This window comes from Anastrepha obliqua, chromosome 4 (genome assembly GCF_027943255.1).
Source record: "Anastrepha obliqua isolate idAnaObli1 chromosome 4, idAnaObli1_1.0, whole genome shotgun sequence".
NCBI classification, from domain to species: Eukaryota; Metazoa; Arthropoda; class Insecta; order Diptera; family Tephritidae; genus Anastrepha; species Anastrepha obliqua.
The window spans coordinates 41,736,177-41,802,473 of NC_072895.1; the positions used below are offsets into that span (position 1 = coordinate 41,736,177).

The window sequence follows — 66,297 nt, forward strand, 5'->3', positions numbered from 1 at the left end:
AGTGGTTGGTGAAGAAAAATATTGCTTTTACCTTATTTTTTTTTTTTTAATTTTTCTTTTTTTACTTCAAAACCGGAAGCCGCGTTGGCGCGAACAACGAAAGAGTCTCTAATGAAGCGAAAAGAGTTGTAGGGAGGAGTTGCTATGGACGAGATGCCTTCACCAGCAATTGAGGAATAGGGGAAAGGCGATAAAGACGATTTTGAATGACAGTTTGGAAATATGAAGTGAATTTAATTAAACATTACATTAATGAGGCCATACGGATGAGCACAAGTATGTGCGAGTGTGCATAATGCAAGTATATAGGATCAAGTCCTTGTGTAAGTGCATACGTACTTATGTGGAATTAATTAAATTGATGTGCGTTTTTAGTTGTGGGACAGTGTAAGTAAGGAGGGATATTTTAATTTAAGGCATGAAAAATAATAAATAAATAATTTGTATGCAGCAATTTGATTTAAGGAGTTAATAAGCCACTATAGCGGCGCATAAAATTAGCATAAACTTTTGGAATCTTTTTTCCTTTCTTTAAACAAAATTTTTCAAAATTTTAACGAAACTTGCGAAACATGATCCAATTATTACAGGTTTGCGCACTTGTATCATTATAAATCTGGCACTCCCTTACAAAAGGTCGCATTTAGGAAGTGGGAAGAAAGTGGAAAAATTAAATCACTTTTTGGTAAAAATGGTTGTGTTTTTTTACTTAAATTATTATGTAATAAATAAAGGGTGGTTAAGTTTCAAGGGCCGGTATTGATTTTGAATAAAATCCAATTTTTTTAGGAAATTGTTGTCATTTCTCTTTATTATGATAATATTGGTATGGCTCACTTACGTATGGAACAAAATATTGGCTAAATGGCCGCCGCGGCCTCGGCGGCACACCTCCATCCGATGGTCCAAATTTTCGATGACGCTGAGGCATAATTGAGGTTTTATGCCGTTAATGTGCCGAATTATTTCATCCTTTAGCTTTTGAATTGTTGCTGGCTTACCGACCTACACCTTTTCTTTCAAATAACCTCAAAGAAAGAGGTCCAACGGTGTCAAATCACATGATCTTGCCGGCCAATTGACATCGTCGCGACGTGAGATTATTCGGCCATCAAATTTTTCGCGCAAAAGAGCCATTGTTTCGTTAGCTGTGTGACAAGTGGCACCGTCCTGTTGAAACCACATATCGTCCACATCTATATTTTCCAATTCGGGCCATAAAAAGTTCGTTATCATCTCACGATAGCGAACACTATTCACAGTAACTGCCTGACCGGCCTCATTTTGGAAAAACTACGGCCCAATGATGCCGCCGGTCCATAAACCGCACCAAACAGTCACTCTTTGTGGGCGCATTGGTTTTTCAGCAATCACTCTTGGATTATCATTCGCCCAAATGCGGCAATTCTGCTTATTGACGAATCCACTGAGGTGAAAATGTGCCTCATCACTGAAGATGAAGTGCGCTATATGCATTTTGATTTGAACGCCCGTTTTCATAATAAGCCGGAATGACTTTAACGCGTTGCTCGATTGTGTATCTTTCCATGGTTCAAATTGAGTTAGTCTGAAATTGAAATGTGAAATAAAATGCAGAAAAAAGCTTGACATTTAGGTGTGGCTTACATTCAACATCGGCCTTTAAAACTTAACCACCCTTTATATGGTACAAACGGAAATTACCAGAATTATATTTTTTGAATTAATTTTTTAGTTCAAAACTGATCACGAAGTTGCGAAATTTCGCCAATATGACGCTATTATTTTACCTGAGTTGTATTACCCTAATGATGTCATACTCGTACCTATCAGATGAAGCGGATGCATCATAAATTTAGTTGACTCTAAATGAACTTTCAAAATATTTACACCTTACTTTATCTAAGTTTGGAGTTTTGACCCTCAAGTCACGATTATTCTTATATTCCTAGTACAAATTGACAAGCTAACTGTACTTATTTAAATTATTTATTATTATATTCGGCCGCCGTTGTCGAACGGATTGGTGCATAACTACTATTCGGAAGTGCACGGGCTCGAAACGCCGGGCACGAAACACCAACCGAAAGAAAATGTGGTTTGCAATAACGGTCGCTAAATGAACTCTTGTTGGTAAGTTATGTATTTTTAAAGCAACCTAGTAAGTACTTCCGCAACCTATATTTGAAATGCATCGAACTGAAATTGTCAAAAAGGCCATTTTTGACGCGCATTGCCCCAAAAACTGCTCTATGATATCCTGATTCAAGCCATATGTCAGGATGTATTCCATATCGTTTTGGTCCTGGACATACCGAGCAAGTTCCTGCTCACAAACACACTATTTTTACAACAAAATGTCTTTCCTAAAAATTTTACTTTTCCTCTATTTTTACTTAAAATTTCTTGAGTTACCAATCCAGTATCTTAAGAGACCCTGTTTGCCAAAACTTGAACGAGAAATCTGCTTACCGAGTAAATCTTTTATTATTGAATCATGACCTGAAAAAACAAAAATTGTTAAAACCATTTTTATTGAATATTTTGAGATATTTTAGAAAATAGTAGTAGCCTGATGTACATGTACACTTAACCACTTTCCCAGCTTAATTTGAATATGTAATTTTCAAGTGCGGCCGCCGTAGCCGAATGGATTGGTGCGTGACTACCATTCGGAATTCGGAGAACGCAGATTCGAATCTTCGCGAAACACCAAAATTAAGGAAATGTTTTTTTCTAATAGCGGTCGCCCCTCGGCAGGCAATGGCAAACCTCCGAGTATATTTCTGCCATGAAAAAGCTCCTCATAAAAATATCTGCCGTTCGGAGTCGGCTTGAAACTGTAGATCCCTCCATTTGTGGAACAACATCAAGACGCACGCCACAAATAGGAGGAGGAGCTCGGCCAAACACCCAAAAAGGGTGTCAACGCCAATTATATACCTGTATGTATATGTATACAAGGGAAGCCCAAAATAAACAAGACTGGCGTCATAAAAATGTTTTTGATGGCGCCATCTTTTTAATGAGTTAGTGCGTTGGGAATTGCATCTCGAACTGACTTCCAGTGAAAGCTTGGTGACATTCGGTTCAGTGGAAGCGAAGTTATTGCACCTAAGTGCCAGTATGTTTGTGTCATCGTCAAAAAAAATGAGTTTCGAACAAAGAGCTAATATCAAAAATTGTTTAAAACCGATATAACCTTTACCGACACATTTGAATTGATGATTAAAGTTGATGGCGATGATTGCTTATCTCGTGCCAGAGCTCATAAGTGGTTTACACTTTTCAGAGATGATTGTGAGGACATAAATGGCAACAATGAACATACTGGCCGCCCAAAATCACTAATCACCGAAAACTCCATCAAAAATGTTCGTAAATTTATCAAAAATTAACCGAAATCATCATTCAAATTCACGGAATCGGAGTTGAATATCTCCAAAACATCGATTTATCGCATTTTAACTAATCATTTGGGCTTACGAAAGGTTTGCGCCCGTTTCATTCCGCACAAGTTAACTGAGGACCAAAAATTGCTCAGAATTCAACATTCGAAGTCCCAGACGAGCCACCACCCAAAAAATCGCATTTGGAAAAATCGATGCTCATTTGTTTTTATGATTCCAAGGGTATTGCCCACAAGGAGTTCAGGCCAATGGGCCAAACCGGCAATTCAATTTTCTATCTTGGCGTTTTGAAGCGTTTGTTGCATCACATTCGTCGAATTCGCCCTGAATACCGCGAAGGAGGAAGCTGACGCTTATTGCATGATAATGCACCATCTCATCAATCCACTCTCGTGACTGATTTTTTGACTAGAAATCGTATTTTAACCATCAATCACTCACCTTATTCGCCTGATATGGCCCCTGTGACTTCTACATTCTGAAGGACATACCGGTGAATGACCTGAAACATTCTTTCGAAAAACTTTTAGATCGCGCAAAACAGTGTATCGAGACCAGAGGGGACTAAATTGAAAAAATAAACTCGAAGTTATCAGAGCAAAGCCTCTCTCGTTTCTATTTTAGCTCAGTCTTGTTTATATTGGACTTCACCTTGTATTACTTTGAGTTGTTGTTGGACGGTGTTGGCTCAGAGGGCCTAATGAAGTTCCGCGTACTGTCTGATTCTGTTTTTGCACGATTATGAATATTTGTTTGTTCGTAAGGTTCACATACAAGGTGTGTTCAAAAATAAGGTGTATGTTTCAAATTTCTCCGGGCTACGTACATTCGACTTTCGATTATTATTATTTTTTTATGTTGGTACACTCGTCTCGAAGATATGCTCACGGTTTTAGCAAGATAGCTTGTTTAGTTGGCTTGTGAGAGGCATAAATAAGCCAAGTGTTTTGCGTGTTCGGCGATTTTCTGCTATCGAACAAAATGGATCAAAGAAGTTGTGTAAAAAATGGAATTAAGTGTTCAAAAGCACTTGAAATGTTGACAGTGGTATACGGTGGGAGTACTCTGAGTCAAAAAAAAAAAAGCGAAAATGCTTAAAAAGGGGCAAGCTTTTCACAGAAGGTCGAGAAAATGTGTTTGACGACGCTCGCTCTGGACGCTCCAGCACAACCGATGAAAAGTGAAGAAGTTGAGAAAGTGAAGAAAATTGTTATGGAGAATCGTCGAATCACAATTAGAGAAGTTTCTGAGAATATCGACGTATCGGTTGTCTCATGCCATTCAAGTTTTTTGGAAATTTTGGGCACAAAGCGTGTGGTAGCGCAGTTCGTTCCAAAATTGCTTAATTTTGACCAAAAACAACGAGCATCGCTCAGGAATTGTTAAATGACGTCAAGGATGATCCAGATTTATTTGAAAGGGTCATAACTGGTGACGAATCATGTGTCTGTGGTTATGACATCGAAGCCAAAGCGCAATCGTCCCAAAGGAAGAGTCCAGGAGAACCCAAAACCAAACAAAGCCCTCCAAGTTCGAACAAATATCAAGGTTTTAGTCACTGTTTTCTTCGATTACCATGGCGTAGTGCATCAGGAGTTCTTTCCACAAGGTCTTATGGTAAGTAAGGAGAGTTAACTTGACGCAATACGAAAAAGACGACCGGAATTGTGGGAAAAAATGCATGGCTTTTGCATCATGATAATGCACCCTCGTACTCATCTTTGCTGGTGAGAGATTATTTGACCAAAAACAACACCGTGGCCCCCTGCGACTTTTTCCTGTTCCCAAGATTGAAGAGACCCATGAAAGGACGGCGTTTTGCGATAATTGAGGAGATAAAAACCGAATCGCTGAGAGAGATCAAGGACATACCAAAAAGTGCATAACAGGACTGCTTCGAGGATTGAAAAAAACGCTGCCGCAAGTGTATTATATGGGGAGGACTACTTTGAAGGAGATAAATAGAAATTCATGAATAAATAAATATTTTTTGAGCAAAATTCACCTTATTTTTTGAACAGACCTCGTATGTACCTTTTTTTACATTTAACTTTTTGATAAAAATTTTCAAGAATTCCCACTACTTTTCTTTGAATCGAAAAGTTTAATTATTAATTTAGGTTTGTAAATAATTCTAATGAGAATATGTTATAGCTTGCAATCCTTTTACGTGGTTGTTCTTGTTGTTGTAGTAGCAGCAATACTTTTTGTTTTTTTTTTTAGTCAGGAGGTGTAAATCAAAATGTCGAAAACATCATCAAAGGTGCCGTCACACCAATGGTATGTGGGGCATGCTCCCACTAACACTATAAAATTCCTCCTCCTCGGCTGATTTCCACCCTGGAACCGCGTTAGCATTTCTTCAAGGTGGAGCCGCGTTTAACTCTATTGACACAACAGGCTCCTGCGTCCAGATTCCGCTCCTGTGGGCGTATGGAGATTTCACGCCATCGATAGTATTTACTCCTCCCATTGTCTTCGAAAGCGGTTGTGGGGGGAATGAAACATCGGAGAATATGCAATAGTCCGATACTCACAAAGTATTGTCTTGTCTTCAGTTTGGTACCGTTGCGAGTGTTTGGCTCAAGCGTCTGTGTCTGTCGTCGGTTTGGCTACAACAGTTTATCTCCACTGTCTACCTGCTAGTTAAAGTACAAAATTTTTTCTAATAAACGAATAGGCTTTACATTTATAAGGTACTTTTGTATTTTGTATTTTTTTTTTCTTCCTTTTCTCCTAAAAACTGACGCATTATGACTTAGCTGGATTAAGTACAGGACGTAAGAAATAATCTTGCTGGCCTTGCTACCTAATTAATTTAATATTTTAATAGAATTGAATACTTAATTTATCTTTCTGCTTCTACTGCTGATGGCGCTGTTGTTGCTGCTGTCGTTTCTGGGCTTTCCTTTCCCAGTCAATGCGGTTGAGCCTCGTAACGACTGTAGCCGCGCACGTTTTTGCGGCGTCCGCAGTGGGATGGCGGGTGTTCGAATGCCTTCGCTAGCATTGCTCGTTCTTCACTGAAACGTCTGCAGTGAAAGGCCACATGCTCTGCGCTCTCGACTGTATTCGAGCAACTCGGACAGCAATACTAAACCCTGCCAGTGTAATGTATTGTAAATCACCGGTCGTCCTCGTCCAGCTCATCTAATGGTAGGCCCAGGAAACTTGATGTTTCGACAGGTTGGATCCAGAGCGAGAGGGGTGTTAGATGAGTGGGTTTGATGGGGCTTGTGAAAAGGTGGTTAGTGTCGCGCGGGGTGCCGTCACATGTTGGACATATCTTTGGTTCATTACCAGCAGTTGGGCGCCAGTCAATATCAAGTCGCATCCTTGAGCATCTTTTGCTTGCAACTTAATTTTAGGTTGTTAAGGGGTTAGGGGTAGTCAGAGGCCCGAAAAAATAATGATTTTCAATAATTTGTTTATTTCTAATCAATTGCTTTCAAAGAAAAATTAATAATTGTAAAAGTTATCGCTGTTTGTGTGGCGCCCGTTTCTCTAGAAGTCCCTTGCGGTGATCATCACAAGTCCTCGAAAATGCATCTAAAATCAATCGGACAAGAGTTATTAGTTTCACTAATAGAAAATCTTGTATCTGATTGAAATTTTTTTTTTGACGTGATAACGTCTTATAATTCGATTTAGCCGGCTGCACGCACGAAAAAATGTGTCGTTACCTTACTCATTTGTCGTTACCTTGCTCATTTGTCGTTACCTTGCTCATTGCCGTTACCTTGAATGAACTGCAAGCGAAAGCGCGGAACGAACGACAAAGCAAACGAAAGGCAACGTTCGACATCTTGCTCTCTCCTACTTAAGTGAGCGTATATATGTATGTATATGCGCATATGTACATATATAAATTCACATACTTGTATTTGCATATGCCTTCTTGCTGTGTGCATGGTAATGAACCATTTCTCTGTTGAGAATAGGACGATGATAGAAAAAGTATGAAATGAAAGGGAGTGTTTCGAGTATAAAGTGTCTTGAAAAAGGCAAATCGATGATGGTGCCTCTTAGTGTTGTTCACTTATTAACGTCTGATGCACAATCGAAATTGAACATATCTTTCATGAATTTGATAAATGTTTCGTCATTGTTGTTCACGTTTGTGTAAATGTAACTTGACCTATTCCATTGCAATTCCATTTACCTCCTCCTCTATATCCATGATTCAATGATAAAAGGTTTGCTCAGTAAGCAGCTTTCTCGTTCTCTCTTGACAAATCGGCTCCCTTAGCAAGACAATGGGTTGCTAGCTCTAGAAATTTTGAAAGAAAGTGGAGGAAAAGTAAAATTTGTAGAAAAAGCATTTCATTTTCAAAATGGTCTGCTTACGAGCAGCCGCTCGCTCAAGAGTTTTTATCGGTATGTTCAGGACTATGGTAGTATGACATGGAATACATACCGCTTAAGTTAGGACATAATAGACTATTTGACATAATCCAAGATCGATGAGTGGAGAATTTACAAAGCTTTATTTCTTGTGATGTGTTGATTTGGAAGGAATTCATGTTTTGCTAGCATTTCCCAAAGAATTACGACAGGGAGAATAATTGTATAGTCCCGACGCGACCGATACCATTGCATACTTCATTATAAAAAATTAGGATTGACGGAGCTTGTTTACAAAGAGCCCACCTTACCATGGATGAATGAAGTGTCCAGAGCAGGCTTAGCAGAGCACAGTACCAGAATGAAAAAGGTACTTATAAAAAACCATCTGCCAGAACCGTCTTAAAACTGTAGGTCCTTCCATTTGTGGAACAACATCAAGACACGCGCTTCAAATAGGAGAAGGATTTCGGCCAAACACCTAACATAGTTGTACGTGCCAATTATTTATTTATTTTTAACAAAATAGTTTCATATTGGCGAAGCTTCGCAACTTCGAGATCGCTTTTAAATTTAATAATAAATTCACAAAATATAAACTTGGATTAAGTGAAATAATTTTTTTTTTAATATTTGACGCTATTTCCGCTTATTAACTTCTGTTTGTACCGTTATTTACATTCAAATATTAATTAAAATTAATTTTTTAAAGCGTTCGCAGTGTTTTTCCATTTAAGCAAGAAAAAACTTTTTTGCTACCATTTTTACCAAAAAGGATTTAATTTGTTCCACTTTATTCACATTTTTAAATACAACCTTTTGTAAGGGAGTGTCAAAAATCGAATGTCACTAGTGAGCAAACCTTTAATAATTGAATCATGCTCTTTATCCATACAAAATATCTATCAAACAAATAAAATTAAAATTTTGTTTTGAAAATTGCAACCCTTACATCAGTATTTTCTTATGATGTTGTCACGTTGAACTATCGTCAGTAAACCGACTTTACAGACAACCCCTTTTTTTTCAAAATTAACAATATGGCGGCTTCAGGAAATATTTTTCAGATTTTCGAGAAAAAACCTGCAATTAATTGTTTAAACAAATCGAAATTTTTTGAAAAAAAAATCCTTCGATCAGGCACGAGTTTTTATGTTTTTCAAAAGCAGTATAAATTTTATTGCAATCTACCAAGCGGTTTTTAAGTTACAGTGATCACCAGTTCAAAAAACATAATATAGTTAAGAGAAAAACGCATTTAAAATTTTGCTATCGATTCCGGAGCGCCCGAGCGCCCTTTATTAATTGTTGAAAAACTCGAAAATTATTGTATTATTCGGATTCACTTCAAATGTTCACGCAATATTTTTAAGATATGCAATATTTTTAATAAAATGCAAAAGAAAAATCATTTCTTTTTTTAAATCTGGCTATCCCCAACCCCTTAAATTAAACTCCTTTTTTATGCGCCTGCGATTTGCCTCGTGAACTTTTCACAATGTTAGCCTTGTTGTGCTTTCCGTTAATTTTTTGAAGACTTGCTTGGCGTCTGCACTATTTTTAATCCGCTTAAACTTTGCTTCTGGGATTAATTTTTTAGTGCTTTAATACTCAACCCGATGCTTTCGACGTTCTAAGCGCGCTGTACTCTCCAACCTCTTGGGTGTTTCAGGTACTGTCACTATGTCACTGCCTGATTTAGTTTGCTTGGGTCTAGCCTCCCTTACAACCACCCATAGGTTTTATAATTGCCTTTGTATTTAACCCTTTCGCTACTGCTGGGACACTGATATCCCACAGCATGTTCACTTCCCCCTTACACTTGCAATTTTCATAAGAAACTCAACCAAAATGTCACAATCAGTAGCTGCGAACAGTACTTACAATTTACCGTTATCCGCATTCCACACTGTTTCAATCGTTTTTAGTTTTGATCAGTTGTTTGTGAGCAGTCGTTAATATTGCATCAAATTTACGCGTAATTTTGGTGAAATAATACGTATTTTTATAAGAAGTGTTAATTTTTCTAAAGAAAAATATTGCCCTTTTACTGGTAAGTACAAATATATATTTTAAAAAGAGTTTTGTGAAAAATATTCAGCGAAAATTAATTTTGGGATGCATGTGTCCCAGCAAGGTTTTATATAGGGACGTATATGTCCCAGCAGTACGTTGTACATAATGTATCACACAGCTAATTTTTTTTATTTTTGCAACTTCGTAGACAGCAAAAATGTCGAAATTAAATCGCGATCAAATTAGTGCATTACTTTAAGAAGATGATGATGAATCCATGGAATCAGGAACTGATTTTAGTGACGAAAGTGATGATATTTATAGTCCTGAGTTAGATAAAACCACTGGCAATGACGATGCTTCCAGCGATTCAGAGGAGACCGGATTGAGTGACGAGAATGGTGGCATAGACGATCAACCTGCACGAGGTGAGGAAGTCTCAGGCACGGTTATTTGGAGCACACCGAATGAGTCGTTTGTTTCAAGAAAATCGGTTAGTAAACACCGCGAATGCAAAATTGCAGTAAATATTGGGCGCCACTCAACCCCCTACGAAATTTTTCGCAAATTGTTTCCAAGAAGCATATCTTTGTACATTGCCCAAGCAATATATGCCACTCAAGCCAGTGAAACGGGGCATCAAAATGTGGCTTCGCTGCGATTCTTTGACTGGAGACACCTATGACATGAGTATCTTTTGTAGAAAAGAAGGATCTGTCCTTGAAGGGACACTCGGCGAACGAGTTGTGAATGATCTTGCAGCACCGATTTCTAACCCTGACGTGACACTTTGCTTTGATCGTTTTTTCACCAGTGTTAATCTTATTAACAACATACAATTATCCAGCTTTGGGAACATGCATGTCCAACCGGAAGAATGTTCCGAAAATACCAGAAAAATTGCAGCGAGGCGAAGCTATTTTCAAAGTTAATTCGGCGGGTACGAAGTCAAACTAAAACCCTTTAATTAATTTTTTAAGTAACTTTCTTGATTGCAGGTACCATAGCGGTAAAGTGGCAGGACGTTAAAGAGGTAATGCTGCTCAGTAACTGCTACACATCTGAAATGAGCACTGTTAGACGCAAAATGAAAGATGGAACTGAGGCAGAGTTTCCATGCCCTGACATCGTAAAGACGTACCGCGCAATAATGGGCGGTGTGGACTTGGCAGATCAAATGTCGGGATTGTATGATATAAACAGAAAATCAAATAAATGGTAGAAAAAAGTATTTTATCGTGGCATGATGATGGCTGCTGTAAACACTTGGGTTATATATTCGGAGCTGAATAGGAAGAAACCGGCCTTCTTACCAGTGCTGGTCGAGATTGCTGAGTCGCTAATTGAAAAAGGAAAGGGATGTACCGCATATAAACGAATAAGGTACAAATCAATGACAAATGTGGGGGATCATTTACCCATAGAGCAGTCTAAAAGACGTCGGTGCGTAGCATGCGCCAATCAAAAAGTCGAGAAAAGAACAAAAATTATTTGCCGGGCTTGTAATTTGCCATTCTGTATACAATGTTTCGCTTCATCACATTCATAAAATAAATAAAAGTACAAATCATATGTTATTACCAAAAAAATGCTTCTACTTCTAGGTGTAGTTTGTAGCCTGTTGGGACAAATATATCCCATTTTTAAATACTGTTGGGACACATATGTCCCACCTCAAAATACCGTTATCTACATAAGTTACAAGCTTCATCATGTTTCTACGCACATAAAGTACCAATGGGTATCCAAAAACTCAAAAATAAAGTTTGAGCAAATCCCCCCTAAAAGTCGGAGCGAAAGGGTTAAGTCGATGGCATGGCTTTGATTTCATTTTCTTAAACCTTTATAACCACACCAAAAGCAGCCCTAACCTCTGTTTGAACCTCGTTTCCACGGCAGTCGGTTCTACGTTACGAAACGACCTGGATTTGTATCCGGCCAAGGATTGCCACTACAGCAGCATTCCTCGTATGTAAGTATGGGGAGTGTTTATGCTGCTACAACAACAACAACTGTTTGAACCTCTGGAATTTTATAGGTTCCTCAGAACAATTTAAAAACAGAACCTAATTCCTGATGCAGTCATTTATACAGACGCCTAAGCTTGATTGTAGGGTAGGAAGTGATGTATTAGCGCCTTAAATCTCTCTTTCGGTTGGCCGATCGTTGTAAAATTCTACGGGCTGAAGTTGCAGCTGCATCGAAGGCTGCGGAACTGCTCAGTACTAATGTCTACATGAAGATGCCTTCATTTTAATTATATATAATTGGCGCGTTCATGCTATGTTACAAATTTCGCTGGGCTTCTTCCCCAATTTGTGGTGTGGGTCGTGATATTGTTCCACAAATGGAGGACCTACACTTTCATCTCGCCTCCGCATAGCGGATGGTTTTTAAGAGTTTTTTAATGGCCGTAATACACTCGAAGGGTTGCCATTGTCTGCCGCAAGGCGACCACTTTAGAAAAAACCTTTTCTATCGTTTTGTGCTTCATGCACACAGTGGTTTTCGAGCCCGCGCTCTACCTTTTGGTAGTCACGCGCAAAGCATTCGGCTATGGCGGGCGCTATTTTAATTATAGCCAGGCTGTAATTAAAACATACGACTGCGTATTAAAAAGTTGTTTAATTTTACTTTGTTTCAATTGCTGAGGTGTTTACAACTTCATGGGGTAATTTCACGATTACAATACAAGTGCTGAAGAACAATTTAAACATAAAAACTTAATACACGCTTTCTTAAGAAAGATAATCTTACATGCATATATAGATGGAAACAAATGGACTATATGTACTAAGTAGATAATTTATAAATCTTTTTGTTTTCAAGATCCTTGCTTTTAATGTGCGTACACTTCGCTCTGGCTATTAGTTGTTTCTTCATAGTTTTGTGCCAATTATTTAGAATACACGATAGCTATGTGGATATGCGGTTACAGTCATACGTTGTATGACCTTCTGTACATGCCCGAATTCTAAAGCACCTGCTAGCGAGCTAAACTCTTCGAGTATATCCCGCGACCTTTTCTCCTCGTACATTTTTTGCAGTATTTTGTACATGCGACCATATTGAGCATTCGCGTAAGCATGCCAGAGCGTGAATTGGATAACCTGTAAACAAGAAGAGAGAGAGAGAGAGATATAAAGAGTAATAAACTTGTTGTTTTTTTTATTTAACCTTTGAGTCAGTTGGGTCAGCCAACTTGGAAATTTCGACATAGATTTCGTCTAACTCGGGCAAGAGTCTTTTCATTTTGCCATCGATAATGCCTATCTTGATTTTTGCCACACCACTTCGGGCTAGCGCTTCCAAGAAATTGGCTTTTTTCTTATCCATATTGCTGTTTTTGGAAATTTCAAATTTATATTACTTTTGCAACTACTACAGGAAAAAATCCAATTGACTTACGTTTTAATTTTATTGGCATCTGGACGGGTGTCGTTCTTCATACCATAATATGCCATTAACGCGTCATATTCCTCACTCATGTCGGTTATGACGAAGCCACCCAGCTGCGCTACACGCAGCAATGCAGTACGAATTCTCACCATTTCCTCTTTATGGTTGTCGTCATCCACATTTGTGTTTACCATTGTAGTGAAGGCGAATGGCAGCAGTTGCTTATATTCAGTTGCCTCGATATTTTGCATGAACAAAACATGGGCTACCGAATGTTTGGGATGCGCAGCAATTACCTCATCGTAAATGTCCTCAGCCTTGCCGATTTCTGGTAGCGTAAAAACGCATTAAAAAATAAATTCAAATCAATGCATTTCAAAAGCACTCACCACATTTGGAGATCATCATGCATTGGAAGTCACGCAAGCCCTCTGCATACTCGTCGGGCGTCGTTTTCTTTGGCGAGGCAGCGCCATCACCAGAGGCAGCGGAATATTCGCCAGCTGTAGTTGTGTTTGTCGTAGGGGTAGATGTTGTTGTTGTGCTTGCAATCGACATATTAGTTTTAGATTTGGAAGAATTTGTCGTTCCACTGCCACCCCCTGAATTAGCTCCAGAACCTCCATTGCCGTTCTTCTTGTCTGGCGGGTTCAGAATGTATTTAAAATCGTGTGAATCAACACGCCGTACTGCCTCATCCTTGGCCGCTGTAAGGGCGCCGGCCAACCAAGCGCAGTTCGCCGGCAAGTTAGCTTTTGTTAGCTTTTCTTGTGCCAGCCGCGCAACGTATAATACTTTGGGTGGACTACTTTTCACTATGCAGCTGGTAAACTTACGTCTACCAGGCAAACAATTATTGTAATGGTCGAAAAAGTCAAGGCTAATGGCGTTGGTCAACCTAAACAGCGCTATCATATTGACCTCCGAGACTTTCTCTAGCAGTTCACGCTTTTCGTGGCGTACTTGTAATTTAATCGTATACTCGCCCTTTTCAAATTTCGTATAAACTTTGTGCGAATGTGAATCGCCGCAAGTAATAAATCCCTTATTACCATCGAACGCCATCCAAAGCTGTGACTCGAATTCGGACTCGTAGAGCAATGGACTGAAAAGAGGCGCATACAATGAGATTTCTTGTGATTTGGATACTTGGAGCGTATAGGTTAGGAGATTTTGATAAATTTGGCGACCTTCGGGTATAACATCGCGCGTTGCGCTTAGAGGAGTAATGCGCGAATCGTTGGGTCGCAGCACAACGGCGGCAACCTTTAGTTGAATTTGCGGTTGCAATTCCTCGCGGTTCAAAGCGACAAAGTCCATTTTGTGAATGCCATGTGCCGCTTGCATTATATCTAAAGGCGGGTGGGAAAACACATAAATGTAAGTAGTTTAAAATTCAGAAAGCACTTCAAAAATTATTTGGCAACAGGCTTTACTTACATGGACTCGCACTGATCGCTTGGATGCCATGAAATTCTAAACTGTATTTGATATGCGTTGTGCCGTAGTTGGACCAATATTTAGCAACGCAAAGTTCCAGAATATTGTCTTCCTGTTGAAATCAAAAATATATTTATGTTAATTGATAAAGAAATTAGTCATAAAAATGTATAACAGCAACTCCTTACCTCGCAGGTGAAGTGAAGTGTAGAGTCACTGTCGGAATTCACAGCCAAAATTTTCATATTCTCCAATAGGCGACATGACGTTTTTGGCCGAAGTTGCATAGTGTGCACAAAAAATTTTCCAATATCTTTTTCGCGATCTTTTTCAGTCGAACGCATGCGCAGAACTACAAAAAGTATAACAAAAGTCGTTTTCATAAATATATGGACAAGCGTGAGTATTCTGATTTTAAGCATTTAGCGAGACAAAATTAAAACAAATTGGCTCCGACTTCAGAAATTTTCGCATTAAAACACATCTGGTTATTTTTTCACATGTAAAACCGCAAACTCACCGGCCCATGTGGCACGATTTGGCACCAAAATGAAGTCCCTACGTATAGTATTTGGCTGGAATTCTATGCTACCATCGTTCTTAGCAGATGAACATTCAAAGATGTGTGTTTCGCTGCAATTGATGGTATGAGGTTGCACCACCGTGACTGGTATTTCGAATAGCACGCCTTTTTGTATGCAGTTTGAGTCATACGCTGATATACTGCAATAACAAATTTGAATATTAGCTTGAATTCAAATCTTTCTCAGAAATAATAACATCTACAAAAACGATCAAATTATTTTTCATCTTCCCCCTCACTCACATTGCCGTATGCACACCAGGATGCAGTGCGGAAGGATCAATCTTGACTGTCAACGAACGCGACGAATAGCTTAAATCCAAGTAAGCGCCACATTGCACAAACGGGTGCGAGGACACCAGATTCAGGCGCAAATTAAAAGTGAACTTTTGTTGTGGTTCTAAGAAAAGGAGTAAAAAATTATTCATACACTACAACAAATTTAAAAAGTTTTGATTTTAACTAACCAGTTTCTAAATCGTTAAAGAAAATTGGCTCAATGGAAACATCATATTCTATGGGTTTCTTTAACACTCCTGTCCGTATGTGTATTCCTTTGGCATTTTGCGTACCACAACGCACTGAAAATCTGTTATTATTGCAAAAACTGTTAACTGTACAATACCAATAACTACATCCTCCCACCTCATCATATTTTCTGGGGCATTCTCATGTTGTGTCAAATACTCGAACGCCTTCTCCACGTTTAGTAAACCATTGCCTTGTGCGAATGGGTCTACATAGCTCAGCTTAGTGGCAGTGTTAGCGATTGCGCGTTTGATGCTGTAAGGTGAATATTTAATGCCCTTTTGCTTGAGGCCTGATATTAGCAGGGCTATAAAAATAGGAGTTCAGATATGAGTATTGAAAAACTAGCAGCCATTTGGTTACATACCAATAGCGCCAGCAACATGTGGAGCAGCCATACTGGTGCCATTCATCAATTGCGATTTGCTCATGGTAAATTGCGGCACTGAAGTGATAGCACCACCGGGCGCACAAACGGTTACACCTTGACCGCCATCAATGCAGGGATCGCGCGATGTCCATGTGTACACATTGCCCGGCAGCTTTTCACGCATCACATATTCCGCTTCCATCATTTGTGGAGAGACATAAGCGCCGACACCTATGAATTGATTGACAATTAGTTCGAGTAAATTACAAAATGCAAAAAATGAGGAGATTTTACATACCAATACAACTTGGCTGGCTAATATCTGGTGGCGTGCCGACTGTGCACAAAGCAGGGCCATGATTACCAGCAGACGCCACCCACACAACGCCGTATTTGTTCACTACTTCACTCATTAATTCACCAATGCGACTGAAAACCATAATAAAATAAGTTTACAAATAATTTTATATAAATAAATAAATTTATATTCTTCTAAATAAAGAATACAGAAAATATTTCAACTCAGCAACTGAATTTACTTTGAATTTTTTTTAATAATTTATTGGTGCGTGCAAACGCATTGTTATTCACAAATGAACAAGCGTTAATAAAAAGTGTACTAATTCACGACTAACAATCAAACAAACGGGTGTAGAATATTACCTCATGTAAGCTCTCCGTTTCTTTTTACGTTTCTTATCAACGACCAAAGGACTTTCATAGTCAATTCATTTCATTTTTTAATTATTTTATCGCATTATAATTTCAAAGTAGATTCATCGTTAGACATTTTAAAATTAAATAATTTTTAAATTTAATAAAATAAACAATTTTAGCTCATTAAAATCATTATACAATAAACTTACCCAGCATTCGACCAATGTGCATGTTCGCCATAGCTCATATTGATCACATCGATTTTGGGGCCTGAACGACAAAATTCCATAACTTTTATCATTGCGCGCACTAGTGCTGTGCCTGTCTCCATTGACCCCAAACGCCCATCACCAATCGCAAGCGAAATAATACGCGCGTTAGGTGCTACACCATCAACATCTTTGGAAGCATGATTACCACTGGCAATGGAAGCGACATGAGTGCCATGCGATGCTGAAATCGTTTATAGACAGTAGTTATGCATTTTCACATTCAAAACTAAATAAATGTCTTAACTTACAACACATGCCCACAACCTCTAGCATATCACCATTGTCATGAACATTGATGGAAAGGGACAAGAAATCATCAACATTTTTTATTTCACGAGTCTTCGAGTACTCGCCAATATACAGCGCATTTTCAAGATCGCCCTAGGCATTTGAAATATATGCAATATGAAGTTTGATATTTTATATTTTTTATCTCAATTGTTAAGTACCTTTTCTGTAGTATCAATCACTGTTTGCCAACCATCTGCAGTTTGATATAAAATAATATCGTAGGTAGTTTTGACATCTTTGTAGGCTTTTTCATAATTGTTTAACATTTCTAAAGTATTGTCTAAATCCTCCTTAACCAATTTCTTGCTCCAGGATAACTTCGATACGTCTGCAAACAATTCGTTATTTTCTTTTTAATGAAGGCAATATATTTTAGTGCACACACCAGGATTTAGAAATTCGAATTCATTAATTTTACGGGACTGCGCCGCAATGGAAAGCTTACTAGGACCGTCCCACTCTTTGACTTTGTAGTAGTTTGATATGGTTTCCCTCACCTTGAATGGGCATAACTCATCGAAATTTTTCAAACCAATGCGGTACTGACCATTGGCAGTGTTGGAAGCAGTCATTTGAGGTGCCAACTACAATACAGTGAGTGATAAGATAAAACAAATACAATTGTGCATTCCACATACATATGTACATATATATTTATAAGCAAAACAAAGATAGTTGTTAATTATCCACAGATAGAAAAGATATCTGTCCTAAAGATACAATGCATTTAGGTAAGTAAATATTTATGCAATGCTCGCAAATCGTGTTTAAATGCCGCATTTATTTCAAGTTATTTTTTAACTGTATTCCAAGTTCTCGTACATCCCAAGCCAATGATTTTCGATAACTATTGTTTGATTTACTTGTACATATGTATGTTTACCACCTTGAATTAAGTGTATATGAATTCAATGTTTTTAGTAAAATTATTAGTAAATTGTAACCAAGTGACTGCATGTCAGGATTGATATTTATTTATCTAGGATGTGTTTTGAGGTCATATTTACCTTTAAAATATACTTTAAGCCTAGGATTCCTTACCTTAAGTTGACGACCCGAAAGGCCGGTGATGAAACCTTTTTCAGAACCAGTTACTTTTTTTGACATGTCCACGTCACCGCAGCCTGTACAGTCAAAGCGTTCAATCACCTTAACTGTCTTACCATCACAGAGCTTCTACAAAAGGGTAAAAAAAAAGAAGCATTTACACAATATACCAACAATGTGGGCCGTATTGTACAAGAATCTTACCTCCAAACCTGAGGCACGTGGATCCACACCGGAATCGAATATGGCGATTACAACGTCACGCCCATCATAATCTGGATATTTTTGTAAAAAGTTTAAAACACCAGTTTCAGCTTTAGGCACCAATGCACCGGTTGGAAAAGTAGCCTCAACAATTCCACTGCTATTGCTAGCCGCCATTATTGTTTGCGCCTGTTCTTACTTCGCCCTTCCGACTATAATTTTTATTGGCTTACAACGGTACTAATCGTTACGTATCCTCTGGACGTACTCAGACTCTCTACAAATTTGCTCGTGCGGACAATTCCTTTTATCGCTCCTCTGTGCTAGACTTTGTGTGAAGAAACCACACAAGATTTATATTTACTAAATTAAAGCTAATTGCGAAAAATTTCCTCTCTAAAAAACCTAATCAGCGCTTTTTTCTGCCGTCTTTGTAAGGAACGATGAAATGCAATTGTCACCGTTTGCTTGCTGTCAATTTGGGTGGTATTGTACTTTTTGTTGTTCTTGCCGTTTGCGATTAGCGGCGAGTGACAGGTGAAATTGGAGAGTCACGCAAATTACTTACTATAGATGTCGCGTTAAAAACTAATTATTTCTAATTCAATTACAATTTAAACTTCAATTATTTATTTATACATCATTTCAACTGAAAATTTTCAATAAATCACATAAACGTATTAAACAATACTAAATTTTTTAAATCAAAATCATATCGCTAATGGATAAAATGTGGTCCTTATATTATTATTTTTTATACTGTGAACATCTTAAAGTAAAAAATGTATATTAGCTACAGAATGTTTTCAGACCCATTACTATGTTGCTTAAATTTGACGCCGTCACATTCACTAGAGCTTAGCGCTTCCATTTCTTTCTGACAGTCAACAGCTGACTTATTTGTCACATCTATTACTAGCAGTGAGGGATTTATAAAAAAAAAATCGCATTTGTATAGTTGCGAGGATTTCAAAGAGGTTTACTTTACAAGTCTAAATCTACTAAACGAATACAATATGTGGTACGAAATTTTACCTTCAGCTGGTATTATCGCTGCCGTGCTTGCGGTGCCCGTATACGCTATGTGGGGTATTAACAAGTTGACACTAGACAATGTAAGTAAAAGTTGATTGGGGCACACACCGGACAATACGGCCAACTTATATAATCTTGTGAATATGAATCGAATAAATATTAAAATATATACTCTGCAGCGCTTGATGACAACAATTTCCTGACACGATATATTTTTGTAATTATTCTGTGTTTTTTTGTACTCTATAACAGTCCTACCGCCGTGACATGGATGAACGTTTTTCGAGAGTATTGTATCTACGCGACACTAGATTAACCAATAATCCGTACATTCAGAATGTGAGTATCGACCAGTTGGAAGTTAGAAATAATACTTTATTATTATTGTTATTCTATTAAGTTATTAAGGTATGGTTTAACTTGATTAATTATATGCAGAGATTTTATTTGTCGTTTATGGCTGAAAAAGATATCTTGCGGTGTAACTACTATTACGCCAAAACTAACAGTTTCAAAAGTTAGCACATTCGGTGCTTCATTGTAACTAGTAACTATATCACTTAATATAGCATACTTCTGAATAACTTCTGGCTACAATTCCTATTGCTGATAGAAAATATTGCTTCTATCGTACCGATAGTCCCATCCGCAAGCAATGTCACCACTGAGTAAGAACAATCATAAAGTATTAGGTCGCTTCCAAGATATAAAATTTAATTCTCGGTTAGGAATGTTTGAGTGGTATTGCTGCAGTAAGCTTGAAACGCAGTCGGTTCTTTCTTGCCGAAACACCCAGATTTATAACCGACCAAGAGCTGTCACTCCTCGTACATGCATAGAGAATGTTTATGCTTTTAACACCTTAAGTACTTGATTCATTTTGTTGTAGCAGCATGAAAAATATCCTAAAGAGGCTTTCCTTTGTTATAAATATACGCATAAATGTCAATAAAGAAAATCCCTGTTTTATTTATAAATTTAATAGTTTGAAAAGTGTCCAAAAAAAGGTCGAGCCAGCGAAATTATTTAAAAACTTACTTTCAAACATTTTGCACTAAAAGTGTAATTAAATAAGTGAAATATATTTTTTATACTTCCACAGGGCTTGGAATCCATTCCAGATGAAGAAAACTAAGTGTGGTGTATACATTTTGCAATTTAATCACATTTGTAGTGTAACGTTAATGATGAATATTTAATAAAATATGTAAAACTCGCATACCTTCTTTCCTTTATCACGTAAAATGTTAGTCAGCTGTTGCCGTAAACAGTTTTCGTCCTCTTTGTGTAATCCTTTAAATGCAGTGAAACATCCCTGTACTGGTGCCAAAACCACCCCTAGCAATGCCTACTATCCATTATCCTACCAATTGTCAGTCACGGTTCGTAAGGCGTCTTCAAAAGGCAGAAAAAATAATTTAACTACATTTAAATGGCAAAATATCAATAAAAAATTGCAAAAGTATGGTAAAAAATATCTGTATCTCTATACTAAAGTGAAGTAGTATATTTTTTACCATAAAAATGTTAAAAAATCATAATAAAACACAGTGAAAAACAAGATTTTTTACAAGGATGAAGTGCACGAGCATTGTGAAAAAGGGTGTGCAGCGAAAAGCAATCACCAAAAGCAACTCTATATTTGGAGTGGGGAGCGTTGGCGTCAAATTTAAGTGGAAATGTTGCAAAGGCGGCAATTTTACTCTAGGCCACTTCATCGGTGGTTGTTGTTGTTGTACTCGGACTTTTGTTTTGCTCGCGGTGGCTGCGGTATTTTTGTTTACAAGCGGCAGCGCCAATGCTTCTGATGCTGGGTTACTGAAGGCGTCATTGGAGGATAACAGTGGGACAGCAGGAGGGCGCCACCAGCATCATCACCATCAATACAGCGCTCAGGGTGCTGAACGGTGGCGCGAACATGAATACGAAGAGAAGGGCTATTGTGCGCCATACAATGGTAAAATTTGTAAGCAATATATAAGCGGACAGGTGTGGTATAGTCGTGAAGATCCAACGGGTGGCTGGAAAAATGAGCAGATAACAACCGCATTATGGGAGGAATTAATTGCAGACCTGTCGGGATTATGTCGTGTAGCCGCAGAGGTAAGTGATCCTTTATGCTGAAGTTGTTGTAATAAACTTAAAACGTCTCATTACAGAAAATGCTATGCGCCTATGCATTTCCGCATTGTCAAACTGAAAATGGACGCACAATTAAGGTACCGCTATGTTATGAAGATTGTACAGCCACTCATCTACAATTCTGCTATAATGATTGGGTATTGATTGAAGAGAAGAAAGAGCGAAACATATTTTTGAAGAGTCGTGGACATTTTCGACTGCCCAACTGTGGTGTGTTGCCAAGATATAACGCCACAGCAAAGAAGCCGAATTGCTCCTATATTGGGCTCACAGAAATCAAAGAAGATGAAATAAGCTGTAAGTAGGGCGGAAAAAAAATCATAAACTTTTAACAAAAGTATTTAATTTTTTTTACTAATTTCCGTTTTTTTTTTACAGACGATTGTCGCAACGGCAATGGCCGCTACTACGTTGGCACCGTAAATTTTACAAAATCAGGTTTACCTTGTCAACGCTGGGATGTACAACATCCACATAAACATATCCAACCACCACAAGTGTTTCCGCAAATAGCAGAAGGGGAAAATTACTGCCGCAATGCTGGTGGAGAAGAGCCTTTTCCCTGGTGTTATACACTCGATGAGTCTGTGCGTTGGCAGCATTGTGATATAGCTCTCTGCCGTAAGCTCTTTAAAAAAAACACTTTTTATTAATTTTATATATTTAAATATATATATAATTATTGCTTGCAGCCGATTACATTGATCTCACCGCCAAAGATCTCAATACACCTATAATAATGGAAACTTTCTTCACCCCATCAATGATCTTCCTACTCGCAGGCATTGGTTTCGTTGGCATAGTGGCACTGCATTTGATTATTTTGCTAGTGCATAAAATTTCAAAACACAAGGAGTTTTCGGTGCAACAGCAAAGGCAACAGGTGCCAACGTCCGAGTGCAATATATCCGTGCGTGGCAGTGGTGACTGTAATTTAACAGAAAGCAGGGAAACTTTGGGTTCGAATAATGCAGTTGCTATGATGATCAACAAGTGTGGCACCATTAAAAGTACAGCAACAGTGCATAGCTCAGCAGAACCGAAAACCAATTTAAATACCAAGTTGGAGAAGCTAGAATATCCGCGGGGCGATATCGTGTATGTGCGCTCGTTGGGGCAAGGCGCTTTCGGTCGAGTGTTTCAGGTAATATGATGAAAAGTATACATAATTCGTTTTACATTTACTTCAGAATATTGTTGATTTTGTAACATTAAAAACCGCTCAGCAGAATTTGAGGAATGTAGTTGCTAGAGTGACAGTCCAGAAATTTGAATTTAAGTATCACATGGAAATTTCGTTAGATAAAGCTGAAATAGACGTTAGCCTTTCGAAGCATGGCAAAATTCTAAGAGTTGAAAAAAAAAAATGTTTCACGGTGGAAATAGCTTAATTTAATTATCAATAAGGCATATTAAAAGGAAAATAATGAAAACGTTTTATATATACATATTTTTTTTTACGGAACCATATATAAAAAATAGTTGTGGAATATAGAAAACAATTGAAAATCGCAAAAATTACTATCGGTCGAGAAGGATGAGTATATCGACTCCATGAGAGTATTTTTTTCTCAAAAAGTACTTACAGTTGCGGTCAGGATCTTAGTAGGGCTTATGGCTCATTATATTTAATTGACCACGTTTTTTTATCACGACAATTTTTCGCCATCCACTGTAAAGTCCGTTAGATTAAGAAGTCGGCTTGAAGTTATGCAATCACTAAACTTAACCTGGTTTTGTTAATTTCGCATGAAATTTTAGTTGCACCGGCTTCTTAGTCAGTCAAAATCTTAGTAGTGCGCGAAAGAGTGTGTGAAAGATTAATATTATCGCGACTATCTTTGTGAAAATTAATAAAGAAAACGGTGAGATAAGTTTATTTAATTGATATTCTGTAGCTAATGGCCAAATTTTTATTATTCCTCATTAAGTAATGTCTAAAAGGAAAAATTGCTCGCCCGAGAAACGCGCCCTCATAAAAAATTGATTGCTGATGGAAAAACTTATGTGGAAGTGCAAAATATCATTGAGTGCTCACTAACAATGGTGCGTAATACCATCAAGTACAAATCAAGTGGCAAAAAGCGTGGAAGAAAGCTAGCAATGTCGGCAAGAGAAGTTATGTCTATCGTCAGATACTCAAAGCAGTTTCCATTTGCGGCATTTGGTACTGAGATAAAAGATGCCTTAAAAGTGTCTTCGAGCATTGAGACTGTTCGTCGGCGTTTGCGTGAGCACGACCTGGGTGTCCACAGTGCAAGAAAAGTACCGTTGTTTGACAAAAACGTATATAGAAAAGAGACTTCGATTCGCCAAAGAACATATAAATTGGCCTTCGCCCGAATGGCGCAACATTTTATGATCGGACGAGTCGAAGATTGTCTTGTATGGTGAAAAGGGATCGCGCCAATATGTAAGATGACCACCTAACGCCGAATACCAGCAGAAGTATACAACAAAAACAATAAAGCATGGGGGTTCTAGCATTATGGTCTGGGCATGCTTTTCCTGGCTAGGCATGGGCCCCATTCATTGAGTTACATAAGTAAATGATGACTGGCGCTTTATATGTTGGTATACTCAGGGACATCATGCTGCCATATGCTAGAGACGAAATGTCGCTTGTTTGGACGTTCCAGCAAGACTACGACCCCAAACACACATGCAAAGTTGCTAAAAGATGGTTTGAGGAGGGTCAGATCAGCGGAATGGAATGGCTGCCACAGTCACCTGAAAATTTATGGGTTGATGTCCAGCAGGCAGTAGCCCAACGCAAGCCAACATCTAATACGCAACTATGGAAAGCTGTAAAGAGCGCATGGGAGTCGATTTCAATTGAAAGATGCCAAAAACTTGTTGACTCAATGCAACGCCGTTGTGCTGCAATTCTAAAGAATAAGGGTCATGCAACAAAAGACTAATTTAAATACTAAACAAAACCCCATGTAAAAATAAAAATAAAATCACCATCATATAAAAGTTTTGTCAAAATTTTTCTTACAATTTGTTACACTACTAAGTTTTTGACCGCTCAAAATTCGCTGCAGTTTTTCTAAATATAATTTTACCTTACTGAAATAAAATAAACGTTGGATTTTTTTTGGGATTTGTTTTTTTTTTTTGACACATGGCTATACGAGGAAAAAAATGAAATGTTTATAAAAGCGATTACACGCACTTTTTTAACCCATTCCATTTTACGTAAGTGCACTACTAAGATTTTGACCGCAGCTGTATGTTTTACTCTGTTATCGTTTTTTGAAAAAGAATCACTCGCACTTCAATTCTTCTTTTTCACTTACACTTTTGTTGGATTAAAATAGTTTGAATTATCTTATAATACTTAAATTGGAAATAAAATTGAATCAAAGCTGTAATACCTTATACTGGCCCATATGCGTTAAAGAGTTAATACTTCAGTTTCAAATTTATTTTATTATTATTATTATTATTATATGTAGGGGATATATGTATACTTAAATTTATATATGTAAGTTTTTCCGTTCGTCTAATGTTCATGCTTTTTTTTAAACTACATATGAGTACAAGGTAACTTTTGAGAGTAGACAGAGTAATTAAAAAATAAAATATAATCGTATATAATCAAAATCCTTTTTTATACTCAGTAAAAAATTAGTCAAAAACAAAATTTTAACCATCCAATTTTGTTTTTGACTAACTTTTTTACTTTTTTGGCGCGAAAAAATTTTACGAAAAAAAAAATTTATAAAATTTGAAAAAAATTTTTTTTCTCACTAATTAGTAACTGAAATTACGAAATAAAAAAAATTAAAGCAGGTGTGTATTTGAAAAATATTAAAAAAAAATGTTCGCCAAAAATTTTTGATAAAATATTAAATTTCAATACAAAGAATTCAAATTTTTTTAATTATATTTTTTCCAAAAACTAAAGAACACCATTTACAAAAATGTTGAAAAGATACAACATACATGATCTATCACTCAACAATTTTTTATTTAGTAAATTTTTAATTTTTCGCCATCTTGTATAAATTCAAAACATAACCTCAAAACCTGTTTGCATAGTGATACTAGAAATGCAGCTGGAAGATTATGGAAAAGTTAAGTTATCAGTTTCTTACGTTGTCAAGATTTGCTTTTTTCAGTTTCGAAAATACTTTTTTTCGGTAAGATAAATACTAACCTTGGACTAATAGATATGATATTAAAAATTAAAAACTTATTGAAACATTTGTGTGGTGTAAACAGATTTGAGTACTAATTTTTTACACTTCACTTTCATAAAATCAATTGCTTCATCTTCTTGCAGGCCAAAGCACCTGGCCTCGTCTCTGGCAATGACGACTATTTAGTCGCCGTGAAAATGTTGAAGGACGACGCCAGCGATCAAATGCAAATGGATTTCGAGCGTGAAGCGTGCCTTCTTGCCGAATTCGATCATCCCAATATTGTTAAACTTCTCGGCGTTTGCGCACTGGGTCGCCCCATGTGCTTGCTCTTCGAATTCATGTCACCCGGTGATTTGAGTGAATTTCTACGCGCCTGTTCACCCTACGCTACACACCAAATACAACAACGCAATCGCCAGGAATTAAATGAGGGACATTTACTACAGATTGCAGCACAAATTGCCGCCGGTATGGTCTACTTGTCGGAACGTAAATTTGTACACCGCGATTTAGCTACACGCAATTGCTTAATCAACGAAAAAATGGAAGTGAAAATCGCCGATTTTGGTTTGTCACATAAAATTTATCTGCAGGACTACTATAAGGGCGATGAGAACGATGTTATACCAATACGTTGGATGCCGCTCGAAAGTATATTGTATAACAAATTCTCTATTGAATCGGATGTGTGGGCTTACGGCATCTGTTTGTGGGAGATTTTCTCTTTCGCTTTGCAGCCCTACTTTGGGTTAACACATGAAGAGGTGATTAAGTTTATCAAAGAGGGAAATGTACTAATTTGTCCGGATAATACGCCACTATCGGTGTACGCATTGATGCGACGTTGCTGGAATCGTAAACCCAACGAACGTCCAAGTTTTGCGGAAATCAATCATTGCATACAGCACAGTCTGGTGGAATACGAATGCAAGACAATGATGTAGAGCGTGAAGAAGAAACGCGAGAAGAAAATGAAATGGAAAATATATAAAGAAACTTTCAACTGGCCATACTTACGAATATTGTGTAAGTGAAAACATTTCCGTTCGAAAACACTCAGCAGTGGTTAGTTTGCGAAAAGTACATACATATGTATATACAATGATATGTATATGTATATACATATGTATTTGAAATATTACTACAATAAACACAAGCACAAATTATACAACTATATTTATTAAAAAAAGTACTTACTAATGATATCTCAGAAAAGTTGTGTTCTAACAATAATTTTTGTTGTTGTATGCGTAGTTGTGTCATAAAAGTCTCCAATATTTTTTGTATAATTTTAATCGGTACTCAATAAGGTATTATAAGTCAAGTGTGTATCGGAAACTAGTAGTCACAAAATTCTTATTGAAAACAGCGTAACAAAAAGGAAACCAACCTCTACTTCCGCAAAGACATTCCAATCATCGAGCAGCACTAACCTGCACTATTCTTCTCAACGAATTATACAGGCAATTTTTATATACTCGTTCGAGCATGCATACTTACGAACATACGTATTTACATACAGATGTGTGTATATGTGACCATCATATCTACTAAAACAAACTTTGAAAATAAAAATGTGAATTGATTTACTTACATATATTATGCAATAAAAAATATAATTTAGTTACTCTAAGTGCATACGTACAATATTTTGTCGTTAATAATTCATAATAAAATATAATTTGAATTTTGAAAATATTTACACTGTAAATAATATACAGGCGAACATACTACATATTTACACACACTACCACTTATTGTGTAACAAATAACCAATGTTTGTGTAATAAATAAAAAAAAAAGATACAAATTTTCGTACTAAGTTTTAAGTAACGTGTATCAAGTTTAAATATACTATGTAGTTTCTTATTAAATAAAAAAGAACACTGAAAGAAAATATAAAATCTTCAAAGGTATTTTTTCATCATTTGAATACTTCCCTTTTGATACTTTTCGGTATATTCTCGTATGTATAATACATAAACTTATCCACAATTTGATGCTACTTCCTATTTAGTTATATTTTTTATAGACAACTTTATTGAATTAATTGCTTCAGTAGTAGCACGGCCAAAGATAGTAGGGGCAATATGGTTCATACGTTATGACATCAACTCCGCCAAAGACCGGACCAAAACCACGCCCAGGCCCAAAGCCTCTACCGAATCCTGGACCGAAACCGCGCCCAGGTCCAAAGCCCCCACCAAATCCAGGACCAAAACCTCGCCCAGGTCCGATGCCGCGTCCAGGACCAAAACCGCCTCGCCCACCGCCAAATCCGCCTCGTCCACCGCCAAATCCACCTCGTCCTCCGCCAAATCCACCTCGTCCACCGCCAAATCCACCTCCATGTCCACCACCATGCCCTCCACCTCCACCTCCCCTAGCGATTGCCGATTTGAAGATGCCAAACACCAACAAAATAAAGATGAGTAATATGACAACCTGCTTTGACATCTTGAAATTCCAACAACTCGTTTCAAACTGATAGCATTAGCTCTAATATGCGGCCTTTTAACTTAAAACTTTTTTGTGATCCGTTAATTAGAGCAAACATTCTAATTAAATGATGAGTTGTAATTTTTTCGATGCATTCTTGCCATTTTCTATGCTTTCTTTTTATTCCATTTCATCATAAATATGTATTTATTTTATATATAGGTGTCAATTATATTCACTGAGTGTGAAATGGAACCATTCTGGCGGTATTCCCCGTTTAACTGTTTAAATATGTATAAATTGTAGTCTCAGGGGCTTTAAACTTATTATGTTGGCAGTCTGTTTCAGTCAGTTGAAGTGCCGTTTCGAAACCATGAAATTAACGAAAGCAGTTAGTACAGTGCGGCCGCCGTAGCCGAACGGGTTGGTGCGTGACTACCATTCGGAATTCGGGGAACGTAGATTCGAATCTCTGTGAAACACCAAAATGAAGTAATGGCAAACCTCCGAGTGAATGAAATCCCCTGAAAAAGCTCTTCATAAAAAAACCATTTGCCGTTCGGAGTCGGCTTAAAACTGTAGGTTTCTCTATTTGTGAAACATCATCAAGACGCACGCCGCAAATAGGAGAAGGAACTCGGTCAAACACTTAAAAATGATGTAAGCGCCAATTATATATATATAAATATAGTTGGTCAAGTGTTGTGTAGCCTTGCAGTTTGTGTACGAAATTTTTTTGAAAATATATGAAATTAAATGCTATCTCTTCACTCTGCACTCCTATTCAATTTCAGCCCTCAATGTCGCAGTTGGGTGTTACTACATTACATAAGATTTATTTGAGATTTGCACCTCGACATCATGACCTTTTGTGGCCTACTCGCCTCAGTACCCCTTCCAGACCCAATTCCCTTATTAAACTTAATATACAGCTGTGTTGGATGGAGCGAGATATCTCAATCTTCTCCCCGCTATAGCGATGCATTCAAGGAGAAGGTGCGTAGGAGCCTCCTAGGATTGGTCGCAGAAACGACAAACATCAGAGGGGCATATCCCGATCATGTGCGGATGACTGCGCCGCCTGCAATGGCCTGTCAGGATGCCCATGAACATTCTCAGTTTATCCTTTTGGTAGGGTTATGAGTTTTCTAAACCTGTTTTGGTTGTACCACCCCCCACATATGTTCTAATAATCACGGGCTTATTGAAGCACCTGTGTTTTGAAATGCCTATCTTTATTCTTTTCCTCTTATGTGGTAGTAAAAGGTGGCGCAAAGTTAATCACCCTATCAGGAGATGTATAATTTTTGCAAATGGCGTCGTACGTCAATCATATTTGATACTTGTGAAGTAGACAGCTGCAGTGTACAAATAGACAAGCAATCGAGCTGGAGGTCCAACTAAAGATTTTCATCACTCAAAATCATTTTTTTATTTAGTAAAAAAGTTATTCAAAAACAAAATTGGATGATTAATTAAATTAATTAATCAACTTGGGCTGATTTCGACCCTTATTTAAAAAACGTATTCTTCTTCTTAGTCTTCATTATCCGCATACTCGTACATACATACATACCGTTTTGCTAAGAATCATATAAAAATTTGGTTTTTAAGTCTAAAAGTTGTAGTATATAATTTGCTTTTTATATTTTTCTTCATTTATTTATTATATGATTCAATACACATAAAAATTATAATAAAAAAATCAGGGTTATCACTTAACTACTCAGTATAAAATATAAAATTTCTTTGCATTTTTCTTATTATCACAGCGACCTAATCTTAGGTATTGTACAAAATAAAAATAAACATACTACGACGTAAATGTAGACCAAGCAATTATAATATAAAGGGTCCTTTAGAAGTGGTGCCTAGTTGTCAGTAGTGAACAATTCCTAGACGGTCCTTTTTTTAAATTTAAGTAGGCAGTTGTACAATTTTACACTATCGAACAACGCCTTAAATCATTGAAACTTTAATATGATTTTTGAGAACAGCATAACGCAAAATTCATGATTTTCTTTTTGTGAAAATAATCGTCCGAATGAGTCGACAATTCAAAGGTTGGTGAAAAAATTTCAAGAAACTGGTTCCGTCGGGTATATAAAAAGGGCTAGCAAATCAAAAGCTGGATGTTCTGTGGAGAATGCTGTTGTTGTAGCACAAAGTGTTGCTGAAAAACATTCCACATCGATATTCCGAAATTCAATTCAATAATTGACAATTGATCGACTGTTTGGCAGATTTTATCTGTAAATGTGTTCATGGTGGACATTTAAATGAGCCGTAAGAGCTGTATTTTGAATAAAAATATTGACACCTGAAAGAATCTAAATTTATATATACTTTATTTCTTTTGAAAACCCCTATTCCTATTTGTACGCAGTGAGATCTGAACCCTCCCATCGATAAGACTTCACCAAAAATTTCCAAATATGTCTGCGTAAGAAATCCAAAATTGGCTTTTAAACTCAGCAATTATTTAAATACATTTACATTTTCTACAATTTTTGGCGACTATATTTCAGCTATAGGAAGTTTCATAATCCCACTGAGAATTTTAGCTTTACTAAAAAATAAATTTTTAGCTTGATCTACTTTCAGGCGCTGTGTTCTCAGTCATCTACATCGCACTGCTCATGACTTCAAAAACTTTCAAATTGTACATAATATACTCTAAAACCTGAAAAAAATATTTTTTCACCATAAAAATATATGTAGTAATCGTCAATTTTTTCCTATACATTAATTCGATTTATATTTAATAGTTAAATAATTTCTTCTTTTCTTTTTGTTTTTGTTTTGAGTTTACTTGGCAAAGCTATAAAGTTTGTGGACAGTTTTTGTTTTTACTCAACACTAATCGCTCCGGATCGAGCCCCAACTTCTTGAGTGCATCGTAGATTTTCGTTCGTACCTCTACGGGGAAGTCACGATCGCGTCCGAATACCCATATTTGATCGGAATAGCCGATAGATGCAAGACTTCCGCACGACCAGAGTATCGCAAAATTATCATAGTCCGTGTAGAGCACCTGATATTTGCCGGAGCCAGGTAGTAGGCGAGCAATTACATCCGGAAAACGTGTGTTGAACTACGGGTGTGAAAACGAAATAGAATTTGATTTGTATTTAGCAAAGACAGAAATGAATTGGAATAGAAAAAACAACTTTTACTCGAAAATGTGAATTGTAAATTGATCTACTAAAAAAGATATACTGGGATATGCAATATTAAAAATAAAAAAATTCAGATTTAAAAATCAAAGACGTTTACAAAAAAAATACTAATAATTGCTCTGGCAAAAAGCACTTAAAACCATTGTTTTTCATTTTTTTTACGCCTTTTAATAATTTTAGCAATAAACTTATTTATTTATTTTATTGTTTTTTTTTTGTGTTGAAGCAAGAAAGTTCAAGTCGCCACCTTTCCGTCAAAGCATATAATACAGAAATAATTGGAAAATTTTATATTACATTTGATTCATTTAAAATTTACCTTGAAATCCATAATTGAAGACTTTCGGTTTTCTGGCGTCGCATAGCCTAGATTCACTGAGGGATTTCCGGTGCTAAAAATACAAGTTTTTTACAAGTTTACAACAATAAACAAAAAAATTCACAAAATCGTTACTTACAGTCTGTTTATTGTTTTAATTGCCACCTCGAGCTCGAAATTATTGAATTTTGATAGCTTCTCCTTATGCAATGGTTGAAATTCCAGTAGAGTGCAGCCAGAAGCGATTTCAGGTAGATAAAAGGATCGTTCAACCTCATACCATTGGCCAAGAACCTAAAAAAAAAATAAAAAATAAAAATGTTAGTACAAATTAAATTATGAAAACTAATTAGAATTTAGTGAAGAAAAAATTAATATAAAAAACAATGAAAAACTTTTTTTAAATTATTATTTTTTGTTTGTTTTAGATTTAATTAAATGTATTGAGAAAATTATAGGTCGGCTCAAGAATTTAATGTTGAATATATGAGTGTATATGAGTTTGACTTGCAAATCAGTCAACAGGCGGCTGATTGGCGCTATCCACATGAGTCGAAAAGTGCCACTCCGCGGACGGCTATTAAGGAGAATTCCCTGAAGGAGCTGAAGAAGATCTCTTCAAACTCGTTTAAAAGGCGCTTTGATGACTGGACTAATGGTTGGCAGATGTGTTTTTCGAGCCTATTTTGAAGGCGACAAAATAAATTTTGATGATTAAACAATTATATTGGCGTTTTAATGAACAATTCTCGGTACTTTTTTGACAGGATGTAGATTATAAGATGTGAGATTATAAGAAGTCAGGGGGTTTCAAAGGATATTAAGCATATTAAAAAAAATATTCTCAAGATGTCGTGTCTACTTGTAAAATGTCTCGGAGTATGAGTTAGGTGTTTTTGAAAATGAGGTTTTTCCGATAGCATACCAAAGATAGCGTATTGTATCTTCAAAAAATATTATTTTATAATAATTTTAAAATAAAACAAATATTATATATAAATTGTGACACAAAATAAAACAAATATATAAATTGTGAAATTAATAAATTAAAGTCTAAAAGAACTTGAGAAAACCGACCTCCGATGGCGTATGGCCCCTTAAAACTTAAATTGAATAGGTCGAAATTACTCTAATAGAAAAATACATTCGAAAAAATTAACTCTCTCTGAACTTGAACAAAGGCTCCAAAAACACGACTTGGTTAATAAATTTTAATGAAGTCGTGCTTAGGTTGCCCTGGGTAAACGACTGTAGATTTGATGAGTGCTGGAATTCAATGTAATAGTCTAATTGTAATCACTTACACTACAAGGACTGCTAAAGTTCTAAGTCCCTGAAGTTATAACATCAAAACTTGAAAAATATGAAGCTGAAAGTTAGACCGATATTTACTAAGTATGAGATATTTAAAAGATAAGATGTTTAAAAGAAAGATACTAAACCTTTTTCGATGCTCGCTGTGAACGTGCAACATTGAAGAGTTTTTTCTAATAGTGCTTATCGCTCGGAAAGGTGCTTGCCACACCCCCATTTCTGTCAAAAAAATCCACACAAGAGAACTCGTTTGTTTTATTTTTTTGTTATTGCGATTTGCTGCTTTGAATGTCAGTGTGCCCTGTTTAGTTTCTCGTTGAAATTTGGACAATCAAACTAGACAATTACAAAAACGGAATGCCTGTAAATGCTGTTATTGCTTTAGCTCAGCTTCCCTGAATTCGCCTTGATTTCTGCCATGAAAATCTTCTGCTATTCCACGGTAAAAAGAATATAGAAAATTGTGCTTATCGCGATACCCTTACTAGGTTCACTTAAAGCTCACATATACACATCTACAAAAAAGCTGTGTTAAAACAAATATCAGGTGGGGAACGCAAATTTGACTGTCATATCTGACATACATATCTGTCTTACCGAATGCCTTGCCATTCCGTATTTTGATAACTCACTTTTTATTTTACCGCGCCATTTGTTTGTGCGAATACAACGATCCGATTTGCTTGATGCCATTTTGAAAACTATTGTTAAGGGGTTATATACAGTTAGGATTTTCAAAACATAATTTTTTTTTAATTTTATTTTCTTAATTTACATATACATATTTAAGAATACACACAGAAAATTTAATATCATTCCGGTGAGTATTTTCGAAGTTACACGCAAATTTGAAAAGGCGTTTCAGACTGCTTGAAAGTTATGTAAAGTGATTTTCAAACTTTAAACGCGTTTTTCTCAAAATAGTGTTTTCAAAGTCGGTGATCAACATTACTCGAAAACGGCTAAACCGATTAGTCTCAAACTTTAACACGAGCTTCTTAAATATATTTTTTACTTTTATAATTCATTAAAGATTTTTTCTCCCTATAAATATACATTTTTTAATAAACAATTTAAAGCCGAAATTTTGGTAAAAAATCGATTTTTTTTTTTGAGAAACCGCCATTTTGTCAAAAAAATTTATTTTGCTTATTCCTTTGATTAATTCCTAGATTTACCATTACTTTAACAAAATCTGTTTGGTTTTTTTTAATTTCAGAGGATCCAGTTCAGAGATGTAGTGGTCACCGCAGAACGTATTTTTTGAGAGGAGCTCCCGGAGATCAGCTGTAGCTCCGTTCCAAATAACATTTTTTATTAATAATAAGTCATAAAATACAGTTAAAAGATAATATAATATGTGTACAAATATTTAGATGAATAAATTTAAAAGTTTTCTCAGAAATAATTCGGGAAAATTCGTTTTTTTCGGCCTTCTAACTGTATACAAGACAGCAAGATAAAACAGGACAAAGTCAAAACAGAAATTTGGCACAGATTGAGACTGACTTTATTGTAGAGATTTGTTTATATTTTTGAGTTTAAAAACAATTTTTTTCATTCTTGCTATTTTCTTTATCATCCTCGTTCACAGCAATCATTAAATAATGAGTAATGAAATTATGAATCTAACCTAACTTTTCATTATTCTTACATTTTGCGCTTTTATGATATTCTCTTTGCGGTTCTCTCATACATCTCATCTACATTTTCTGTCTCGGTAGGATTACGCACGTGTTTTCACTTCAATCTGCACGAGCTCAGCGGCACCAGTTACTTATCACTTATCGTTTAACAAATTTTGGAAATAATTCGTTTTTTTTTTTGTTTGAGGAATAAAGTTTATACTTATCACAAGAACAAAATTATCAAAAAATTAGTGCTTGATAAGTATAGGGTGATCAATCATGAGGTGCTTTTTTCAATAGTTAAAAAAACAAAAATGTAAATTATGTTCAAAACCTTTATTTATCATTTGAAAGGACATTCTTTGACATTTACTTTTTGAATATGACTTCATTCAAATGTTGGCCGCAACTACGCTTAAGGTGGTCCATTCTGAAGGTCCAATTTTCAATCACTCGTTCGAGCATTTCGTGAATAACACGCGTAATGTTGGCTTCCAGAGCTTCAATCGTAGCTGGTTTATCAGCCGTTGTTTTCTCTGGGTGTAAAGGTAGCTCTTGAACCTGTTCTGGTTGCTCTTCATCCCAAATACGGCAATTTTGCTTATTGACGTAACCATTGAGCCAGAAATGCGCCTCATCGCTGAACAAAATTTTGCTCGAAAACAGCGGATCTTCTTCAAACGCTGATTTTCATAATACAGTTGAACAATTTGTAGACGTTGTTGCGGTGTGAGTCTTTCCATGATGAAATGCCAAACGCTGTTCAACAAATCCACGATGACAGTTTGCCACAACTCGCGCGCGATCTGTAAAAAAAAACACAAATGAAAAAAACTCCTCTTAATTGATCACCCTATATTTTGGATATGTTGATCTGATAAGCTTTGCACCGTCAATTTATTTTGGTTTGAATAGAATAAAAGAACTTTTACAGCATTGTGTTTAGCTAAACGGTCTTTTCGCTTAGCATTTCACATTTTGGTGCAACGCTTAGCAATAACTTTGAGTGATATTTTACTTATCAATACTCAGTTGAGTGGCTTTCGCTAATCAAGTTGGTGAAACATATACAAGTAGTAAAGTTGTGAAACTTTGATAATTTGCCAAAATCCTAATGATAAGTCGTTGGTGCAATAGGACCCTGCTGCCATTCGTAAAACTCTAAGGTGCCTCTATTTGTAAGACAACAAAAAGACGCATACGAGTACCACAAATTATAAGTACAAAAGAGGCTGAAGTTATTGAACAAGACTTATTTAATACAAACATACAAAGCAGGACGTAAACAATGGCCCATCAATAACGAATTACTAAGCACAAAAGGAAGAAACCGGCGAGGTAAAATTTTGCACAAAAGTATTTTTGAAAAGAAAAACAAAGAAACCTAAACAAAAATACGAGCTGAGTGCGAAGCGGGCAAGCGCAAAAGTATTCGCATATTCGCGTAAGCCTCAAAGCGTGAATTATTATTCAAAAGGAAACTGGTTTTCATAAAGTCAGAAACATATGTACATATGTACATATGTACATATAAGCAAATATGTGACACAAGCACACATAAATAGATATTCGTAAACATAAATCGGTGTTAAAATTAGTTCAAAGCCATAACTAAGCAGGGAGCGACGAAAAATGATCAGCTCAGTGTCAACAATTTGAAAGCACCTCACTGAATTGTTGTTTGGTTGTTTATGTTTTTTTTAATGATATGCCATGGCATGCCATTATGAATAATTTTTTATACACATACATACAAGCATACGTAAGTAATATTCAGTTAATAGTAATGTTAGAAAAGTTAAAGATAAGTGGAATACTACAGAACAACAAATAAAGGACTTTGAGCTCGTTTCTCCTGCACTACACTCGTATACATACATACATACTAGGCCAGGTCGATTTGTGGGGAGGCAAAAAAATCGCCCATTGCTCTGTGAAAATCATATTCTAGGGATCAAAATAAGAAACTTTGCCGAAGGAACCATGCCTCTAAAACGAATTCTGATGTCCCCCATTTCAAAATATCACCATTTTTGGCCTTCACGTGAAAAAATCAGCTAAATGGCTATGTTTTTTCTTTATTTTTATTTATTTATAATAATATCTATTTTTTCTCTTAAGAAATTTATTTAGTCAGAACATATGTAAATGAAAAAATTAAAGAAACTAAAAAGTTCGACCCAAATTGGGAGACATCAGACTTCGTTTTAGAGGTATGGTTCCTTCGGCAAAGTTTCTTATTTTGATCCCTAGAATACGATTTTCACAGAGCAATGAGCGATTTTTAAATCGACCCGCCCTAATATACACATACATATATACGCACTAGTGTAAGCATTATTAAATTAATTTAAATCAAATTAAATTGTGTGAATTAAATCCGCTTGAGAAAAAACAGATTTATTACGTATTACCAGTTGTGCCACATTCCTACCAGAATATGTCTGTACGAAGTGCAAAATTATGCTATTGTATGTTGAACGCCACCATCGACCAGATCTTCACACTATGCCAAATTCTGGTAAAAACCCATGAATATGATAACGACATAACTCATCAGCTCTTTGTCGATTATAAGGCTGCTTTCGATAGCCCGATAAGGAATCGCCTCTATGCCAAAATGTCTGAGTTCGGTATTCCCGCAAAACTGATTCAACATTGAGCAACGCGTCCAGCTCTGTCAAGGTAGAAAAAGACCTCTCCGAATCTTTCAATAGCAAGCGCGGTTTTAGACAAGGCAATCCACTATCGTGTGGCCTTTTCATCTTGCTCATGGAAGGGGCACTGTGGAGAGCCAGTGTTCATCGAAATGGAACTATTTTCACCAAAAGTGTCCAGGTTCTTGCATATGCTGATGACATTGCCATCATAGGGAATTGCAAGCGAGATGTTACCGCAGCATTTTCCGCTATCGAAAGAAAGTCAAATAGAGTGGGACGGGCGGTTAATGAGGGCAAGACGAAGTACATGCTGTCCACTAGGAAAGATACACGGCGCTTTGGGGACAGCATTTCAGGGGACAACTATACCTTTGAAATCGTCAAGGAATTTATATATTTTTTGGCACCACCGCCACAACAACAAACAATGTCAGACTGGAGATAAGCCAACAAATCACGCTTGCTAATAGGTGTTACTATGGTCTCAGTAAAGAAATGTGTAGCTAACACTCTACAAGACGCTCATCTTCCCCGTGCTACTCTATGGCGCTGAAGCATGGATTGTGCCGCAGACTGATGTAGCAGCTCTTGGGGTATTCGAGAGAAAGAAACTTCGGAAAATCTTCGGTCCTTTTCGTGTTGGCGATAACTATTATCGCCGAATGAACCACGAGCTGTATGAGCTCTACGACGAGGTGGACATAGTGAAGCGCATCAATATTCAGCGCTTGCGCTGCCTGGGCCACATCCAGCGTATGGATGCAGAAGATCCAGCAAAGAAAGTAGCCGGATGGCAAGTCAGAGGACAACGACGTAGGAGAAGACCATGCCTCCGATGGAAGGACCAAGTTGAGGGAACCCTATCATCGCTTGGTATAACAAATTGGAGAAGGCGCGCGCAAAGCAGAGACGCCTGGCGAGACTTGTTACAGTCGGCCTCAAACCGGTATCGGGTTATGATCCTTGATCAGGCCATATAAGTAAGTAACTAAGTGGTGAGTGCCATATTTAATATTTAGGATAAAATATTTTTATAAGTAATACAAAAGTAATACAAAAAATACAATTTTCTTTTTAAAAATAAAATTAATGTAATCAAATAAACGCCTTCGATTTTTAAAGCTTCTTAGAAAACACAAATCTTTCCATAATTTATAGAAAACACCTCCTTCTTCAAGTAGCTACCTCGATTAGAGTTGTATAAGCCCAGTACGAGTAATAAACCAGGCAGACGGTAGCTTTAATCGGGATTAACGACTTAATTCGGAATTTTTCACTAATTAAGTGCAATGCGGATTAAAAACTAAACTTAATTCTCATAATTTAAGCGGATTAGGGGAATTTCCGATGTAAATATTGCCGAAGACCGACAGCTAATATCTATTATGAAAGAAAATCAATGAAACTTTTAAGTAGAAGAATAAGAAAGATTGAATGCAATGCTAGTTTGAACTAACACTTTCGAGATTACTTTAATTGTTTTGATATTTCGCAGCAGTTTGAGAAATTGCAAGTTCATATTTTTTTTAATAAACAATAATTTCTTAGTATCAGGGCAGCTAACACCCGTATTTGTTGCCTACAGTCCGTCTTTTACTGACAAAACTATCCAGCTGTTGTTTATGCTGTCATCCAGACGGCTGCAGAATGAGGTGAGAATGAATGAAAATTAAAATTTCCCGTACAGCCAATAAAGTAAAAATTTCTAAGGTATTTGATTTAACAACAACAACGACAGACCAAACAAAAAAAAAACCAAGTCATTACTGCTGCTCGTAAACATTTACAAATATTTAACATTTTCTTCAGAAGATATTCTTGATTTCAAATTCTTCACTTTGAAGACACTGAAATGTAAGTAAATATGACATAATTGCAAAAATGTTTTGGTATTAGTAAATTTGAGGTGTTTGGAGAAAATTCCCCTCCCTTTTTTGTTTTTTGTTAATGCGAACATCAACTCTTTTTCATTTTGACCGCACTCGCAGGAGCTGACAAACAGTCAATAGTGGGTCTTTGCCATGTTTTCAATGTTTAGATTGAAAAAATACGTTCCTATCGGTTATCGAAAATCGCAATTCTCACTCCACCATAATGTGTATATGAGTGTGTGTGTATGCATATAAAAAATATGTTCGTTGTAATATGAACTTATTAATCGAGCGGGAGTGTGTCCTATTCAATCAGCCTTATGGGATTAGAATGTTGATGTTACGTCAATTTACCATGCGCTGATTTCATTTAATTATAAATATATACTTATAGCATATTATTTTGTTCCCTGTCATTCAAATTGACAGGCTGATACTTTGACCCCGTTCATCTGCAGTAAATCGGCATTTCGTTTAAGCTACTTTTCACTTGAAATGCAACTTGATGAAAAACGTACATACATATATATATATTATTTGGATTATTCTATTTTAAGTTTAAATAATTAGAACAGCAAGCAAATCATTTTTGTTTTATTTAAATAAGCCGACATTGTCAATAAAAATAAAAGCCTCAATAGCTGTTAACTCAATACAGACAAATAGAGGAAAAAATTAATTTCCATAAAGCACTATACCGCTTGAAAATGATAATCATTGTTGAGCTACTGATCACCGGTAACCGATCAATAATCTGATGTAATGTGCTTATTGTACGAGTATAATTGCATGGCTTGAGTGATTATATTCATTTGAAGAGCATGACCTTGTCTACTAATCCGCTGCATCTTTATTAGCTCTACCACATTTATGTCGGCGTAAAGGTAATAACGATCATCGCTCCATCGCCCTTGATCTAGAAATCACTCATTGATTATTTCTCTTGAACACTCCAAGAGTCGACTTATTGGATACTGTCATCGTCCGAGTTTCTGGCATGATTTATGAAATGTCTCCTTTTTTCATCACGATATTATTAAGGCGTGGATGCCGAGAAATGCGTACGGTGAGTGTTTGTTTGGGAGCAGGAGATCTGGTTTACGAATATCCTCGTAAGTGGAGAAAGTTTTTAATAGCCATTGCATGCGGTTCAAGCAGTTCACAAATTCCAACTTTGGTCAAGTAATCTCTAAGGCCACTTGCCTTTAGAGAACATGTCAGGTGGCCGTACAACGAAAGATGAAGCTGCAATCAAGAAGACTTAGAAAGAGTTTTTCGCTATCTGTGTGAGTGCCCAAGTCTAGGCGCTCTACAATATAGGATGCTGAGGGAATTCTCAATGGTTAACTTGAAAGAAATTGCAGAAAAGAGATAGACGATATAGGCAGATTCATAGTCAAATCAAGAAGGTTCGACTAATAAAAAGCAGTGGTTCTACAGGTGGAGTGTCAAATGGCATCTTTTCTGGTAATTGGGTGTGAGCGGGTAAATTAAAAAAAATCAATTTTTTGTTTTTTCGATGTTTCGAAGGTATAGTATCTTAAGAATATACTGTGAAATTTTCATGCGGAAATTCCAAATATTATTGCTTCTACAGCCCATTAACTAGGTAGAGAGCGGTCCGCGCGCTACTGTACCTCAAGCTTTAAACTCATTTATCTCGAAACTATCGAATTTTTTTCATGGTATTGTCAAAAAAAACTGCTATTCAACCGAGTGGCTATGCCCGTACTAATGGCTATCGCCCGTACTAGAATCATATCATTATTTCGTTACAATTATTTTGTATTTTTTTGATTAAAACACTAAAAAAACTCGTTTTTTAGAGTGTCAAATTCAAAACCGCGCCATTTTGCCAATTTTTTTTTTTAATTCTTGTACGGGGCATAGCTACAGTCATACTGATTAATAATTTTTTTGGTTTTTGTGTTTCAGATAAATAGAAGAGCCAAAATAGACAACTCCGTCCAGGTTCAATTTTTCGAAAAGATTAACTCCATTTTTTTTTTATTTTTATATGTAAAAGTAAAATAAAAATTAAATGTGGAAGTTAAATAAAAAGCCTAAAAAATGTAAATATCGTTTTTCATTTTTTTATTGTAAAAAAAATCCTGAAAATACCCTACATTTTCGAGCTCTAGATCACCGGGAGTCCTAAAAGCAAGTGCGTGATTCTTACTCTGCATTAAATAATTATAGCATAGGGTCTTATTGAGAGGTTTTGATAATTTGTTTCTTACTTCATTTTAATAATTTTGTTATAAAAATATAAATAGTTTAATCGCATACAATAACCGAGAATATCCAAGTTCCTAACTTTAAATTTAGAAAAAAAATTCAATAAATTTTTCATCAACATTTTGAACTTTTTAATCAGATTTTTAAGAAAAATTTAGAGTATGCAGTTTTAGAACTAATTGAAATTTAGTAAAAAAAACGCAAGTTGGAAGTGTCGAGAAAATCGGGTTTATTTTGTACAGCTTTCTTTTTGCTGATAGTGTTGGGTGTTTTGTTCCACGTAAACCAAAAATTAAAAATTAATTTTTCCGAGTTTCGAATTTAGGCTCCAGTTTCGAGATATGAGCCGTTGAAATTCGAAATAGACGCTTTAGTAAAAAATTATTTAAAATTAATGTGTGCAAACAACTAGAAAAGGAAAAATATTATCATGATCCGCTTATTCCGTATTTTTAAATAGCAAATAGGGTCAAATAACGGATTTTCGTAGAATTAGAAACCTTATATTTAAAAACATGTTTGAACGATTTACTAAAGCCCCTATTTCGACTTAATCTTTAAAAAAATGGTTTGGTCCAATATCCAGTCGAATGCTGTACAGTTCCATGATTACAAGATTTGAAATTTTGATCAAACATTTTTCCAATATTTTTTTTTTAATTTTATTTCTATTTTTTCTTTTGGTTATTGCTGTTTGCTTTAAGATCATCCCCACACACTGCACCTGAGAAATATTCTTAGCAACTAATGTAATATATTTTTGTTTGCTATTTTAAGTAATAACAGTTCTATAAAAAGCGTGGTTAGTTGCTTATTTTTGAAATACCAATCTCCCGGCAAACGCTGTAGCTGAATGGCATAGATTCGAACTCCGTGCATGAAACACCAATGACAGAAAATGTTTTTTCTAATAGCTGTCCCTCTTCGGCAGGCAATGGCAAAGTATATTTCTGCCATGAAAAAGTTTCTCATAAAAACCATCTGAAGTTCGGAGTCGGCTTAAAAGTGTAAGTTTTTCCATTTGTGGAATAAACTTAAGGAATAGAAGGAGGAGCTCAGACAAACCCCCAAAAAGGGTGTAATCACCAATTATATACTTATATATAGGCATAGGTATATAAGTATAATCTCCCAGCATAATTAATGAAGCTACAACAATATTTTTTTCCAATTTTGACATTTGTTTTGTTTTTGCATAAAACTACAGCTCATTGCCTAACAGAAACTAAATAAGTTGCATTTTGTATAAACATTAGAAAGATTCCACAAACTATCTATGGAATTTTTCTATATTAACATGGCTTCATAGATTTCTCGGATTATTCTGAGCAAACTCCACTAAGTCTATGTGCATCTACATACATACATACATATGCATATATGAATTATGTATTTGGTTCAATTGAATATAGTTACCTTTTAATTTATTTAAATTCATATGCACACACATACATATATAGGTATGCATGTTTACTTGGATATGTGCTTCAAGTATGAGCATACAGCTTCATAGCATACATGAATAAGTGTATATATTTAAGTATGCCTTGAACTGCTCGAAAAGCCTTAACACACAAACCCCTATAATTCTACTTCAAAGAAAAAGTTAAAGTACTGCTATAATTGTGATCTTATTTTCCTGAGGTCATCATGACTAGTACGAGATCAATTAAGGCTCAACACTGTCAATTAAAATTTGTATTTGTTTATAGTAATTAGAACACGTGTGAAACATGTAGCTTCTTAGTAATGCTTCGCTTTCTTTTTTTTCGTTTTGTTTTTGTCTAATCATCTTATTAAAAGTAGTCCAAAGTTTTGAGAATCAACATCAAAATTTAACCAGTCAAAAGGTCAGCACTCATAAGCTGCACAACGCAGAATGTATAAAAGTATGAATGTATGTATGGTTTATGTGTGCTTGCATGTCTACACCCGGCCATCAATTTGTACGCATGTGCCCTTCTGGGAAATTTTCTACTTCTGAATTAACTGTAATAATTTATATTTACTTGTATTTAGTTACATTTCTGTAGCCGAATCACTGTATGAATGCATCACCACAGCCGTTTTTTTTCACAGCCCAGTAATACCAAAATGTGAAGGAAAAATGCAAAAAAAAAAGAAATTTTCAATAAAAACGAAAAAGGGATTTTTATCAGCTGGTAGAGCAAAAAGTGGGAATTTTTAAAATGCATACTTTTTTGCAGCGCACTTGAATAAAGTACAATATTTGGCACTTCAAGGTGTCTGATTACTAAAATATTTATAATTCCAAAATAAAAAAATAAAAACATTCATGCTACTTAATAAATATCTTTTGAGTATAAAAACATAGCAGTTAGCAGGCTAATTTGAAAAGTTTTTCTAATGAGTAAGTATGAATTTCCAAATGTGAAAAGTTTATTGACATCGATCATTTGCAGACACCGATATACTTTCTCCAATTACTACCGATGTTAAATGTAAGAAAAAAGTAATCGGTTAGGGTCACATACAGCAAAGCAAATATAAGAACCTATTTTGTTTCGAAAAATATCAGTTGCCCAATGTTTCCGAGAATCAATAGATAGTGAATGATAAGGAAATTGAGGTATAGTTCGACGAATTGACATTTCGGCGTCTTCTTCAACACTTCGCTCCATGTACTTCGCGAACAGCCGACGTTAAATGCAAATTTTACATGGCCCACCCTATACAAAAAAAATCGGTTAGGGTCACATACAGCATAGAAAAAATAATAACCTATTTTGTTTCGAAAAATATCAGTTGAACAAATTTAAAGGTTGCGAAAATCATTTGAAGCTGTATAACGAAAAATATTTTAAGTGATTGAAGAAAATAGTAACTTCTAAATGATATAAATTTGCCTTGCTAAAAGAGATTCTCTTCTCCTCTCCGTAAATAAGGTAAAACACGAAAATTAGTACTTTTTGAGCTATTTTTTCAACATTTCCCTGTTGCCGCCACACGAAAATCATAACATGGTATGAAATAAAATAAAAATTTCATTATAAAGTGAGCTTCAAAAGACGCGCATAGATGTTGTTTTAAAATAAAACATGTAAACATTTTGATTATTTCAGATTTCACTATTTTTATTCAAAATATGGTGCTTAACAATTATGTGTGAAAAATTAAATCATTTAAAAATCCACGTCTACAGGTGAAATCCACCAAATAGTCGATTCATGAATCCCAAATTGTTGCGAACGACGAGATATCGATGTTGAAGGTTGTTCAGCAACACTTTGCGCTACAACAGCAATATTCTCAACAGAACGCCCAGTGTTTGGTCTGCCAGTCCTTTTTTTAGACTCGGTAGAGCCAGTTTCTTCGACTTTTTTCACCAACCTTTGAATTGTCGACTCATTCGGATGATTATTTTTACCAAAAAATTACGAATTTTACAATGTGTTGCTATTAATGATCAACCATTTTCATAATAAATTTCTATGATTTTAACGCGATGCGCGATCGTATAAAACTGTACATCTGCCTACTTGACAAATGACAAAAAAATCTTGGAATTCACTGAAACTCCTTTTCGATAGCTTTGTACTACTTGTTTTAATGGGAAATAAGAAAAAGTATCGTTCAATCTTTACAAAGGCAGCAACGTATTTTTGAGAAAAAAAATTTAAATTATGTGTATAAGCATTTAAAATGATTTAAGTTCATGTGCTATGCATTATTTTTTTTTTTATTTATATAGTTTAAGGCGTCAAAAGGTGTATAAAATTAAAAATTAAGCTTAATATTTGATATCCAAAATTTAAATTTGGTACTTACATTAATTAAACAAAAAGATCGCTACCCCTTTCAAGTTTAATTAATTCTAACAGATTTCCATTCCTTTTTAAATAAATAATGAAGCATTCACTTCTGTTAGATGTTTGGCAAAACTCCTCTTGCTATTTGTGGCGTGCGTCTTGATGCTGTGCCACAAATAGAGAAACCTCCAACCCAATTCCGAGCGGCGAATCGTTTTTATGAGGGAACCTTTTTCATGGCAGAAATATACTCGGAGGTTTGACATTGATTGGCGTGGGGCGACCGCTATTAGAAAAACTTTTTCTACAATATTATTTGATATTCATGCACGGAGATTCAAACCGGCGCACTCCCGAATGGTAGTCAAGCACCAGCCCATTCGGCTACGGCAGCCATCAACTATTTTACTTTGATATCGATAAAAAAAACTAGTCGCAACCCAGCTTATACATACATAAACCAGCTCATTAGTTCACATTTTCCCTGCAGGGTATGCCATTTGGCTCTTTGTAGCATGGTCATATATCTTTAAGTACGTAAGTACTCAGCATTCCATAGAAGAGGTACTTAATATTTAAAAAAGCTGCCTGACTACTTTATATAAGCTATAAATTGGAAGATAAGAAAACAAGAAAAAAACCTCGAGTGCAATAAAGTTTGATCAATTATGTACATACGCTTACTTGAGCTTTTGCTGCAGTATAATGACCTCAAAGTAGTGCAATGTAAGTGAGCAAGCAACAAAGTCTGTTACAATTAATTTCCAGAATATTATTAAGTCAAAATAGATTTTAGAAAGGCAGCTCACTGAACACTAACGGTAACAGTCATTACTTACAATAAGTGTATCTGAGACACTGCCTAAACTACCCGAAATTTTGTACAAAAATGCATTCTAAGTAACAAAAATTGGGCAAATTATTGCTAAATATTTGTATCCCAAAAAAAATCTAAAAAAAGGTGAAGCTGTATAAGAGCATACAGGATATGCATGATGTGGAGGGTTCTAGGACAGTTCATAAAATAAATAAAATTTTCAATCGAGTTGGACTTTTCGATGAGGAACTGGTTTTGCTAACAAATAATTTATTTTGTTTTTTATTGACCAAACAAAAGAAAATGGTTCTAAAAGCATTTCTCTATATGAGAAATTAAAATGACAAAAGGAAAAAAATGCCAATTCATATAATCTAGGCATATTTATTTTGCATTCTTAACACTTTCCCGCCAAAATCGCTATTCAAGAAAATGAACATTTTACTTTTCAAGTACCAACTCTACCAAGACTTACTAACGGTACCTATAAAAAATACTTAATTTGTGATTTAGAGTATGCAAATTTCGGACTTTTATATCCATTGGATGATTTTTATTGATGGCAAATATATTTTTTCTCCGAAAATATATTCATTTACAATCCTTGCGGTCATTTGTGCAATGTATTGACCCTTTTTTTGACTATTTGGGGACAACACTTTAAATCTTTTTATTTAACTAAATGATTTTAAATGAATAAGTGAGGATTGAGTTTTAATATTGTATTTTCCATTTTTTTAAGAAGAAACTTTTTCCTGTGTGGTTTTTCTTGCACACAATTACTGTCACCTGTTCCGCGAGCGGAATCTGAAAATGTAACTTTTTGCAAAAAGAGCTGTGCAAAAGTATGCAGGACGGTCTTTATTGCCAAATTTATGCAAGAGCTGTGAAATAGGTTATTTTATTATCGTATTTTGTAGCTTATGGAAAATAACGCTTTTATTGTTAAAGGGAAGCTGCCAAAGTTACGTAATTTCGAATTGTACATTCATGGTGTACAAATCTCCGGGAAGGATTAATTGCTAGTGGCTCTTATCCCCTTCAACGTATTTAGCCACCACCGAAAGAACAGACAAAGTGTAGTGCAAAGGTGGTGATTGTCCCATGGCATGTATTTTGCTATCTACTCTGAGGCTGCAGACCGCGTGCAAGCGAAGACGTTGTGCAAGCGGTCAGCTTGAAACCGTGCGGTACTGTTTTCAAAAACGAGTCGCTTGGTATAGTGAGTTACTAAAAAATGTATTAATGAGAATGGCTTAGATTAAAAAATACGGCGAATGGGTTTGCGTCTCATTTTTAAATGGGTCGCCAGGGGAAGGGCTACTTTTCTTAAAGTTTTGAGTGTGCTTTTATGTGCTTTCCCTCTTCTCCCTCCGCCAACTATCACAAAAACATGACCGGGCACGATCGGGGTCTTATTGAAATTTTCTCTTTTTTTTCAATAAATTCCCCAATTTTTAGGAAAATGTAATTAAATATACGAGTATTAATTGACTTATTTGAATATTCAAACAATTTCTGTTCGTCTAGCCGTAATTTTTCATATTATATAAGTGGTAAAATTCTCTAGAAAAATTTATTTCGATAATTGATTTTATTCCATTAGTTTTACCCCTAAAAAAAGGTTTTCATTCAGATTCAGATGAGTTCCCTTGTATCAAGATGGGTTAAAACGCTTTTTTTTTTTGTTACCCCTAAATTTGACGCCTGCGACTTGATATCCCATGTGAAAAAATATACTTTTCCGAAAATTTGTTTAAAAATGTTTAAAGATCGATATTATTTAAGCTAATCTTTTAATTTCTCTTCCCAAATGGCCAACAAATTACATTAAAAAACTAGATGATGCACATTATCGTTTTTGTATTTTTTTTAATTTGTGGAGGTTTTCAGGATTCCTCTACAAAATAGTAATTATTATTATTATCTATTTTTTTTACAAATAAAGCATAGCGTATAATTTTTTGGACATTTGAGAATGGAAACTAAAAGCAACATTAGATAATATCGATCTGTAAACATTCTATAACAAATTTACGAAAAAATGCATTTTTCAGATGGGAATTCAATAGCAATTTTCATAGCGTTGGCGGAATGCGTGGGTTAGGTTAGTTTGAGTGGCTGTCACCCGACACACTTGGGCCTGAATAGTCCCATTGTGATACTACTGGAGCTCTTCCTTTTCACTTCTGAGTCTTCACTGAGCCAAGCTCTGGATTTAATGAATTTTGTTAATTTCGGCAACCTTATTTGTGAGATCTCTTCAATGCTGTCACGAAAGGCGAATACTTGATCGTGGAAAGCCTTTTTCTGTATAGAGCAATGCATGCACGCAGGAGGTATTCCACGCCTTCCTTTTCTTCAATATCTTGACAGCTTCGACAAAAGGCATTATGTATTATCCCCAGTCTATTTGCATGCTTTACAATTAAACAATGCTCTGTTAGTACCCCTAGCGTGTTTTTCAAATTCTGTCTCCTAAGATTCAGGAGCGATTTTGTGCGGCCGTGGTTCCACTCTGGCCAAGTTTGCCTGCTTATTTGGCAAAGTGGTGATTTCTGGCAGAATTAATTAAAAAAGCAATACAAAAATAGGTATCTCACAATCATAAAACAAATTTAAAGGATAGCATCAAACAATTAATTTGTTTTGACATCTTATTGCACATATAACTACATATACAGGATTTATAGTTGGCTGAACATAAAACCGAAATGCATTTCAACCAAGTCTGAGTCATTCAATATTTTTTTCTGTTGCTATAAAAAAAATTGTCATGTGCTAATTTTTTTTCCACAATCACTGCAGGCAATAATAAAATATTAAAGCAGAAATTGAAAAGGAAATATATACACATATACATATATGTAGGTATATAATTCCACGAAAATCTCAAAATGCATTTTATTGCATTCGTTGTGTAAGCATATTGGCATGCCTTAAAAGAGTCTGCTTAATGGCACAACTATACAGGGTGAGTAATTGAGCTCAGCGGAATGTGCTGCAGTAGACGAAACTCCTCTGGAGTCTGGACTACAGAATGCTGAGGTTGTGATATAAATGCCCAGTGAGGCACTTTTGGTAATCAGAATTGGCGCTGTGGGATGAAGCAAAGTTATGGTACGGTGCCCCCACTTTTGCAAAGCGATATCATTGAAAATGTGATTAGGTAGCCTCACCAAGCAAATACTATAAATATACTAACGATTGTAGCTACACTCTGCTTTTCAAATATATTTTACAAAAGCTTTAATTGATAATTATTAACAATTATTATTTACCGACAAACTTAAGCAACAAACCTATTAAAAAAGTAATAAGGAAAAATAAATATTTAAATGAATTTACTTTTTATTGCACAATTGTCGCTTTGTCTTAATTGCAGCTGCCGGGCATTATGCAAATATGTACATACTTATAGTATCTGCTACGTAAATGGGTCAAGGAAATTAATTCGTAAAATTGATAGCAGTAATTATTGTACATTTATTAAAAAAAATATTTTAAATAAGCTTAAAAGCAGGAATATTACAAAAAACAAAAATTGGAAATACTATTTTTAATAGGAGTTGCTATATAACAATAATAACAATAGAATCAAATATTATTATTCTCGTGCACTCGGTCGTGCTTTTGAAAGCGGAAAGTGGTTTTATGGCAGGAATTCACTCGGTGTTTGATGCTTAAACTTTTACTAACTCCTTCTAATCGTACTCATACAAATATCTTTATCTCTTTTCCGCCTCTTCGTTTAACGGTACAACAATAGACGAATTAAAGTAATTCACTTTTGGAGCAATCACCTAACCTCAGTCACCAGCTTCCAAATTGCTTTGCCGAGTTGGTCAACTATTAACGCCGGTCAGTAGGTGCTTTTAACTTATCTCTTGTATAGTCTTAAATAAGGGTTTTCCAATAAGAGGTGTTATTTTGATATTCAAAGAAAAATGCTATTTTTTTAATATAAATGATCGAATGTTTATTTTATCATAAAGAGGAAGGTATGACGTTAATAGTGGAAAATAACATCAGGCAAATGACCACCACGACCACGCTTACAATACAATATCCTTTTAATGAAATTTGTCCATAACCAAATTGCAAAGTGGCTGCCCTTTGTCCTCGATAGCCTCACGAATTCCATTTTTGAGGTCTTGAATCGACACTGGGCTGTTGGCGTAGATCTTCTCTTTCACGTGGCTACAAAGAAAACAGTCACAAGGTGTTAAATCACAAGTTCTTGGTGGCCAATTGTGATCACCTCTTCGAGAGATAACACGGTCCGGAAACTTTTCCCGTAAAGATCGTTGCTTGTGTGGCACGTAGCGCCGTCTTGTTGAAAATAAACGTTGTGCAGATCAATACCATCCAATTCAGGCCATAAAAAATTGTTAATCATCTCTCTTGTTTAACACCTAACACCTGTTATTGGAAAACCCTAGAAGCATTCAAAAATGTGTTAAGCATTCTTCATGTATAAACATTAATACTAACACAGAATTTTGTAAAAAGGTTTAAAGGGTCTAAACATGATTTTTATTAACATTGAATTTCCTCCAAGCACATAAATACGCGGAATTTCTACAAAACGACATATTTGGAGTAAGCTTTTTCTACCTGTAAGGCACTAAATTGTTGACTTCTAATCCAAATTCAAAATACAGCCGAGGATCCATCTCAGTCAAAGTTGAAATATGATATAAAAGAAATATTGTCTACGAAAACTCAGTAATTTAACCACTTAAAGTCAAATAGGCTGTTTTGTTAAAAGTCGATAGATACGAGTATACGTATTTTCTTTTCTTACCCTGCTCATATTGAATTTTGGCATCGATGGGTATTTCGGACACCTGCCAAAGCCATAACTCTCTGCGCCATCGACGAGTAGCAATAGCGTCAGCAATGCAGTCGCGCATACGCAGCAAAAAGAATGTGAGTATTTGTTGTTCAACAAAATTGGCGTAAACATTTGGAGCAATTTTTGGACGTTATTTAGAAGTCACAACAACAAGATATAATTTATGTATTTTGGCACTTTTTTCACTGTTTGTTTTTATTACTTTCTGCCGTTTTTTTTTCTTTTTTTCTTTTTTTTGCTTTACGTTAACTTTCTGCTTTGTGAACGGAGATAATTTTCACTTTTGTACTTTCAGCTGAAATATATACGAATTATATTTATGAAAAAAAATATTTGTCTTGTTGTTAAGTGCGAAGTAAATATTTGTAGAAATTCAAGAAATATTTTTAACTGTTTTTCACATAACAGATGAGTAAAATTTTTGATAGCTGCGGTATTAATATTCGCATGTATTGTATTTTAAGATGTTTTATTTAAAATCGCTACAGAATTTTATTAATACGTCATGCATCTTGTATGAATTAATTTTTTGTTATTTATTTTTGATTAAATTCTTTAATAATCTTAAATATTTACAAATATACCATATATATTTTTATAATTTTTTTAACATTTTAATAGTTTTACTCAATACTATAGTACTTATCCTTTAAACAGTACTATGCCTTTTGAATGAACTATGCGCTGTAGATTACTTAAAATTCTAATTGAATTTAATTTTAGTAAATTAATTTTAATTTATTAATTTAAGTTTTAAATATTTTTTATATATTTTTAATCTTTTAATATTTTTTATTAATTAATTCTAACCTCGTATTTATGTTTTTAATACAATATGCTTTATTTTTTATATTGTTTTTTTTTTTAATTTATATATATATTATTGTTTAATCCTTTAATATTTTATTTATTTTTATATTATTGTTTAATATTATTAATTAATTTTTAAGTGCCTAAAGTCTAAATTTTTTATTTTTTTAATCTTAATACTTTTTAATGTTTTAATATTTATGGCTTAATATAACTAATAAATTTTTTAATATTATTTTTTATTTATTAATTTATTTGCATGAGAACTGATTATGAATAATTAATCCACTAAAGATAAGCGTTGGCTACTATGGCCATTGAAGATACCGTTTAATAATTAAATATTTTTTTAAGCACTTAAAGTTTTAAATTTTTATTTTTTTAGTGATTTCATGTATCTTTTGATATTTTAGGACTCTCCATACGTTTTTAATGCATGCCATCTTTTTTAATTATTTATTTATATGCCCTTTTCCTCTTTTAGATGCTTTTCTCCAACAAATTTCAGTCCATAAAAGTTGCTCAGTCTGAAACTAATTTTGTTTCTAGCCATAAATAATTTTAATTGTTTTATTATTATAAAAAAAAAGGGTCAAGGCCATTAAATAATAGTCTTCAGAAAAGGTATTTATACTCGTATAAACTCGCAATTATTTTTGCATGGTTGTTTTAACTAAGTTTTTTACTCAGTGATTCCTTCCTCGTACACCTGATTGACTTTTTGTTTTCATACCAAGGTATTAAATAGAAAACATTAGATATAAAGGCAATACGTTTTTTACTCAGTAATAAAGATTCTGAGAACAGTTTTTAGACTCGATAATAAGTTTTTAAACCAAAAATTATTTAGGAGCCATACGTTTGCTCTCAAATAAAAAATATTCAGAGTTCGTGAACTCTTTCTACGCCCACCTGATTGACTTTTTGTTTTTAACCCAATCCGTAAAATAGAAAACATTAAAAATATAGACAATGAATGTTTTTCTGGGATAACTGGCGAAGAAACCTGCATATTTTAATTTGTTTGCTTTAATTATTTCAAACTCTACTTCCTTGTAAATAGCGGCTAATAAAAAAGTTCCATCAAAAATTAGCAGCTCTCTTCAAAACAAACGCTTTCAGTTTTCCCTCCCAGGCAAGTTTTTCGTCTACGCGAACGCCAAGCGCTGTTAGCTTGGGATATTTATGTATCAAAAAATTATCAGTTGCGCTAACAATATTTGATAATAGTGAGTAATAACCGTTTTTGGCACACCGGCATAAGTCAATCTACATTATTTGTATTTACTTTTCATGTTTATTGCCTAATTTTTTCGCTGCCACTAAAATGCAAATATCGAGCCATAAAGCTTTTCCCTTCATTGGCTATGCAAAACGACAAAAGTCGCGCAATTTCTTTGACCGCTTTTCGGGGTTTTACCAGCCTGCATCCATGGTTTTATATTACATATTTTTTGTCACTGATTTTTTGTTTCTTTTTCGTAATAAAGGTACTGTTTTTCGTTTTTGTTGTAGTTTTACTAGTAAAAATATTTTTCTATCGCAACCACGTCTTGGGGGTGTCCGCTTGAGTGGCTCAGTGAAACGTAAATATTGACCGGCAAAGCCCACAAGTGCTTTGCTCAACCAAAGTTGGCGGTAACGGCGCAACACACAACAGACAGCAGACGACGGCCCACAGCCAACAGACGCTGGCCGATGGGTGGCCGGTGGATGGGCATTATGTAATGGGCAGTAGTGGAAATGCGCGCAGACAAGCACTTGCGATAAAAAATTTAATAAAAGAAAAGAGAAAGAGAAGCAGACAAAATATCGTTGTACAACGAAATCCGTTAATCCATATAAAAACAAAGTCATTGTGGGGTGAGACCGTGCAAAACTCACTTGATTGCCACCTCTTTTGAGAGCGCACTGTGTTTTTAGCTTAGCGCGATATAAACAAAACCACAGAGGCACTTGTTGCAAAGCCACAAGCATCAGCTGGAATTATAACAACAACGAAATGTGCAAAAATATACAATACTATATTTATGTATATAAAATTGCGGCACATTGCGGAAAAAGCAAAGCTGAAAATCGTGAATTTCCACTTTACGCACAAATATGAAATTGAAAGGAAAAAAGAAAAATTGAAGAGCTGTTGTAGTAAACCGTGGCAGAAATTGGATGTAGAAATCAAGGCAAAAGTGTTGTGAGTTGCTCCATTTATGCGATGATCGAAGAGGAAGGAAGTGCTTGTGCACAATTATGACATTTCCAGTTAAGTGAACGTGACGTTAAGTGGTCGTTATCCTGCTTGCGTCAACTATTACGATAATACATACTAACATACATACAATACAAATTATTTCGTTCCTTGCCCCTTCATATTGACCCAGTGAGGGAACTTACTAAGTTGCAATTCGGTTACATTTTAAGTAGTTTTATTGGTTATTTTTTAACGGCAAATGGCGATAAGCACCTGCGTTGTAAATGACAGCGAAAAGTGAAGGGTGAAGTCAGTTAATAATTAACAGTTCACACAACCAACAGAATGTTTGGGTTTGCGTATGATATCGCGAAATAGAAACAAGTCGGAATCGAAAACCTTGAACACGGTTTTGTATTCTAGTTCCGATTGCTTCTCGGCGGACATAGCACGCCTATTTAAAAAAATTGAGATATTATAACGTACCAGCATTAACACATTTGTAAAAGAAAAAAAATTGTACTGGCTTTTGATTATTTAGCCTTGCTTCTTAGCCGGAAATCTTCTATTTAGGCACTGAAAAAATTAGTGTATAAATTCTCTTGGTTTGTTGAGCAATGCAACCTTCGCGATGCGAGTGTTTCTTATTACGTGGTGAGCAACTGAATTTAAGATTACTTCTTATCAATTACTTCCTTCTCTCAATCAAAATTTTGCCTATAATAGAGGTTTTCAACAAAAATAATAGAGGTTTTCAAAAAAATTAGATGAAAATTATAAAAAATGTATTGTAACATATGCTTGTGAAATAACTAACTGCTGTTCACCGTGGGAAGTTAGTATTAAAAATACACAAAATGACAAAATAGTAATGATCTTTTTCAGCTCCGATTTCATGAGAGTTTGGAAAGCAAGCTCATTTAGCAGTTAAATTTCGTTAAGGGAGTATTCTGAAGACTGCAATCAGATTCTAAATACATACATACTACTTAAAATATATTTGTGCGGTATAAGGGCAAGGATTCCATTAAAATTTTTTTTTTCATTGAAATTATCTGATTAGTTTTCATTTCGAATAACGCTTCCCTTAATTGCAATAAAATGATTTATTCTAAACTCCGAATGCTTTTTTTTCTATATTTCGGAGCTTATTTTGTATGTAGATTTATTTTATTTTTTTACTATTTTATTATTCATTATTACTTTACTTATTTTTCTAATATTGTATTAATTCTATTATTAAATTTTGTTATTGCTATTTTATTTTTGTATTGTTATTCTATTTTTGAATTTAATTAATCTTTTATTTCTGTATTATTGAACTTTTCTCTAATATTTATTTTATTCATTACTATTTTAGCTTTTAATTTTTTTTGAAATGGAACTTCTTAGGCGTCGATGGACGAGCGAGAATGGAGAGTAAAATTTCAAGGCCATGCAACGTTTTGGGCATTTTCGTTCCGCGAGGGAGAAAAAAAATATAACACATAGGAAAAGGAGAGAGAGAGATATACCTTATATATATCTTAGATACACTTTAGGCTATTTTTCCTTGTGGTTGCTAATTTCTAGTGAGAAATAACACTGCCTACTTTTTGGCGCTTGTTTGTTGGTGCAATCTTCTAGCAAATATATTTTTGGTGCCTACTTTTTAGCGTTATATTTCCTGGGTGCCTGCTGTTTGGGGTGCTTTTTGGTCCCAATTTTTTTGGCGTTTTTTTGGAGCCTATTTTTTGGCGCTTATTTCCTTTTCCTGGCTTGTGCGTATTATAAATTGCTATCCATTCCGGCGTCGGTTTTATTTTTATTACTGCGGTCCTGGAATCGCTGCGTTTGTGCGGGTGATAAACGCTCGGAGTAGTGCGCGCTGTTGCCACGGTTTGTGTCCGGTCGACCCTTCTCCGTTTTTTGTAAATTTGATTTATTTGTATTCTCTGCAATCGTTGTGCATTTATTAAGATATATGTATATTCTATTTTTGCTCTCTCTCTCTTTCTCTCTCGGGTCTCTCCCTCTTTCTTTGTCTGCCTTGAAAGTTCCACTTCTGTTATGTGTACTACGCTAATTTTTTTTAATTAATTTTTTTTTTACTTTTTTATTATCATGTTATTTATTATTATTATTTTTTTATTGAAAACATTATTTTATTTTATTTTTATTTTAATCCTTTTTTTATATATTTTATTGCTACATATTTTAGTTTTGTATTATTAATCTATTTCGCAATTCAATCAATTTTTAAGTTCCTTATTATTATAGCCTTTTTCAGTTACCGTATAATTTTTCCATTGATATTTAACTTCTTTTTAATTTTCTTACAATATTTTATTCATTAGTATTTTAGTTTAAACATTTTTTTAAACTCGTCTCAATCTTAATTTTATTACATATTTCTTTATTTATTATTTTTTTATTATTATTTTAGTTCTTCATTATTATTTAATTTTTTTACTGCATACCATTCATCAATATTTTATTTTAAATATTTTATTTCTTTTTTATTTTAATTCTATTATTCTATTTATTATTGCTATTTTATTTAATAATATAAATAAAATAATACATATTTTTTAAATTTTTAATTTAGGGTTTTTTACTATCATTGAATCGTTTTGTTACCATATAATTTCTAATTTTTTATTTTATTCATCGCAATTTTAGTTTTTAATACTTTTTTTAGTTTTGATTGTTTAACTTTTTTTATTATTATTTTACTTCTTCATTTAATGAAAATGGTTTACTCCAAGCTCCGAATGTTTTTTTTTATTTTGTATGTATATTTATTTTATATATTTTTTATTTTAGTTCTATTACTCTATTTTTTGTTCCTATTTTATTTTGGTATTATTATTCTATTTTTTAATTTTTACATTATTTTAATATTAATTCCTTTTTATAATTTTAATTGTTTTATTTTATTTTTTGTATTACTATTTGGTTTTTGTATTATTATTCTAATTTTCAAATTAACTATTTTTTTATCATTATTGCTTTTTTTGTCACTATATAATTTTTTCATTTTACCTAATTTTATCTTAATTTTTATTTTCTTCCTTGCTATTTTAGTTTATAATTTATTTTTTCATTATAATTATATATATTACTATTTTATTTCTTCGTTATTATTTAATTTTTTTTATTGTAGGCATTATTACTTTTAGGCGGCCGCCGTAGCCGAATGGGTTGGTGCGTGATTAACGATCGGAATTCACAGAGAGAACGTCGGTTCGAATCTCGGTGAAAACACCAAATTAAGAACAAGTTTTTTCTAATATCGGTCGCCCCACGGCAGGCAATGGCAAACCTTCGAGTGCATTTCTGCCATGAAAAAAAGCTCCTCATAAAAATATCTGCCGTTCGGAGTCGGCTTGAAACTGTAGGTTCCACTATTTTGTGGAACAACATCAAGACGCACACCACAAATAGGAGGAGGAGCTCGGCCAAAAACCCAAAAAGGGTGTAAGCGCCAATTATATATATAATATATATATTATGACTTTATTTTATTTTTTTCATCTTAATTCTATTATTCAATCTTTTTATTCCTATGTTATTTTTGTATTATGATTCTAGTTTTCAGTTTAATTAATTTTTTTTTTTATTATTATTCAGTTTTTTATTTTAGTTGATTTTTTATTAGTTTTTCATTGTTATTTAACATTTTTGTATTGTGTGCATTATTATTTTATTAATATTTCAATTTTCTTTCATTATTCATTCTTTTAATTACTATATACATTTTTCTTTATTAATAAAAATTGTTAAAACCTTTTGATTTTATTCATATTATTTTAGTTTATTATTTGTTTTTTGTTTTCATTTTGATTCCATTTTTTATTTTCTTTTTATTATTTTATTTTTCCACTATAATAAAATTTTACAATTATCTACTAATTTTTCACCCGTTTTCTCTAAGTAAATTTGTTTTTTCTAGTTTATTTTCTGATTCTCATTTCACTTTTTATATTTTTTTTAATATTTAATAGCATTGCCTCGAATATTTTGTTGAGCCTCTGGGCTTAGGTGTCGCACCAACTAACAAAGAATTTATGTACGTTCGGGTAATACTTTGCGATTTTCCGCAAAACAGCTGCCCGAAACACTAACATTTTAATTGATTGCTTCAAATATTAAAAAAAACTGGAAAATGCATATAATTTACAAGTGTTTTCTACAAATAATGATCGCCTTCACTTTTCTTTATAGCCATGTGTAATCAGTTACTAGCCGATACACACTGCATTATACCAGGCGATCCAGGTTTTCGCGTCTTAGCACAAACTTTGTGACTCCAACTAACAAAAATTATGCACAGGAACACTTTTAACCACAAGCACACTTTTTTATTATACTATATTTATGTTACTTCCTACATGAAGACAAGCGCGACGAACTAATAAACACAACTTAACGCAGCAACGCTCGCAACAGAACTGCTCGCCGCGTTCACTGGGTCGTTTGAACATTGTACAATGGCCCAGAGGCTCAACCATTACAAGCCGCTCTAAGAAACACAAACAAACACTTATGAACACAGTGTGTGCTTGCATATATGTAGGTATGTATGTGTTCAAGTGTATGTTTGCGTACATTTGTACATGTGCACGTGTATAGGTATGTAAACAACTTCAGACACCTTAACGCTCGCTAATAGTTATTGTGTGTTAGCTCTGCCAAGTGATTCTTTTGATGGATATCATCAACTCATCAGCTCATCCACTTTCAATTCTACACTCCGTCACTTTGGCGCTTAATTTATGCGTACAAATTTAATAAAACGAAAAAAAACATTAACATATATTTACATACATACATATCTGCTGCATATTTAGTTAAAGTGATTATTAATAGTACTTTCTTTATTTGGCTTGTCGATCGTTTATTAGTAGGAAGTACTTATTTGGCGTTGAAATGCTGAGAGTGCAGTGAACTTATGCAATTTATTAGTATAGTTAAGCAAAATTAAGTTATTTCTAGTATCATACATACTTAGCTACTTACCGTATAAAGGGCTTAAGCATTGTTTTTGATGCATTATGCAGTAGACAAGGTGACTTGCAAATAGCGAAGGTTGTAGCGAAACTTCTATAATTTGCATTCTATTTACGTTTTACTAAAACTGTAATACATATATATGTATACATGCACATATACTATTTATTATATATATTATTTATACGAGGGTTGATATTTATATTTACGGCCTTGGGCACTTCTAGTGTAGCCAGGTGCCATCTGACAATTCTATTGAGAAGTTTGACATATTCTAGCGTAAACGTACTCAGAAGATTTTGATGTGTGAGCCATAGTAGTGTTGTTTACAGTGACTTTAAAATGCATCGCGATAAAAGAATAGGCGTGCGATTATGCAAATATATCACAATTTGAGACGTGGAACTAAACTCATTTTACGGCGAGTACTCACCATCTTCCAGCACCGTAAGAAACTGGTGCAGTAATCTTTTTCCTGTCCGCTGTTAGCACACCGACGAATTCCGTGAAAATCGACCAAGATCATTTGCTGTGTCAAAAAATATCGAAGCGATTTAGCAAGGTAGTCATGCCACATATGACGTGATTGAGACATCCTTGGATATTAATAACACAGGTGTGCTCACGTTGAGTCTTACAAAATTTAAAACATGTCCTGGAAACACGACTGGGCAAAGTGCTGCGAAAATTGATTCAAACGAATGCAAAAGTGTAGTGATTATCATGGAAAATATTTTTAAAAATAAGGAAACCATTTTCAACCACCAATGTCCATTTTTCCATTTTTAAGCCAGAAATATAAAAAGCAACCCTCGTACATACTTACATGGTTTCTAATTGGTATGCGCGCACTTCCTGAAATTTTTGGCCAAACTTCTGCTCTGTAGTTTAAATAAATTATATTTTTTGGTGATTGGTGAACATCCCGATGCTTTCCTACAAATGAAGAAAACTACATTTTTATGCCATGTCCAACCAGCAGATAATTTTCATTACAAAATTGTAATTAGAGATTTGCCCTTACATGCGTAGAGGTGACCCCGCTCGCTTGCTCCATCATTTGATTTTTCATATCCCAAGTGGGCATCGAACCCACTCAGTGACAGTCACAGTCACAGAGAAACCCACTATGCTATACGACCGCAATTATTAGTATGCAGAGGTATTAATAGAATTATTGTACTTTCATTTTGTTGAATTTTCATGAACCCATTTAAAAAGGCAAAACCCGCATTTGATTCAAAAGTGCTGTAATAACTAGAAGTGGCAGCAGTATATTTATGCAGTATACGAGTATATATGCATATATGTATGTATGTATGTGTGTGCAAATGGATGCATGCGTGCATAATGTAAAAAGTCTTGGAATGCAGTAACCTCATGACGAATGTAAATAATAGATTATAGGCTGCAGGGAAAATATGCACTAGTGAAATAAAATTGTGGTCGAGAACTAAAACAACCAGTCAGAACAAGGGGCCGGTCACGCACTCACGAATCGTCAACCACTTGGTGTCTACCAGTAGTTCCGATCTACGCATATTTAACATTTACATATTTTAAGCAGTAATCCATCGCCACCGTAGCATTACAATGAAGATGGCCAAATGCATTCAGGTAAGGAAATGTAATGCAGGGGTGGCGATTGTTCCCAGTAAATGCTAAATTCTATTTACGGTAAGACCACCAGTATCGTACGTACCAATTGAGAGCAACTCGGCCGCTCATTTCTTAAATAGAGATATCTCCCGAAAGCGAAAAGATAAAAAATCGTTTTTCTCGCATATTAGACCCTGTATTTCGCAAGTTTTTCTTCTTATTAATATAATTTTTCGAAATTAACACCGGTCAACAACTTTCAAAAAGAAATTCGGAGTTAGAAAAGCTCTCCTTTTATCGTTAGTACAACCTGTTTTGTGAATACTTCCAAAAACTTAAAATACGTGAATTCTGCAGAAGCTGTCAGGTGTCTTACTAAAAAATATTCCACCGGTATTATAAAATTTATTATATTTTAAGACTTCCGCCAACATATTTCGGTGAAATAATGAAATTTACGTGAGTTTAAAAAAAAAAATTTGCCAAAAAATTACGGTAATTTTCTTAATTAGCGACCTAAAACCCTCTTATATGAAGATTAAGTTATTGAGTTATCGATTAAATTAGTTTTTAAAAATATTTTTGCCAGAAAATTACCGTAATTACCGACCTAAAAACCCTCCTATGTGAGGATTAAGTTATCGAATTATTGATTAAATTAGCGTTGAAATACATAAAAGATCTAAAGTTATCGATTTATCGGATAAATTAGTTTTTAAAAGTATTTTTGCCAAAAGAGTACCGTAATTTTCGTACTAAGCCGAAATCGAGTTATCGATTAATTAGTTATTAAAAATATTTTGGCGTAAAATTACCGTAATTAGTGATCTAGAACCCTCTTATATGAGGATTAAGTTATCGATTTATCGATTAAATTAGTTTTCAAAAATATTTTTGTCAAAAAATTACCATAATTAGCGTCCTACAAACTCTCCCACACGAGGATTAAGTTATCGATTAATATATTTGTTTCAAAAAAATTGTCAAAAAATTATCTTAACCAGTGCTCGAAAATATTTAAATACTTTTTATTTATTAGTTTTTTTTAAACATTTTTAATAAATTTTTTTTTAATTATTAAGTTTTTTTTTAATATGTTATTATTTATTACTTTTTTTATTTTTTTTTTAGAAATTCAGTATCGTATTCAGCGTTGTCAAAATTTAATTAAAACGTTATATGAAATTTCATTAAAAGCAGATAATTATTTTCAAAAGCCGTTCGCAATATTGGATGTGCCATTTTGGATTTTGAAAAACTCTCTTCAAATTCGTAATCAGCGCCCTCTAAAACTTCTCTATGAGAAATATCATTAAAATGGACAATAACTTGGCATTTTCGCCACTTTCGAGGGACTTCTAAGCCATAGTGCGTCGGGCAAAACCTCCCTAATATGGGAAAGAGACGCGAACATGACGCGTATAATATTCTAAGAACATACTACATAGTTCGAAACTGCTAAGTTTCTGTGCAGCATTGGTTCTCATACAGAGAAAATTATATTACTGGCATGGCCAAAACACACTAATTTATTATAAGCCGATCGAAATTCCAGAGTTTGTTATCCAAGGTGTCCTTGATAAACTTCGTACCAAAAATATATTTGTTTGTAACTCTTTATAATTGGTTATGAATCCCAACCAACCATCCAAATCGAATTCATTGAGATCGTCAATACCGGCTGCTCTGTGTACGCGTTTCGTTTGATGCTTAAATTAAACTCGTTCGTAATTTAAATGAATTCAATGTCTTGCATTTACATGGAAAAGAAATGAGGTCGACAATCAGTGCAAGGCTTTATGGTAAACTACGTTTCTCGTTTTTTTACCGGCGCGTAAACAAATCTATGACCGCTCAGATCTATATATAGGTAGAAATAAACCATATATAAGTAGGACTAAGATTTCCTTTAGCTAGTGACATATCATTTTTCTTTGGCCAGCAGGCTTAATCGTTCATGCGGGCTATAATGTTTTCGAGAGTTAGAAATAACATAATTAGAGAGAATTAACAAAGTTGTTAGAGTAACAGAATGTAACTCACGCGTAATCAATCCGGAAACTAATGAAATATTCTTAACTCAAATTATGACATTGGCCGTGAAAGTCTGAAAAAAAAGTTCAAACCTATTTAATCTTCGGGGGACACACCTATTTTTCTTTTACGTAAACGACACAGTAAGGTAAATTTCACCTCAATTCATATACTTTTTTCACAAACAGAGTTAAAGTTTGTATATATGTATATCTTTTTGTTATAAGTATTTAGATAAAATAAATTTAAAATGAATTGGTAAAATTAATTTATTCAAAGATGCCACAAATAGGAGGAGAAGCTCGTCCAAATACCCAAAAAGGGTGTACGCGCCAAGTATACAAGTAAAAGTGTTTTGTAGTAGTATAAACTATGGTAGGTAGGTAGGTAAAATGGCAAAGGGACACCTATGTCTGAGAGGGGGACAGCTGAAACCGGTTCTGTCGACCCCATCCTGGCAAGCTCGTCGGCAATTATATTTCCCTATATATTCCTGTGCCCAGGAACCCAGATAAGGGAGATGTTTCCTGCTCGATCGAGATGTTTGAGTTCCTTCTAACAGGATTTCACCAGAAGAGAGCTGCAATACGCCGACGACAGGGCCTTGATTGCAGCTTGGCTATCGGAAAAAATATTAATGTCTCCCACCAAACAGTGATCCCGAAGCATTTTGCATGCCTGCAGGATCGCGAAGACCTCTGCTTGAAAAACGCTGCTCGTTTCCGGCAGTTTAAAGGGGACCGAAATGCTGGCTGATTTAGAGCAAACCCCCGCTGCCACTCCAGATTCCATCTTGGATCCGTCAGTGAAAACAGAGGTACCTATATCCGTACCGACTCTCCCCTCCTTCCAGTCTTGCCTGCTTGGAAAGATAGCCCTAGTACAACCCTCAAATAGCAGTTTGCGAATGGAGCGATCAGTGCGAAGAACAGAGAAGGAAAGGGAGATCTGCTTCAAGATGCTACTATATCCTACAGGAAATTGTCTCCAGAGGCCAAGTATAAACTATTATATATTTTTGTACAAAAATTAATTAAAAAAAAAAAATGGTCAAAACTTATCAAAATGTGGTGTACAGTTTCCTTTGACACTGATAGTATGTACGTATATACATATATTAAGCTTAGTTTTGTCAAGGTTTTTTAATTCCATTCCTGTAAAGAGTGATTTTCTTTTAAAGCACTAATTGTAATGTGGTTTCTTTAAAAGAACGTGAACTGGAAACATTTTTATCTCATTTTGATGATGAAATAATTGATTTTGATGAGAATGGTTGTGTCAATATAAAGTGTACACTTTCTTTTGGCGTTGATGGTACATGCAAAAAAAGTACAAGAACTCTTACACTGATGTAAATTCCACCCAATCGCTGTTTTAGATCTGCATAAATTTGGTGCACATCAACTACTCAGGACTTACTGCATGAATTCAAATAATTAAACCGGTGTTGCTAAAATGCAGCTAACGATGTATTTCCAGATGTTAGAAATAAATAAACCACAATCCACCAAACATTTTGTCGGGACACTCACACCTCAGTGTGTCTTCCGAAGGCCAATCGCACGGAGTGAATATGACAACTATGGAAATCGCAACGACTTCCCCAAAATAAGACTCCCCACGGCATATTTAGTATAGTAGTACAACAAACTCTATATTTTATTTCTAATTAAAAAGCTGTATTTGTGGCGTTAAAGTAACGGCTGATAGCAACCATTTGTTTTATCAACGCTGACCAGAAAGGGGGAGTTCTGGACAGCTCTCGTGGTGACTCTCAGAAGTTAAAGTCCTACAGTTGATGACGGGAGAGTATCCAAAGTGGCTATACAAAACGCAAATTTAGACCTTTTCGATTTTTGTTTTGGAGCTTCACCAATTTTCTTTTTTTTATGCTAGATCACCTCAATATTCAATAAAAAATGATTAAACGATCCTACAAATCGGTCATGCCGTTTTAGAAATTTTCAGAGTCTAATAGCCTAACTATTGATGCAAATTTCCATTTTCCTCCTTTTTTTATAGAATGCAAAGTTCTCGTCTTCTAGGTATATTTACTCTATACACGATTTATTTCCTATGATTTCTTCTCATATACACCCCAATTTTTATAAAAATATAGTTCATATTACTCGTACAATAAAATCCATATAAGCCAAAGCTTCAAACAAAGTTTTTCGAAATTTCATCACAACTTTCAACTTTTCAACCAGAATTTTTAGCATTTTTTTGAGTATGACGCACTATAGCCCAATGAACTCCAAATTTTTAAAGTGACTACAAAATACCTCTGATTTTTGGCAATTTTTTTCGCTGCTGTTTCACGCTTTTTATTCCATACAAAGTACATGCTTTTTTATATGAAAAAAAGGAGCCTAACACCGTCAACAAAAAAAAAAAAAAAAAAAATCAGCGACACTTTTACCTAAAGCAATCTCGTAATGAGCATAGCAGTTATTTCTTCACAACTCTCATTCTTGTCAACTTTCAACGAAATAGTTCAGTACTGCAAAACGCAGCTGCAGCAAGCGGCTAGTCATTTTGTTCGCTGGCAAATTCAATAATAATAATATTAATTTTCAAAATTTAACAATTAAATTAATGATTAATTAAATTATTGAATGAAAAATTAGTATTTTCTAGTCCTCATCATTACAACCCAATATACGTCATTTTCACGTGTGCTACGCTATCTCTTTTGCACGCGCTATCGGCATGCCGCGACCTTCCGGACCAGTTCAGTGGTATATTCCAAATAATTAATACCTAAACTGCTATATATCCGAAATAGAATATAAAAACATAATGACTTGATTATTATCATTCTGCATAATTTGGCTCTATGGCCACAAAGAAAAGCAAAGCTGCAAGAAGTCAATAGATATGTACACATTTTGTCATAATTGCTAGCACGAGACTGTTCACTGTTCACTATTGATAGCTTTTTGATGGGAAATCTCACAGAGATGGCGCTGCTAACGTAGCGTATGCACAAACCAAGCACAGTAATTTATGGATATATTGTATGCTGGTTTTCTATGGCTGAAATTTGATAGCACACGTTTCGGTATCCCAATAAAAAAAGCGTGCATTTCAATTTTATTTGTATTCTCTTTCTAATTTTTAGGGCAAACATTTATTTCTGTCAATGAGAACATTTTGTACCGGAAGTTTTTCATTTTAATACTTCTAATAGAGATATTACAGTTGAATGCCACCTCAATTATCTCATCCCATCAGATTTTTCTTGGATTACATTCTTAAGGGGTTATCCAGGTATACACTTGTAAGGCTGAAAAGTCACGTTTTTTATTTTGTGAATTAAAAAAAAAGGATTTTATTAAACAAATCCAATTTTCAATTATTCAAATAATGTCTACTTTAAAGTTAATTATAGCACGTAAAGTTAGTGAAAATTTTGAAGTGCACCGCTCCTGCAGATGATCTCCCAAGCGTCCAATTTGGATTATCTGAAATCAAAAAACCAATTAGATTGTTTTTGTGGATAGATAAAGCTAGATATTAATCGAAGGAATAGTCAAAATTTTAATTTTCGATAAAATGGCGGCTATAGAAAAAAAAATCGAATTTTCTACAAAAGTTTTCGCGAAAAATTGCCTAAAAAATAGAAAAAATAATTAGAATTCTTATTCCTTCGACTAATACCTGGAGAATATATCTGAAAAGGTTGTGTTAAAATTTCAAGACGATCGGTT

The 66,297-nt window shown here is 34.8% G+C and overlaps 5 protein-coding genes across 10 annotated transcripts; 2 read left to right on the forward strand and 3 right to left on the reverse strand.

Annotated features, from left to right (window-relative positions):
• Positions 1 to 12,355: 12,355 nt before the first annotated feature.
• On the reverse strand, positions 12,356 to 19,043 carry LOC129243462 (tripeptidyl-peptidase 2). The gene is made up of 18 exons (XM_054880502.1): positions 18,541 to 19,043; positions 18,331 to 18,465; positions 17,675 to 17,873; positions 17,448 to 17,617; positions 17,247 to 17,379; positions 16,936 to 17,179; positions 16,368 to 16,498; positions 16,067 to 16,300; positions 15,817 to 16,006; positions 15,639 to 15,760; positions 15,415 to 15,571; positions 15,109 to 15,311; positions 14,777 to 14,940; positions 14,589 to 14,700; positions 13,538 to 14,500; positions 13,158 to 13,476; positions 12,927 to 13,089; positions 12,356 to 12,859 (listed from the first exon to the last, which is right to left on the reverse strand). Exons 1-18 carry the CDS (start codon positions 18,715 to 18,717, stop codon positions 12,650 to 12,652), a joined length of 4,026 nt encoding a protein of 1,341 aa, XP_054736477.1. The 5' UTR covers positions 18,718 to 19,043; the 3' UTR covers positions 12,356 to 12,649.
• A 408-nt stretch (positions 19,044 to 19,451) lies between these two features.
• On the forward strand, positions 19,452 to 20,794 carry LOC129243464 (uncharacterized). Its single transcript, XM_054880504.1, has 3 exons — positions 19,452 to 19,655; positions 19,828 to 19,914; positions 20,678 to 20,794. The coding sequence occupies exons 1-3, from the start codon at positions 19,557 to 19,559 to the stop codon at positions 20,708 to 20,710; spliced, it is 219 nt and encodes a 72-aa protein (XP_054736479.1). The 5' UTR covers positions 19,452 to 19,556; the 3' UTR covers positions 20,711 to 20,794.
• A 79-nt stretch (positions 20,795 to 20,873) lies between these two features.
• Positions 20,874 to 27,428, forward strand: LOC129243463 (tyrosine-protein kinase transmembrane receptor Ror2). The gene is made up of 5 exons (XM_054880503.1): positions 20,874 to 21,678; positions 21,735 to 22,014; positions 22,096 to 22,338; positions 22,410 to 22,861; positions 26,009 to 27,428. The coding sequence occupies exons 1-5, from the start codon at positions 21,151 to 21,153 to the stop codon at positions 26,810 to 26,812; spliced, it is 2,307 nt and encodes a 768-aa protein (XP_054736478.1). The 5' UTR covers positions 20,874 to 21,150; the 3' UTR covers positions 26,813 to 27,428.
• A 495-nt stretch (positions 27,429 to 27,923) lies between these two features.
• Positions 27,924 to 28,325, reverse strand: LOC129244103 (acanthoscurrin-1-like). The gene has a single exon (XM_054881719.1). It carries the CDS (start codon positions 28,323 to 28,325, stop codon positions 27,924 to 27,926), a length of 402 nt encoding a protein of 133 aa, XP_054737694.1.
• A 2,337-nt stretch (positions 28,326 to 30,662) lies between these two features.
• On the reverse strand, positions 30,663 to 58,385 carry LOC129245608 (apolipoprotein D). Of its 6 annotated transcripts, XR_008582420.1 has the most exons (6): positions 58,198 to 58,377; positions 50,911 to 51,256; positions 31,945 to 32,099; positions 31,806 to 31,878; positions 31,052 to 31,401; positions 30,663 to 30,990 (listed from the first exon to the last, which is right to left on the reverse strand). XR_008582420.1 is itself a non-coding variant. In XM_054883880.1 (5 exons), the coding sequence occupies exons 2-5, from the start codon at positions 51,070 to 51,072 to the stop codon at positions 31,129 to 31,131; spliced, it is 663 nt and encodes a 220-aa protein (XP_054739855.1). In that variant the 5' UTR covers positions 51,073 to 51,256; positions 58,326 to 58,385; the 3' UTR covers positions 30,663 to 31,128. The 6 variants fall into 6 exon arrangements, 5 of the variants coding, with proteins under 5 accessions (XP_054739855.1, XP_054739854.1, XP_054739852.1 ...); XM_054883880.1 differs by having other exon boundaries at positions 30,663 to 31,401; positions 58,326 to 58,385; XM_054883879.1 differs by having other exon boundaries at positions 30,663 to 31,401; positions 58,208 to 58,377.
• Between the last annotated feature and the right edge of the window lie 7,912 nt (positions 58,386 to 66,297).

Excerpts from the sequence above, each read along its gene's own strand:
- LOC129243464 (XM_054880504.1), top strand. The coding sequence starts at position 19,557 with ATGTGGTACGAAATTTTACCTTCAGCTGGTATTATCGCTGCCGTGCTT. Across the intron at positions 19,656-19,827 it reads ACAAGTTGACACTAGACAAT|TCCTACCGCCGTGACATGGA; the intron begins GTAAGTAAAAGT and ends ACTCTATAACAG. Across the intron at positions 19,915-20,677 it reads ATAATCCGTACATTCAGAAT|GGCTTGGAATCCATTCCAGA; the intron begins GTGAGTATCGAC and ends ATACTTCCACAG.
- LOC129244103 (XM_054881719.1), bottom strand. The coding sequence starts at position 28,325 with ATGTCAAAGCAGGTTGTCATATTACTCATCTTTATTTTGTTGGTGTTT.
- LOC129243462 (XM_054880502.1), bottom strand. The coding sequence starts at position 18,717 with ATGGCGGCTAGCAATAGCAGTGGAATTGTTGAGGCTACTTTTCCAACC. Across the intron at positions 17,380-17,447 it reads TGATTGATACTACAGAAAAG|GGCGATCTTGAAAATGCGCT; the intron begins GTACTTAACAAT and ends TCAAATGCCTAG. Across the intron at positions 14,941-15,108 it reads AAATCGTGCCACATGGGCCG|TTCTGCGCATGCGTTCGACT; the intron begins GTGAGTTTGCGG and ends TACTTTTTGTAG.
- LOC129243463 (XM_054880503.1), top strand. The coding sequence starts at position 21,151 with ATGAAGTGCACGAGCATTGTGAAAAAGGGTGTGCAGCGAAAAGCAATC. Across the intron at positions 22,339-22,409 it reads TTGTGATATAGCTCTCTGCC|CCGATTACATTGATCTCACC; the intron begins GTAAGCTCTTTA and ends TATTGCTTGCAG. Across the intron at positions 22,862-26,008 it reads CTTTCGGTCGAGTGTTTCAG|GCCAAAGCACCTGGCCTCGT; the intron begins GTAATATGATGA and ends ATCTTCTTGCAG.
- LOC129245608 (XM_054883880.1), bottom strand. The coding sequence starts at position 51,072 with ATGTTTACGCCAATTTTGTTGAACAACAAATACTCACATTCTTTTTGC. Across the intron at positions 32,100-50,910 it reads CAAAATTCAATATGAGCAGG|GTTCTTGGCCAATGGTATGA; the intron begins GTAAGAAAAGAA and ends TTTTTTTTTTAG. Across the intron at positions 31,402-31,805 it reads CTTCAATTATGGATTTCAAG|TTCAACACACGTTTTCCGGA; the intron begins GTAAATTTTAAA and ends TCACACCCGTAG.